This window comes from Hippopotamus amphibius, chromosome 1 (assembly GCF_030028045.1).
Source record: "Hippopotamus amphibius kiboko isolate mHipAmp2 chromosome 1, mHipAmp2.hap2, whole genome shotgun sequence".
NCBI lineage: Eukaryota > Metazoa > Chordata > Mammalia > Artiodactyla > Hippopotamidae > Hippopotamus > Hippopotamus amphibius.
In genome coordinates, this window is record NC_080186.1 from 148,297,956 (window position 1) to 148,361,875 (window position 63,920).

Consider the following 63,920-nt stretch of genomic DNA (forward strand, 5'->3'; position numbering starts at 1 on the left):
TTAAAAAACAAAAAACAAACAAAATAAGTAAATAAATAAAAGGGATGAGACAGAACATGGGTGAAAGAGTCAGGGTTTCCTCGGTGAAACAAAACCACTGTGATTTCTGGAATAAGGCTTTTTTGGGGGAATGACGGGGGGATTGGGGGTTCAGGAGGGACCCTGGTGGGTAAGAGGTGCCCCGTGATCTGAGGAACCAGCGAACAGGTTGCCCTGGGAGGGTGGGGCAGCAGGAGATGTGCCTGGGTGGCCACATCTCTCGGGTCCACCCTCATCCTCTGGGTGGTGGGTCCCAGCCCCGTCAGTCAGTTGGTAAGAGGAGCTAGTCGTGAAGACAGTAAGGATAAGCCGCCACTGTTGGGGCATCTGACCAGCACAAACCTGAGAGAGGGATGGCCTCTTTGCTTCCACCTTCTAGATCTCCACAAACTCCTCTTCTGGCTGATTCTAACCAGACACCGTACAGTGAAGGGCATTTGAGGAAACAAAGTTCCCAGCTTGACCAAGATGACCAAGAGCAGACCACCACATGAGGCGATGGTGGAATAATCTACTAGACACGCAGTTAACTGAAAAAGACGGAGGAAAATATGGATGGCAGGCACATTATTATCATTATTTTTAACTGTAGTAAAAGACACATAAACTTCACGATTTTAACCGTTTTTAAGTGTACAATTCAGTGGCATGAAAGACATCCACACTGTTGTGCAACCATCACCACTATCCTTCTCCAGAATTTTCTCATCATCCCAAACTGAAACTCTGAGCACATCATTTTTTCAGGACACACCCTCCTTTACCTCTGTGTGCACAGAATCTCTCTGGAAAGACACTCAAGAAACTCGCAGTGGTTATCTCTTGAGAGGGAAACTGGCAGGAAGGGGTGGGAGGGAGATTTACTGTTAGAGACTTAATCTTCACGTTTTAGTCTTTTGTACTGTTTGAACATGTATTTTTATTCATTTTTTTCCCCTGGAAGCTGCTCTCATCCCTTAATTCTGATTGAGTTCAGAAGGAGGGTATCCTCCCCCTTATCCGAACAGATCAGAGCACTGTTGTTGCCTGCCCCACCCCCTGCCCCCAGGAACACACAACCTCCGGCACAGTTTGGTGTGGAATAAAGATGGCTGCGCCGTGTGACTCACGGAGTGGCCTTAGGCCAGCCCTTTCCCTTTCGGGGCCTCAGTGTCCCCGGCTGTACAGTGTCCCCGGCTGTACAAGGAAAGGCTTGGAATCGATGGCGCCTAAGAGTCTGTGATGCTCGGGGATGTCTTGATTCTAATCAACGCTGCAGAATTCGCCTGGAGGCTGGGTCTTTGCAGTAGGCGAGGAAGCAGAGATGCAGGGAGATAGAAGGACTTGCCCATAACTACCTGGAAACGCAGCAGTGGGGATGGAATGAGAAACAAGAGTTCCCTGTTACCTTCTGATCAGAGACGGCCAGGGGCTGGCCCCAAACAGACTCAGCTTCAGTAATGGAAGCAGCAACTCCCATCAAACAATCATGGGACACTGCAGGCTTCCTTGTCGTCTTCATTTTAGTTCTTCTCTTATATACGAAAATATATTCTTAACTATTAAGACAACAGATACTCACTTTGTATGATGTAAAATCATCGAGTTTACCATACTTAGGGAAACACTGATCTGGTCACACACGATCATCGTGCAGTGGGTGTGTCTGGTGCCCTGGAGATGCCAGTACAGGGCGTGTACTTCGGATTTAGGCGGGTTACCATTTCGGTGTGCCCGGCGCATAGTAAATACTACCCAAGTGTTAGCCATCACTATTATTATATGCTATACAATGAAGTTATTACACACCATAAAATGTAAAATAAAAAATGAACTTGTATCTTGTGTTTAAAAACCAAGATGGACATCACCTATACTTAGTTTGGCACAGAAAACCTCCAGAAAGATTCACGGGACATGGAACGTTTCATGGGCTGCCTCCAGGGAAGGGCTTGGGAGCTGGGAGTGTGCTGGGCAGTCTATACTTTAAAGAATGGTTTGACCCTTAACCCTTACAACTGTATAGCTTTTAAAATATAATTAACAGGCTGATTCCAGGCCAGGAGCAGGAAACGTACAAGATGAGCATGGAACATCTTATAATTAACACTACAGAGCAAGGAAGCTCTCAGAGCCTACTGGGGTCACGCGCCACGGAAGAGCTTCCCGCTGCCTGAAGACAGCAGTGAGAGAAAGAAGTGTCAATCAGGATGAGTCTAGAGTTCACTGAGACACGCAAGCAAACTGACCAACACACACCTCACTGGCCTCCTGCGGAGCAGGCTGGGTTTGGCTAATGGCAAAAATGGACCCAATTCTGCACCCTTCCCTGAATCCATGGGAAATTCTGCAGCCCCTCCCACTGAGAGGTGTAATCTATCTTTCTATCTTTGAAGTTGGGCCATGTGACTCGCTTTAGCCAGCGGATGCTGGTGATCGTGGCCCAGCAGAGTGGTGAAATGCGCTTGCATGGCTGGGCTTGCTCTTTAGCTCCTGCCCTCCACCCGCGGACCTGTCCTGGGGTAGCCAACTGGCCCCAAGAGGATGAGTCACACAGAAGAGATCTGAGCCCGGCAGCAGCCTGTGGTCAAGCCCCACCTACTTCAACCAAACCCAGCTGCTCCACCCACATGAGAGAGAACCATACGCTTGTCTTCTACACCACTGAGTTTGGGATGCTTTAACTCAGTAATACTGTGGCATTAGTTGACTGACACAGATGTGATAATGGTATTGTAGTTTACTTTAACAGAAGGCCCTACATTTTAGACTTATAAACTAAAATGCTTTTAAATTAAAAAAATGAATTCATTTTCAGAGAAAAACTGGACTTTGTTGTCAGACCACATGTCAAACTACGTGTCCCATCTTGAGTTTACTCAAGTCTCAGTGCCCCCGAGGTACATGTCTCCTCTCCTGTAGTGATTCTAGGGGTCTGGAGTCCTGGAAGTTCAAAGTTAGGAGGGACTGCGGACTGTGCTGTGTCCTCACTGGGGGAGTCTGTGGACTGTGGAGGTGAAGGGACTCGCCAAAGGTCGATGTGAGCTGAAACTCCCACCCCGGACTCCGGACACCTCGACTTTCCACTCCTCTTCGCTGCTAAGAGCAGGAGGCCACAGCTGGCTCTGGGCATCTCCTCTCCTTCCCAGGCTCCATTTCTGACTTGGCCCAGAAAAATCCAGAACTGCCAATGAGCACAAGAAGATATCTTCCAGTCTTCACCCTCCGGCTGAGCAAAAATCCCATGAAAAGGCCTGTCCAGATCCCAGAAGGCCTGGTGCTGACTCAGGACACCCCCAGTCCCAGGAAGAGGGATGGCAAGGGAGAGCTTGTTCTTAAGCCTAAGCCCAGCTGTGCCTTCCCCACCCCTCTATTCCCCAGGAGCCCCAGTGGGCCCAAACATCACAGTAACACAGTAACACCACCCCTTCTAGGCTTTTGGTGCACAGGCTCACGTTCATTGAGATGTCATTCCAATTCTGTGGGACTGGAGAAGCCAAATGACACCCCCAACCAGTTTTGTAGATGAGGATACAGAGGTCCCAAGGAGGCTTTCAAAGTCTCCTGGGTGTCAGAGGCTGTCTAACCACCTTCCATGAGGAGCCAGGGCAGCTCGGCAGGAACAAGAGCTCCACTGTCCATGGCTGGGCAGTTTGGGGTTCACTGACTGTGCCTTCTATGCTCTGAGTGTCCTCCCCCGACACCTGCACAGCCGACTTGCTCACATCCTACAGGTCTGTGTCCCAAAGTTACCCTATTATGAACCTTGAAAATATGATGCTAAGGGAAAGAAGCCAGACACAAAAGGTCACATACTGTATGGTTCCATTTATATGAAGTGTCCAGAACAGGCCAATCCACAGGAACAGAAAGTAGACCAGGGGCTGGGGGGGAAGGAAGAATGGGGAGTGACTGCTGCCAGGTACAGAATTTCCTTTTGGGGTGATGAAATGTGCTGGAATTAGACTGTGGTGATGATCACACAAATTTGTGAATACACTAAAACCCACTGAAGTGTACAATTTAAAAGGGTGAATGGTATGATACACAAACTACAGCTCAAAGCTATTTTTAAAAAAGGAAAATAGAAAAACAAAGTGTCCTTGTGCATGAGGCTTTCCTATGGGAAACTACAATCCCCGCGGCCCCGCACGCTTACCCTCACTCTGCTTTATCATCCTCTGACACATGGCCACCACTTGCCATGTTATCTCTGTTTTTTCTTGTCTCTCTCTCCACCAAAATTTCTACCTGTCTCAACACTGTATCCGCAGGACCTAGAACAATGCTTGACGTGCAGTGGGTACTCATTAAATCGCTGGTGTACTCACTACCCGGCCCAGTCCTGTATAAGGTTCCCCACCCAGAGGTCCCTGAGAAATGATGCCTTTTAAGCATCTCTGAGCCAAAATGTTAGAGTGACTCTCCCTTTGTAATCCATTTGCCTCCCCCCTTTTCGTTCCTCCCCTCTCAGCCCCATCCACCCAGTCCTGTGAAGGAACACTTTGCTCCTTCCTCACCTCTGCATCCCTCACCTTGACAGCATCCCATCTAACCCTCTCCCTCCTTCCTCCTCCATAAAGCACAGTGACCTTTGAGCAGGTGCAACTCTGATCTGCACAGCCCCTTCTTTAACCTTTTCTGTTACTCCCCACAGCTCTCAGGATCAAGGCCTCAGGGTCAAAGCCCTCTGTGACCCAGCTCCTGCCACCCTCGCCTCAACCAGGCTCCCTCTTGATTACTGAGCTTCAGCCTCATGAATGCCTTTTAGGCCTTTGAACTCAAAGCCTCTCTCTTGCTGCTGGTCTCTGTGCTCTCTGTTCCCTCTGCCTGGAATACGTGTCCTGCCCCCGCCCCCCTTTTCCTTAAGGGCTCAGCTTAAGTGTGCACCCTTTCTTCCAGCCCTACCCTCATGCCATTCTTCCTGCTTACAGTCCCTCCTTCCTTCTTTCCCTCCTTCCCAATCCTGCCCACTCGGCCAGGTGCAGTTAGAGTCCTACCTCCTCTGGGAAGCCTCCCCGGATAACTCTAGCAGAAATGCTACTGTCTCCCTCCTGCCTCCCATAGGCACTGGGGTAGCACACCCTGAGCACTGGGGCCAGGCCTGCTCTGTCTCCCCCTTCACACTGCCAGCAACGTGAGGGGAGGAATGGGACCATCCCCAGCCCCAGAGGCTTGGGGTTCAGGGAGGACGCAGATAAGGCAGTAAGCACAGACGGTGGTTGGGAGACACAGTGGAGGAGGTTTGAGCAAATGCATGGGCCACCCAAGAGTCCACGTGTCACAGTCAGAGGGGCTCACAGTCACAATAGATCTCTGAGCCATGCATTACACCTGGCCTCCCAGGGAAGTGATTTTATCAACGATTGTGGAACACTCACTATCTGCCAGGCCCTGGCTGAAATCTTTTTTTTTTTAATTTTTCTCTGCACTGGGTCTTTGTTGCTGAGTGCAGGCTTCCTCTAGTTGCAGTGAGTGGGGACTATTCTTCGTTGTGGTGCATGGGCTTCTCATTGCGGTGGCTTCTCTTGTGGAGCACGGGCTCTAGGCTCATGGGCTTCAGCAGTTGCAGTGCGCAGGCTCTAGAGTGTGGGCTCAGTAGTTGTGGCACATGGGATTTAGTTGCTCCGTGGCATGTGGGATCTTTCTGGACCAGGGATGGAACCCGTGTCCCCTGCCTTGGAGGATTCTTAACCCCTGTGCCAGCAGGGAAGCCCCTGGCTGAATTCTTTATCACAGCAACTCATATAATCATCACAACTGCCTTATCCATTAGGTACTACAAATGCTCTCATTTTATATATGGAGAAAGTGAGATTCAGAGAGGCACAGCAACCTCCTCTGGGTCACACAGCAAGCAAATACCAAAGCAGAGATTCTTTTTTGTTTTTAAGCTCTTTATCGGAATATAATTGCTTTACACTGTTGTGCTAGTTTTTGCTGTACACCAAAGTGAATCAGCTGTATTTATACATTTATCCCCATATCCCCTCCCTCCCACGACTCCCTCCCACCCTCCCTGTCCTGGACCTCTAAGGCATCACCCATCATCGAGTTGATCTCCCTATGTTATGCAGCAGCTTCCCACTAGCTATCTATTTTACATTTGGTAGTGTACATATGTCAATGCTACTCTCTCACTTCATCCCAGCTTCCCCTTTGCCCCCACCCCGTACCCTCAAGTCCGTTCTCTACATCTGCATCTTTATTCTTGCCCTGTCACTGGATTCATCAGTACCATCTTTTTAGATTCCATATATATGAATTAGCATATGGTATTTGTTTTTCTCTTTCTGGTTTACTTCACTCTGTATGACAGTCTCTAGGTCCATGCACTGCACTACAAATAATTCAATTTCATTCCTTTTTATGGCTGAGTGATATTCCATTGTACATATGTGCCACATCTTCTTTATCCATTCATCTGTTGCTGGGCATTTAGGCTGCTTCCATGTCCTGGCTATTGTAAACAGTGTCAAAGCAGAGATTCTTAATTTCTCTTAATGACTAAGATATATGCCACCTGGACAGCATCAGCCACAGATAAATATCCAGCCTCCACTTGTATCCCACTGTTGTCAGAGAGCTCACTATACACTAGACCATTCGTTCATTTATTCTTTCAATTAATAAATCTTTACTGAGTACCACTGTATTTGTCACTGGGGATGAGGGATGCATGAGATATCTGTGCTCATGGAGTTTACCGTCTAAAAACTAGAAGGAGATAGAGGACAATGAAAAGTGAAAATGACAGTGGTAAATTCTAAGCAGAATTAAAATAGGCTGAGGTGACTGGCTTCCTTGTGCGAAGAGCACTTGTTAGTGACTCAGAGGATAGGGATTGAGTCTGTGTGACCTTGCGTGGGTACCTCCATCCTCTTTGGGCCTCGGTTCCCCTATCCCAACCTGAAGGAGCTGGAACTTGTTCCTTAAGTGTTTCCTGGGCCTGAGATGTGAGTCCACGCCTCCCCCTCAGGGGCCTGGCCCCACACAGGACTCTGGGAGGTGGGCAAAAGGACTGGGGAGGCTACAGATGCCACCCCCAACCAGGGCCTCTAATGCTGGGACTGGGAGCAGAAATGCAGGAAGGACCCCAGACCTGATATCAGCAATGTATTCTACTTCCTGCAGGCCCTGTTCCAGGGGGACCATTACCCAGAGTTGCCAATCCTCTTTCACTTTCCTTAACAGCCCAAAGCTGAAAAGAAACTGGCAAGAGGTTCTGCCCCTACCCGATGGGTAACCTCAGGCAGGCCCTTCACCTGTCTGGGCCTCAGTTTCCCCAGTTCAGACCTTCCTAGCATCCAGAAAAGGCTTTCTCAGTGGGCCTCAGGGTGGCAGTAAGGTCACCATGGTGACAGACTGCCCTGCATCCAGAAGCCTCTGCGGGGGGTCGCGGTACTCACTACGCAGAGTGATGGTGCCTTGGTGGGGCCCTTTATCGGGAGGAAGCTGGCGAGAGGCCTGTGGAGGGAATGTGCTTTGCCTGGGGTCGGATTGCGAGTCTGGTTAATGCCTCCCTGCATTAGGCCTGTCGCCCGTTGACAGAATTTCTTGTTTAATTGGAGGCATAAGAAAACAATAACATCTGCATGAGGAAAGTGGCAGGAGCCCCAGCAGGGAGAGCTCTCAAGGAGGTGGGGAGGGGGGAGTCTAGGCTCTGCCACCCGGGCTGGGTGACCCTGGGCAAGTGCCTTCCCTGTGGGCCTCGGACTTGCTCACTGGCAATGAGCAGGCTGGACCACAGCTGGCTGACTCCAAGTGTGGTCCAAAGAGCGCCTGCATCAGGATTTCTCCAGGAGCCTGCTAAATTCAGATTCCCAGGCCTGGTTCCCCTCCACTGATCCAGAGTCTCCCAGGGAAGAGGCCGTGAGCCACCTAAGTGTGACTTGGGAGGACCTGAATCATGGGGCAAGAATTAGCACTGTGGTTCCCACATATCAGCACAGGGTCTGCCACACAGGAAGGTTTAGCTGTCCTTCTGAGCTGAAAGTCACGAGGATATGCGCCAGAATGTTAATGGGTGGTAATTCTAGTCATTTCAATTATTTCCTTTTTTCACTTTGCAGCATTTGCTGATTTTTCTATACTGAACATGTACAGCAGTGTAACTGATAAAAATAATTATGGACCAAGGACATAAAAGTCTTATACACTAAGAACTATAAAACATTGATAAAGGAAATTTAAGATGATTCAAAGAAATGGAAAGATATCCCGCATTCTTGGATTGGAAGAATTAATATTGTTAAAATGGCCTTACTACCCAAAGCAATCTACAGATTCAATGTGATTCCTATCAAACTACCCATGACATTTTTCACGGAACTAGAACAAATAATCCTCAAATTTATAAGAAACCACAAAAGACCCAAAATTCCCAAAGCAATCCTGAGGAAAAAGAGCAAAGCTGGAAACACAACCCTCCCAGACTTCAGACAATAATACAAACTACACTAATCAAGACAGCATGGTATTGGCACAAAAACAGACATACAGATCACTGGAACAGAACAGAGAGCCCAGAAATAAACCCACACACCTATGGTCAATTTATCTTTGACAAAGGAGGCAAGAATATAAAGTGGAGAAAAGACAGTCTCTTCAGCAAGTGGTGTTGGGAAAGTTGGACAGCTGCATGTAAATCCATGAAGTTATTAGAACACTCCTTCACACCATACACAAAAATATGCTCAAAATGGCTTAAAGACCATAAAACTCCTAGAAGAGAAAATAGGCAAAACATTCTCTGACATAAGTTGTAGCAATGTTTTCTTAGATCAGCCTCTCAAGGCAATAGAAATAAAAGCAAAAATAAACAAATGGGACCTAATCAAAGATAAGCTTTTGCATAGCAAAGGAAACCATAAACAAAACAAAAGACAACCTATGGAATAGGAGAAAATATCTGCAAATGATACAACCGACAGGGGCTCAATTTCCAAAATATATGAACAGTTCATACAGCTGAATTTAAAAAAACCCAAACAACCCAATCAAAAAATGGGCAGAAGACCTAAACAGACATTTCTCCAAAGAAGACAGACAGATGACCAACAGGCACATGAAAAGATGCTCAATATTACTAATTATTATAAAAATGCAAATCTAAACTACAATGAGATATCACCTCACACTTGTCAGAATGGCCATCATCAAAAAGTCTACAAGCAATAAATGCTGGAGAGGGCATGGAGAAAAGGGAATCCTCCTACACCGTTGGTGAGAATGTAAATTGGTGCAGCCACTATGGAAAACAGTATGGAAGTTGCTTTAAAAACTAAAATTAGAACTACCATATGATCCAGCAATCCCACTCCTGGGCATATATCCGGAGAAAACCATAATTTGAAAACATAAACATATCCCAACATTCATTGCAGCAGTATTTACAATAGCCAAGACATGGAAGCAACCTAAGTGTCCACTGACAGAGGAGTGGATAAAGAAGATGTGGCACATGTATACAATGGAATATTACTCAGCCATAAAAAGGAATAAAATAATGCCATTTGCAGCAACATGGATGGACCTAGAGATAAGCATGCTAAGTGCAGTAAGCCAGAGAAAGACAAATATCATATGATATCACATATGCGGAATCTAAAAAAAGAGATACAAATGAACTTATTTAAAAAACAGAAACAGACTTACAGACTTTGAAAACAAACCTATGGTTAACAAAGGGGAAGTGGGGGAGAGATAAATTATGAGTATGGGATTAACAGATACATACTCCATTGTATATATAAAAGAGAGAAACAACAAGGATTTGCTGAATAGCACAGGGAACTACAGTATATTCAATGTCTTGCAAAAACCTCTAGTGGAAAAAAAATTGGCGAAAAAAGATATAGATATATACTATATATATATATGTGTAACTGAATCACTTTGCTGTATACCTGAAACTAACACAATATTATAAATCAACCATACTTCGATAAAAAAATAATTATGGGGACTTCCCTGGTGGGCCAGTGGTAAGGAATCCGCCTTGTAATGCAGGCGCTGCCAGTTCGATCCCTGGCCAGGTAACTAAGACCCCACATGCTGCAGGGCACCTAAGCTGCAACTACAGAGCGTGCACATCTCAACTAGAGAGAAGCCCACACACCACGACGAAGAGTCAGACACTGCAAGGAAAGATCCTGTATGCTGCAACTAAGACCTGCCACAGCAAAAAAATAAAAAAATAAAAATAAAAGAAAATAAATAAATACAATAAATAAAGATTAAAAAAAAATATGGGGCAAATGAGATGGCTCTACAGTTTGGATTATAGTCAGTCTTGGGAGGTGCTCCTGTAATCATATTTAGTTTTTTTTGTCTTAATTGTATGACTTTCAGATTGCAACAGCAATGCAATGCAGGCTTACTAAAACAAATAAAATGACAGGACACAAATGTATGCACATGGGAACTCTCTGGCAATCCAGTGGTTAGGACTCAGCACTTTCACTGCCATGGCTCAGGTTCAATCCCTGGTGGGGAAACTAAGATCCCTTGAGCCACACACTGCGGCCAAAAAGAAAAAAAAATGTAGGCACATGAGAAGTTGTTATCCAGCCCTTCCTCGTCCCTGTCCCTGAGGTAACCAGTGTCAACAGGTTCACACATAGACACGTACCCCCTGGCATATAGTCTCTGTTGCTTTTACTGAAATCAAATCATCTGTACACTAGCCTGTAACTTATTTTTCTCTCTTGACAATATTTCCTGGACACCCCTAGGAGAGAAAACCAGCTCTATTTCATTTCTTTTTTAGATTCGCTCAATAAATATTTAATTTTCTTTCTTGCCTCTACAAATGGAAATAAACAAAAATAAAAGCTACTCTGAAACTTCAGGATTCCAGTTTTGAGCTTTGAGCTGGACCCATTGCATACTCATCCCCCTCATCCCCCTCCAACACACACACACGCCTTCTTTCCTCTCCATGCATTGTTGGTGAACGTGAAATCTCACCCCATGAACCCCTACCTCCTTCAAGAACAGGAAGTGGGTCTTAATCACCTGGGCTCAACTCACATTAGGAAGTCAGACCTTCCTTCTAAAGGAGTGTCTAAAACCAGTAACAGTCAAAGGCAGAAGAAGCCCCCAGAACCAGCCCCACCTTTAGGCTTTGGAGATGGATTCTGCTGATTTGGGGAGAGCGCAGCTTTTGCTTTCACACAATCATTGACCAAAACCTTTAACCCGGAGTTGCAAATGGTGGTTACATCCGGCCACAGATGGGTTGAGTTTGGCCCAATCAGCATTAAAAATATGCTTTAAGTGAAAACTTTTAAAAATTGGGAAATTTCACATAATAACCTAGATTCTCTGCTTTTCTTGAAAACTCCAGGATTTGGGTGCTTTGGGCCTAAATTCCCAAATGGCTACAACTGGCCGACACTGAGCACTGCTGCCCCTTTAAGACAGGGCACTGCCCTCCAGCTCCATACAGCCCACCTGGGCCACTCCATTCAACTGCTCACCTGCCTGGCCTCTGCAGGCCTGTAACACTCTGCAGGCCCTTGGGGGGATCCCTCACAGGTCTACCTGGGATAAGGACAGAAAACCTAAGAGAACACTGGGAGCCCAGGAAAAAGTCCTTGCCATGGGCCTCCTCTGGCCCTTCACTGGCTGAAATGTTTCAAGTCACCCCTGTGTGACAGCAAGTGACAACACAACAACAGTTATTAACAGCTACCAATTCCATTACATACTGGGCACCAGGCTAACCACTTCACTTTCAGGACCTCCTTTAGTCCCCACAACAATCCTATCTAGTCATCATGGCCCTCATTGAACTGATGAGGCCTGGGGCTCAGAGAGTTTAGGTAATTTGCCCAATTGACATCATTACCTAGTGGCTGAGCTTGAATTCCAACCTAAGTCCGAAACCCAGGTACTGAGCCTGCATTCCCCCACAGCCTGGAGGAGCAGTGGTGATGCGCTCATTTGCATGTTAACCTAACAGAGAAGAGGTATGGAGGGCTGTGGTTCATACCAGCTTACCCTCCACGTGGAGATAGCACATCAGAATGGTTAAAAGTGGGGCTTTGTCTTTAGACCTGAGCTCAAAGCCCAGCCCCTAGTAATACTATTTATGAGCTGTGTAACCTAAGGAAAATGACTAAACCTCTCTGAACCTCAGCTTCTTAATATACATAGGATGACTGGAGGATCAGGATAGTGCATTTACATGCGCTCTGTACAGTTCTTTGGTGGTGGGCATAAGAAAGGGAGTCTGGCTAAAAAGTGGCTAAAAAGGGATAGAAGGATGTGGAATACTCAGAATCCAAAGAAAAACCGAAGAACTAAAGGAGCCCCAGGAATCAAAAACAGTAGGAATAACAGACAACCTTGTTGGGGAGCCACCGTTGGAACACTAAAGTTCTCTTTTTCACCACCATCCTTTATTTAGTGTCCTGGGAGACGGACCCGCCTTGGGTCACATTCCTACCTGCATCATGCGAGGCTCCCTTGAAGCAGAGCTTGAGAAATGGATTCTTATGCCATGTATTTGTTGAGATAGTGCTGTCAGGAGACGAGGAGGCCCACAGCAGAACTGGTAGGGGAAGGGGATGGTCAAAGATGTGGTTTCAGGAGAAGGCTAGTCTCAGCTGATCCCAAGGGCAGTGCTGGAGCATGGATTACAGCACAGGGTTTGTCCCCCCTTGAGGCCAGGGAGACTGGGTTTACCCTACATTAGCCAGCCTTTGACCACTGGCTGCCCCCAGGTGCAACCTCTCAGCAGCTCCAGGCAATTCACTTGGGGCAAGCCTGCCTCCAAACAAGGAGGCAGGCGTGAGCCATTAGCGTCCAACCGTCACAGCACCTGGAAGAGGGTCGCGCCGCCCAGAAAGGGAGTCTGAAGAGGGCACCACAAGCATCTGCTGTACATCCCATTACTCAACACTCCAACAGCCCACACACAATAAGGGAGAGGCGATTACCTGAAAATAAATCAGGATGCTGTTTGCAGAAGAAGGAGAAACGAATACAGAAGGCTGAAAAAAAAAAAAGAAAAAAATCATGACAAATGGTCAAGCCCTGAGCCTGCCCTATGTGTACAGTAAGCATCAAATTAAGGGTGGCTATTATTATAAGTGTAACAAGGGATTAAAATGGAAGTGGCAGCCGAGAGGCCAAGATATAACATACGCCACTTCCCAGAGCAAGGTGCAAGCCCCGTGGCACACAATTTACAGAGTAGACAAAAATTGGCTGTTCTCAATCCCTCGCCCACATGGTGGGCAGGTTTTAAAGGACTGGAAGTAGTTGAGATGGACAGGGAAATTTTCCAAGAAAGCAGTTGGTGTGCTGTGAGTCCCCTCCCCCTCAAAAATGAGTAAAGGGGGACACTTTTGCCTTCATCTCAAAAGAGGAGACCAGTTACTATGAGTAACTACTCTTAAAGCTCAAAACGTGTCCCCTAGTTTCAGTGGACACAACAGGCTGCTACTTGACCCCTGCCTGTTCCATCGAAGGGGCAACCTTTGCTGGCCAGCTGCTTTGACCGTGAACACAGGAGCAGTGGCTGCACGCGGTAGCTCACTCAGAATTTTCAGAGCAATGGCTCTGCCGTCTGGGGCAGAGGCGGAGCCTCACGTGAGACCGCTAGAGAGGGAGCCAGCAGGGGCTTCTTTCAGGGTCTGTCCAGCAGATTCCTGCAGGGCAAGCAGACAGAGGTTTTGGGGATGCCTCGGGCCGAGAAACGAGAGCCGCCAGGCGGTACAGAGATATATTCACCTTGCCAAGGGCCTGCGGGTGAGCAGCTTCAGCTGTGGGGAGGGCGGAGCGAGTCCACAAAGGCCCCACGGCAAGGCCCCATGAGGGAGTCTGCTGTAGACGCCCGCCCAGGCCGCAGCGCCCAAACTCAGCTACCTCGGCGGGGCGTGTCAACTAAGGACTCTCGACCTGCGCTGCTCCAACCCAGGAGGGTCGGAAATCAAGCTTTTCAAATTCCCAGTGGACCGGGAGTTGCACAAGCTGGAAAACAGAGAGGAGAGACCAAATATGCCCCCTTCCCGACTGCAGGCCTCCTACTGACTCGTGACAAACCCAGACTGGGGTCGGGGGCTGCGGGGAGAAGGCTCCACTTTGAGTCCATTGTGAAGATGTGACGATTTGGGGGGCGAATTGAGGCTATATTTAGTAACTGGAAATGGCTGTAGGACTTTTTAGACCTAAAATGAGCAGAAAACTCATCACTAGCCCCACAGAACAAACAAAAAGGGACGGGGGCAAAATTCAGGTTCCTTCCGTGTTAAAGCCTATATGTTCCCTAAGTTTCAGTAACAGCTACTTGAGGAAAGGCATTGGAAATAACATTTCAGATATGTGGCCTTGGCAGATTGGGGCTTGAAAGTTAGGCCTGAAGGTCTCCTGGGAAAACCAGGCCCCATCATTTTGGAGTTTGGTGAGCTTGAGCCCAAGGTCGTCCTGCACTATGAGACTTGGGTTCCTACCTGGGCTGAACAGCCCCCAATCTGCAGAATGCCATCTCCAAAGGGTCTAGTCTTTTAGACACATGTCACATTCTGCAGGTGAGAGAAGGGAATGTCCCAGCAGGCAAATGATGTCACCAAGTTCTCCTGGCTGGGGTGGAAGAAGCCTGCTGGCTCCGTAGGCTCCTGACCCTGGATTCTCAGATTCTGGCCACGACATGCTGGCCCCTTGGTGCTGCACTGACATCACAGGCTCTCAGCAAGGTCTGTGGGTTATGGCAGCTGGGCCAGGGTGCTGGGGTGACACACAGGGTTTCCCAGGGATGGACACCAGGTGTGCATAAATGAAGCCAGAAGCGAAGGAAAGGACCTGCCAGGTCTCCTTCTGGAACCAGTGACCTGTCCAGAGCTGGAGGGTCTTAGAGACCATCTAGTCCCCCCAGGATGGTATACAGACTGGGAAACTGAGGGCAGTGTATGGCCAGGGACTTCAAGGGGCTCAGTCTGGCCCAGGGATGAATAGGTCTGAGCCCTGACCATCCTCTGGAGGGCACTGGGAGGAGATGCACTGGGGGTGAAGAGAAAAACTCCAGCCAAGGCACCAAGAAGGAGCAGTTAGGGCATGAGGGCGGGAAAGGGTGGACACACGAATTGTTTCATTTGGCTTTAACCACAGGGTGTGTCGGGGGAGACAGGTTGTAGGGTAGGTGTGGACAGGTGCTGCCGAAGGCTGGCTTCCACTCTGAGGAGTCTGTACATCACCCTTTGGGCAAAGGAAAGTCCTGGAGGGGGGTGTGGTTGGCTGAGTGAGAGATGTCATAATAAGCAAGTATTTGGTGAGTATTTTCTATATTCTGGGCACTGTTCAAAGCACTTTAATGTGTATTACCTCAATTAATCATCCCTTGACCCCGTGAGGTAGGTATGGATATTAAACACCCATCTAACAGGTGACTGAGGCACAGAGAGGTTAAGCCACTTCCTCACAGTTACCCTTGGTTGGAGTCGGGATGCCAACCCCAAAAGTCTGACTCAGGAGCTTGCTAAAGCTGGCCCTACCGCCCAAGAATGTTTTAGGAAGAAGCACTGTGGTGGCCAGAGATGAAATGGGGGGGGAGGGCTGGGGCAGGGAGAGGGGTTAGAAACGTGTGGAATCTCCTCTATGAACAAAGGCAGAATTACAGGGCCTGTGAGGACCACACAGAGTTTGCCAGATTTCCCGGGTTGGAAGAATCACAGAATAGAGTGGCAGATCGTAGAGGTCAGCGGATTGAACCTCCTCATGTTTGCTGGGGGGACCCTGAGACTCAGAAAGGCAAGATGAGTTGCCCCAAGGACATTATGCTGGCCACCTAAGCCAGGCTACATCCAGATGGCAGGACTGCAGTGACGGGAACTGATATTCAAAGACATTAATTTCTGTGGACAATATGACATGCTGTAAGAAAAGCCTTTAAAACAGGCATATTCTTTGATACGTTTAGGAATTTGTCATAATATGCATGTAAAGACATATATAATAGAATGTTTTATTAATAATAATTTTAATTATTATAAAAATTCCCAAGAATAGGGGGACTGGTTAAGTGAGTTACGATATATCTGCTTGAATACTATGCAGTCTTAAAAAAAAATCATGTTGTAGGTCAGGAGTTCTTAACCTGGGTACATAAATGGGTCTCAGGGGGCTGTGAGCCTCCTAAATTGTGGGTGTGGTGTGGGAATGTGGATTTTTCTGGGACGTGGATCCATAGCTTGCTTAAGATTTTTCAAAGGGATCTGTGACCAAAATAGGTGAAAAACTGGTTTTACAGAAGAATACTGCAAAAACCTTGTATTTTTAAAGGTAGACAGCAGAGTATCAACAATTACCAACTTACAGCCAACCTTATTTTCTCTCTGCTCCCACTCAGTTCCCCCTCCTGTATTATTTTGAAGGGAACCCCAGACATTTGACTCAGAAACTGCTCAGAATGTATCTCTAAAAGGACTTTTTTAAAAAGAATAGGCATGATGTTATTGTCGTATCTAAAATAAACTAACAATAATTCTTTCTTATCAAATGTCCAGTAATGTAAATAATATTGACCAAAAAAAAGAAAAAAGAAAAGAAAAGAAAAAATGCTCACAACCCATCACTAAGTGGGAAAAGTGAACAGGATAGACTCCATGGCCCATTTCGAAAACCATGCACATCATAATGATAACACAGTTATTTGGGAGTAGTAGAATTATATGTTTTCTTCTCTTTCCCAAGTTCTCTGTATTATTTTTTGAATTAACGAATGAAACAAAAGAAAGAATAAGAGGGTAGACTTCTCCTTAAAAGTCTAAATCCCTGATCCAGCATCCAAGTTTCAAGAGTTTATCCTGTTCCATCCTGAGATGAGAAGACTCAGCCTCCTGGAGAAGTTTGGGGTCTCAGCCACTGTCTCCCAGGGAGGGGAGGCTGTGAAGGAAGACAGGAGGATCCAACTGACTTTCCCAGCATTTTGAGAGGAAATGTAGAAGTGGAGGTTCTGGAACGTCTCTCAAGCTCTGGTCCCTGATGTCCTGCCACCTCCATCCTCTTACCTTCCCACTTTTATCAAGCCTCACACGTTTGGGGCACTTTGCTGCTGGAGTTGACAGACCAAACGAAACAGAGGCGGGCGGCAGATAACCAGAGCCCTTTCTGGCCACACATAGGCCTGTTGGCTTGTTGGGCCTGGAAGAGAAGGCGTCTTGTTTCCCCAACACATTCCACAGTCATGTCCCCCAGGCTGCTTGGCCTCCTGGCCAGATCCCCCCAGCCTCCCAGGTGTCTCATGGATGGGGACAAAAAAGGAATGAAAGACCTGACGTTAGGCTCCTCTTTCTAAAGCCATAAGTCTCTGTTTTGCTGTGTGACCTTGGGCAAGTCTCTCCCCTCCCTGGGCCTAGGTTCCTGCATCTGGACAGGAAGATAGGTAATTTCTGCGTCACCCAGACTTCCTCTTACCCACCCAACTCTTTCATTCAGAATTCTTACATTTATCAGAAACAGGAAGTAGACCCACCACACCTCTAAATGTCAGCTTGGAATTTCATGGCTGCCTCAGGCCACGGTGTGAAGGCCAGTTGCTAAAACTTTTTTTCACAGAGAGTGGGTGAGACACATCATACCTTAAGATCCAGTACACACCCCTGAAGTAAAAGTTTCATGTAATAATCCTTACCCTTCCTTTATGAGATGCACTCTGATATTTTCTACTCTATTTTTTTTCATTGTAATCCATAAAGGCACTTCCCCAATCCATGAACCAGACATGACTTGGACCTTGAAAAACACTGATTCATGCAGCTATGCACCCATTTCTGACAAGGTGGTACCAGTCCAGACAAATACAAATGGATTCTATTGTTTTCTAAATGGCGTCTATATTTACTATCTTCAGTTACTGGGCTTCCCAAACTTGGAATCCCAACAATTCCCAAACAATCCCTTGGAATGTTTTTAAAAATGCAGATTCTGATTCAGTAGGTCTGAGGTGAAGCTGAGCTGTTGCATTTCTGACTAACCCCCAGGTGATTCCGATGCTAAATTAGATGACAGATACCTCAGACATCCAGTTCATTGGTCCAACTATTCTTACCAAAGGGACAATTATTTTTCCCCTCATGTCTTTTCTTCCTCTCTCCCTCCTTCTTTTTTCCATTCTTTCATAAATGTGTTTGTAGAATCAACAGGTTCAAAAAAAAAAAAAATCACAACTCTGACTCTTACCAGCTGAAGAACCTTGAACAAGTTACTTAAATTCTCTGTGCCTCAGTTTCTTTATCTGCAAAACGGGAATAAAAACTGCACTTTTTTGATAAAGTACTTTTTGAGAGAATTGAGATAATGCACGTGAAGCATGTAATTCATTGACTGCCATATGATGAATGCCAAATAAATGTTACTGTTGTTGTTATTTTTGCTGCCAAAGTTGCATTGGAACTTTATCTTATTGACTATCTCCTGTGATACGAGTTATATTTTAGGTTATATATTTAGTTTGGAGTATGAATTATTTTTTAATTATAGAATTATAATCATAGAATACAACAAACAATACATTTGAAAAATTTAGGTAAAGCAAAAATATCACCCATAATTTCAATGATTCCACCAGCAAAGATTATTTTAGCGTATCTTCTTTCATGTGCCTTTTTGATGGTTCTGGTATGTAGTTGACACCTGAGTGCATCTTTCATAAAACCTAGTGAAATCAGTCCCTTTTTTTTTTTTTTTTTTTTTGGCCGCACCACACAGCATGCAAGATCTTAGTTCCCTGACAGGGGATCAAACCTGTGCCCCCTGCAGTGGAAGCTCGGACTCTTAACCACTGGACTGACAGGGAATTCCCCACTCACTTTCATTTGGATGTTGGTTCACGCTATTTGTTTTGTCTTTAAAATAAAGCCTTTCTTATTTTGAAAAAAAAAATCCCAGTATGTTTAATTTTTTATCCTCTTTTTTTTAAACTCACCATTATATCATACTCACCTTTTCCTTAAAAATGTGTTCTAAAAGTGTAAATGGAAGTAGGTGCAAAGTATGACTTCTGGAATCAAGGACTGGATGCAAACCTCAAATCATTCCAATGAACTTGGCTGGGGTCTGACTCAATGCAATGCTTGACCTGGTGATGGACATATGGCTTAGGACAAACACTCAGACCTTCAGGCCTGGATGATCCTTGGGGAAGATCTGGGGCCTGGGATCACATAATGACGGGCAAAGAGCTGAGATCAGAAAACATAGCTTTCAGACTTCCCTGGTAGCACAGTGGTTAAGAATCTGCTTGCCAATGCAGGGGACATGGGTTTGATCCCTGGCCCCATATGCCATGGAACAACTAAGCTGGTGCTCCACAACTATTGAGCCCATGCACCACAACTACGTGGTCTATGCATCTAGAGCCTCTGCTCCGAAACAAGAGAAGCCACCGCAATAAGAAGCCAGAGCATCGCAATGAAGAGTAGCCCCTGCTCACCACAACTAAAGCCCGAGTGCAGCAATGAAGACCCAATGGTGCCATTATAAATAAATAAATAAATTTATAAAATTTAAAAAAAGAAAAAAGAAAACATAGCTTTCCTTATGAAGGAGGCAGTATGGCACTTAACTAACATAGAGAATCTATTTTAGTTCTATTTTACTAATTTGGGTGAGACTTTATTTTAAAAATTCCATCTGCTGGCTCTCTTCCTAAAAGATTATTCCTTCAACCACGTCTTCCTAAGTACCCACCGTGTGATTGGGTTATATTGTATGATTAACTTATGGGTGATCATATTGCCAGAGGCATCTCCCCAGAATTGTCTGTATTAAGTTACCATTCATTGAACAAATATTTATTGAGTAATTTCTATGTGCAGGTACTATGCTAAGTGCTAGGAATACGTTGTTGAGTAGAACACATTTGGCTCCTCTCCTGATGGGGTTATAACCTCATTATGATAAACCATCTCTTTAGATATAACCTGTTGAACACCTGATACTACTATTAAAACTGATGAACATGGACTCTGTGTAGCAGGAAGCATTCTTAGTATACAGTGTTGGTGGGTGAGGGAGTGAAACAGTTTCATTGTTTGGGTGGCAGGTTATATTCTTTCATGAGAGTACTTATTGTTAAAATACTGTTGGAGAACGTTTTTCCAAAGAAGAGATGCAGATGGCCAACAGGTATGTGAAAAGATGCTCAACATCGATAATTCTAAGGAAAATGCAAATCAAAACCACAATGAGGGGGCTTCCCTGGTGGTGCAGTGGTTAAGAATCCACCTGCCAATGCAGGGGACACAGGTTTGATCCCTGCTCCAGAAAGATCCCAAATGCCAGGGAGCAGCTAAGCCCGTGCATCACAAGTATTGAGCCTGCTCTTTAGAGACCGAGAGTCACAACTATTGAGCCCGTGTGCTGCAACTACTGAAGCCCACACACCTAGAGCCCGTGCTCCACAACAAGAGAAGCCACGGCAACGAGGAGCCCGCGCACCACAACTGACAATAGCCCCCGCTTGCCGCAAATAGAGAAAGCCCGTGTGTAGCAATGAAGACCCAACACACCCAATAAATAAATAAATAAATAAATAAGTTTTAAAAAAAAAAATCATTAGAAAAAAAAAACCACCCCACAATGAGATACCACCTTGCTCCTATTAGAATGCCTATTATCAAAAAGAACACAAATAACAAATGTTAGGATGTGGAGAAAAGGGAATACTTGTGCACTGTTGGTGGTAATATAAATTGGTGCAGCCACTATGGAAAACAGGATAGAGGTTTCTCAAAAAACTAAAAATAGAACTATCATATGACCCAGTAATTCCACTTCTGGGTATATATCCGCAAAAATCAAAAATGCTAATTCAAAAAGATACATGCACCCCCAAAGTTCATAGCAGCATTATTTACCATTGCCAAGATATGAAAGCAACCTTTGTCCATCAACAGATGAATGGATAAAGAAGATGTGGTACATATATACAATGGAATACTACTCAGCCATAAAAAAGAGTGGAATTTTGCCCTTTTACAGCAACATGGATGGACTTGGAGGGCATTATACTAAGTGAAGTAAGTCAGACAGAAAAAGATAAATACTGTATATACCACTTATATGTGGAATCTAAAAAATACAACAAAGCAGTGAATACAACAAAAAAAGAAGCACACTCAGATATAAAGAACAAACTTTCTTGTTTCTGGTTGGGGGGGAGGGCATTGTAGTGGTTAAAAGCAAGGACTTTGGAGTCAAGGAGACCCAGTTTTGAATTCTGCTTCTCTAGTGTCCTAGCTGAGTGGCCTTGGGCATTAACTCCATATCTATAAAATGGAGTTAAGATTGTTGCTCAGAGGATTCAATGAGAGACTGTGTAAAGTGCATGGCATACAATAACTTAACACCACTGCCATTACTGTTAGCACACTGTGACAGAAGGAGAGGGGCCTGCCTCATGGTTTCAGGAAAGAATCGCACATTTGTGTCTTGTTGTTGTTTTGTCTTGTTTTTTTTTGGGGGGGGGCACACTGCATGGCGTGCAGGATCTTAGTTTCCCAACCAGGGATCGAACCCATGTCCTGGGCAGTGATAGCTCAGAGTCTCAACCACTGGACCACCAGGAAAGTCCTAAGAATCGCACATTTGTGAACTGCAGACACCCCACTATCCTGTTTCTGGAGTTGTCTGTGCAATTTTGCTGGAGTCTTCAAAAATCTACTCTGACTGTTCTGTTTGGTACAAGGTGGGTTTGATACCGCCCCACTCAGTTCCAATCCATGGTGATGGCTGCGCTGCCTCAGGCAAGGACAACCCTAAACTAATATCAGATAGAGCAAGCAGAAAGCTGTCAGATCAAGTGACAAGACACAGAGAAGAAACACACACATGTTTAAAAGTCAAGAGTCCCCGTGACAAATATACTTGAGTTTATACAGTTATGTGTTTATTTTTTCCTAGAGCAGAGAATGAAAAATAGAATGGTTGGAAGTAACCTTAGAGATCATCTAATCCTACAGCTTTGTTTAACCAATGATTTCTTCTAGTGAACATTTTTTGGAGGTCCTACTGTGTGCCAGGTGTGTGCTGGGTGCTAAGGGTAGGACAGGTGAACACAAGAGCCTTATCCCTTTTTGTGGTCTATAGGATTCTGTAGAGCAAGCTACAGCCCAGGGAGCTTAAATAACTTGTTAGGATCAAGGAAATTTTGATTTTTCTTCCTATGTTTTTCTATACCTTCTAAATTTTCCACAATAGACATTATCATATTTAACTGTGTGTATATGTTAACTTTGCTAGTCACACATCTAACAAGACAAAGAACTGATGTCAGTAAGTAGGTTACTCCTGAGTCTCTACTAGAGTCTTCTACCAGAGTATAAGTCCTATTCTCAAAGCCTGGTGCCTGCATCAGAATCTGCTAATAAGCTTTACTGAAAATGCAGATTCCATGCCTACTCCTCCCCTACAGGGTTCCGTGCATTAGAAACCTGCTCAACAAGGGGACTGTGATACCCACTAACCATGTAGCAAAGAAAGCAGCAATGATTTTCTAAAAAATTGGTCCCAGAAATTTAAATTAATGAATTAAGTTTATGAAAGCAAACACATTTATCTTTCATTGGAATAAAGTCAACTCCTCCCGTTTTTCCCTCTAGTGCCACAGCTAATTGCATCCATTATGTGTTTTTAACAGGTGCTATATATCAGTGTGCCCCATGAGAGAGGAGTGGTGGCAGTGTGGGGGGGTGGGGGGAAGAGTTTCGAGAGAGGGGGCAGTCTCCATCTCACAAAATGGAATACAAAACAAGAGGCACATTTCCTTGGAGCAAGCAGCCCAAAGGTCTCCTTTCTGTGTGCTTCTCCCTTCCCAAATGCTAGTCCCCTGTCCCAGCCGCCCTGCTTGCCCTGAGCGGCCTGGCAACATTTTGGGGTCTACAAATCACAGCCCTGTCCTAGCTCTTGAGCAGGCGCCCTTTACACTGCCCAGCCTTACAGTCCCCAGCATTTACAACCTCTCTCTTTTCCAGGTTATCATCATCTGTCAGATCTGAAGTTAAACAACAAGAAACATGTCAGGTGAGTGGCTGGGAGAGACACTTGGCTGTTTATGAGAAATATTCCATTAAATCTGACTCAAAATGTTAGGATGCTTCTGCCAGCGCCCAGGTTCCTCTTCTCGGAGGGCAAGCTGATTAGCGTGTGGTTCCAACTGATGTTTATCTTCTCTGGCTCCGTGTCGAACTCCGTTGGAAAATCCTGGCTCAGTTGATGCCTGGTCGCCTGGTACATTTGGATTCATCCAATTAGGATACCCAGTTTAAGACATAATGGATTTTGGCAAGCTCCACAGACTGGATTTTACACACATGCACCGAAAGATCTGATCTCCTCTGTGGAATTTATGGCAGGGGAAAAGAGGTAATTAAATTAATTTCTGCTCTGGTTTCTAGGCTTTCCTTTCTGTTCTCTCTTTCTCCTGCCACCTTTGTTTTGTTTGTTTGTTTGTTTTTGTTTTAAAATGGCTTGCACGAATGAAAATGAATGGAATAATCGGCAGTAGTTGGTTTGAGTCTGGGAGCTGGGTTCCACTGTGACTTTTCTCTTGTTCTTTGCTCCATGCCCTGAATGGTTTGTGGAAGCTAATGAGGACAGTCTTGTGTCCTGGGGGGAGGGGGGGTGTGAGGTGACAGGGGTGTCCACGTGGCTAGGGAGAGATGTTCACACCAGGAAAGGTGGTCAAACCCAGGATTTCTGGGAGGAAACCCGCTGTAATATTTGATAATGAGATAAAACCAGGGCATCCTTCCTCTTTCTCCAGTCACCACTCATGCCTCTTGCCTTTCTTTTCTGATTTCTGTTTTTTCCATCTTTCACTTATCTTCTCATCTCCCCCCTCCAGAGCAAGGTTCTGCTGTAGCAAGGGGAACAGTAGGGCAGAAAGTGGCTCAAACTAAGAACGGTGCTGGTAAGAAGATTGACAGTGACAGTGAAAATGACTGACTCAGTCTGCCTAGTTTGCAGGTTCCTACTCCACTTGCTCCTGCTTCCCAAGCTGAGGCCCACTGATTCATCCATGACTTTTAAAGGAAGGGCTTCTCTAGCTAAAGAGACAAGACCCCTGAGAGATTTAGAAATTCAATGGAAAAAGAAAACACACACACACAAACAAAAACCAAAAAACCCCAAACAAACAAACCACACACAAAGCAAACAAACAAAACCAAAAAAAAAAAAAAAAAAGAAAGAAAGAAACCAGAAAAAGAAAAAACAAAAAAACGCTAAGCACTAAACTTCTGTCCCAAAGACTGGAGAGCCTGCCAATTCCCCAGCAACGCCAGTGCTAAGTATTTTCTCAGCATCAACATAAAATCCCTTTTTTGTTTTTCTCTTGTAAAGTGTGTTTACAATTGACCATTATGGGAAAGATGATGGATGTAGTCTGGCCCCCGCTTAAAATACTAAGACTAATAATATACTGTTTATTGCCCACAGGCTCAGTTTCTGAATGCCTATGTGCAGAAAGAAGAGTTGGGGAGCCGGGAATATTCACCAGTAAGTATAGGCAGCTTCTGATCTATACCCCTCGACCCGGTGCCGAAAGGCTTAGCACAGATTTCCCAAGATTAATACCTCCACCTCCAAGCAACTCTGAAAGTCCATCTCTGGCTCTGGTGCTGTCAGGGGCGCAGGAGCATGTGTGGGTCCCACTGCCCATTAGAGCAAGGCTATTTCAGATTGGGAGAAAGCAGGCCGAAGGAAGGAGGGCTATCCTCCCTCTACCACCGCTGCTCCAAGTGTTAAGGGAGGATAGCAGCGGAAGAGGACCCCTCTGTCCCCTCACCACTTCTGACCCATTCTAGCTCACACCAGTGCTTAACCTCCCCGAACGGGCTAGGTGACTCCAACTGGGTTTTCTCTACCGAAAGGTACTTCGTTTCTTCCAGCTAACGCCACTGCATATAGATCAGTCCCAGCAGGTAGTGGCTGAGAGCTCCGCGAGTGGATGGGCTTTCGAGGCAGGTGGCCGCGGCAGAACAGGCAGGTTGGGATAAGTTACCGCACCACCTCGGATTCCCGGATTCCGGCACTACCTTGCTGACGTTCGTGCGCAGAACTGCGTCCCTCCAGCGCGCTCCTTTGCCTGCTCTGGAGAAAGAGCAAAAGTTTTGAGTGAATCGCCAAACTCCTCTCCCCGAGATGGCACAGCTGAGACGAACAAGCCGGAGCGGAGAGCTTGCCCTGCTCTCCGCGGGTAGGCTGCCAGAGCGCGCTCGATCCTTAGTAAAAGAGACGGAGTGACATGGCTCAGCCCCGTGTTTGCAGGAGAAAGCAGACTGATGGCTGGTGAAGGCCCCACGCGTCCAGCTCTGCCTGGACGACAGCACTCTGCAGCCTGTGGGGGCTACGGCGCCTGTCCTCGAGGACTCGTTCGCAGCCCCAGCTTTTTCCCAGTCCTCAGCTTCGGTAAGCTGGATGAAGGATCGAGGAAAGAGGTGGGTTGATTCCATCCTCCTGCGGAATTCAGATTGGGCTGAAAGGAAGAAAATTTCCTGACCTGGGAAGCAACGGTCAGGCGGTGAAACTGACCTTCATGACACTGACCAGAGATAAACCTCTTGGCAGGGAACAGCTCGGCACACAATTGATCAATCGGTTGGGGACCGGCTACACGCAACCCAGCACCACGAAACTTAACGAAAAAACTTGATATGCCTAAAACAGACTGGTGTATAACAGAATACTGTTAACGGACCACCTGAAACTGGTCGCTGTGAGGCTGCCCTGAATGAAATTGCCTGAGAGAAACCTTACTGGGTGAAAGGAACCAGAATGAAATCCACCTGCCTGCTAACACGCCACTAAACCACAGCAAGGGGCTGGGGCAGGGAGGCCGAAGAGGGCGGCAGGGTGGAGCGGGGAGGGGGCTCGTCTCCCGGTGCTCCCGAGAACCTGACTGGTGCTGCTGTGGGGACTCGACAGGGATTGGGGAGGGGGGGTGTCCAGTGCTTTTAAATTTACGACCGCCGCGCCCCAAGCCATCCCATAAATTTGGGGGCCGTTTTCACCAAAGCTGTGAGTTACGATTTTTCAAATAAATACATTTTCCAATCAGACGGGGTTCTGTTTAGGTTGAACGCGTCCTGAAGCAGACATCTCTCTGCGCGGAAAATACACAGAGGAGGAAGCGGAGCTGGGACGAAGCTCAGACTGACATAAAAACTTGTGTAAACACGTTGTCATTTACGGACTTCGGAAGAGAAAGGGAATGGGGGAGGAAAATGTTTAATTCTCCCTTGAATCTTCAGGTCCCAGACCCGCGGGAAAACATGGAAAATTTAATATTCTTTTTCCATAAGCTTGATTTCTGTTAGGCATTAGACAATGGGCAGCATCAAGTTTACCTTAAATAGATTTTGTAATTTTGAAGCTGTTACAAATCTAAGAACGGACACGGTTGCACCCCTCACCCACCATGCACACACACGTACATCTCTCTTAGTTTTTCTTTAGAAAAGAGTGGGGGTGGGGAGGATGATTTTAGCGGGAGGGTCTTCAATTTCTAGCTGTGTGCCCCAACCTCTAGGCCTATTTTGCCACCTTTAAAACAAGGGGGGACGGGACTAGGAATCAGAGCCCCCTCCCCGCCCGTGTCCTCGCCCCCTCCCCCCCCACCCACTGCACACAATAGCATTCACACGTAATTGTGTGCACAGCTGTAGGAAGCTCAGGGATTCCTGAAGCAAAACGGCAGAGAATGGAATGTCAGCTTGTGGCTTGGACCCTCTCTGGCCAGTCCACACATCCCAGAAAAGGGAGAGATAGGGGGAGACAGATGCTGCCATGGAACTCAGGTATCCCCTAGATGTGCGGGCTCTAGCTGCCGTCTCTGCCACACATTGGCTGTGTGTCCTTAGGGAAGCCCTGTCCCCTCCCTAGGCCGGTTTCTCCGTAGGTCCTAACACGAAATCTCAGTAGACTGGCAAGGCAAGGAGGCCTCTCACCCCACGAGCTTCTAGGGGAAATCGACCCACTTTCTCTCTCTTCTTTGCCCTGACCGTCCCCCAACCCCACCACCCCCGCCCAGCCTGGCCCGTCCCCGGGGAGCAGGTTGGGCCAGATTGGAAAGTCCTAGGCACTCTAGAGATGCGGCAGAGAAATGTTTAAGGGATTTGCGCGCTCAAGCTGCGGGGTAAATGGCCCGCGGGCTGATTTATGGCACGTTACTGCGCGACGCGATTCCCCAAGACAGCGAGAATATTTTACACCGCGTTAATATAAACAGGCGGCCGGCCGGGTCCTTTTTATGGAGTTCCTGTAATTACCCTGGCCCTGACAGGTCCTTGATTTACGGCCCTATTTAGATAAGGGGTCCGGTGCGGGGATTGCTGGTGGCGTCAAGGTCACGGGACGAAGCCGGAGAAGGTTTTGCGGTAGGCGCCTTGGCGCGGGCTCTTCCAGGCCTGCCAGTCCTAGGGGTGGGAGTAAGGGGAGGAGCGGGCCAGACAGGAGAGGGACCCCGAGGCTTGAGTACAGCAGATCCACTGTACAGATGGGAGAACCGAGTCCTGGAGGAGGCAGGAAATACACCCCCAAATCATACAGCAAAGGAAATGCGGGTGGGTGGGATCTGGAACTGGAATTCGGATATCTGGCAACATAATCCCCGCACCAGGCAACACTCGGTCTCCCCCATTTCCAGCCTCCAGACAGTGGGGTTCTGTAGGGTCGGTGGGGAAAAAAGGGGACTCATGCAGTCAGAAACGGGGGCGCTCAGATCGGAACAGAGCACTGCAAGGAGATGCCTAGATTCCCTCCCCATCCAGGGATATGTAGTCCTGCAGCATGTAACTCCATTTATTCCCCTGTGGAATTAATATTCCTAAAAACAGAGCCACCATTTATACAGGACTGTTACTGTGCTAAGAGCTTCACCTAATGTCGCTTAATCTTAAACCAATCCTCTGTGGCCGGTATTACTGCACTCTAATTTACAGAGGAGGATTCGAAGGTTCACACAGAAAGGAATGCCAGTACGCAGTTTCAGTTTAATTGGGGGGGGGGGGGGTGCGATTCTTCTTCAAGCTCTCTTAAACACTCCTTTAATACACATTTTTAACCTCTTTGTACTTAAGATCCTGTAAAATGAGGTGAGGGTTCTTGCCCGACCTCACTAGCATAATTGGAGGGAGAAGCGTGCATTTAAAAATGCTCGAAGCGCCAGACCTTTTGAAGGTGCTATCCGGGTGAGCACCGCGGGATGCAGAAAGGGTGGTGGAGTAGGGGGATTTGAGACTGGCGGGTAGGATGCCCCGCCCCACCCCACCCCAGAGTCCCCGACTCCTGCTCTTTAGTCTGTTATTGTGGGCCAGGGCAGGCTAGAGTCCTTTCATTCGGCCCCTGAGCCAAGCGCTAAGTCTGAGAGCCGGGATAGAGGAACCAGAGCAGTTCGGGCAACAGCCCGGAGCTGGGAATTACAGAACTCCAGACTAGCAGTCCCCCTTTACCTGAAAATGGGGAAACTGAGGTTCAGAGAGGGAAAGGAACACAGTGAGGTGCTAGGTAGAGCCAGAACTCAAGGCACATCCCTTGTCTCTCAGCTTAGAAAAATTTCGGCCAAACTCCTGGGTCCCAGACCTCCCACACCATGTAGCCTGGGAGGGAGAGAGAGGACACCTTAACCGGATCCCCATTGTCATTCCAAACGCACCTGAGCCAGGCTGGACTTAAAAGCACATTGAGGTCTCGCAGAAGGCCGGGTCTGGAGCCCAGGCGCCCCGCGGTCTATGCAGGACATCTCCCTGGCGTCCATCCTGCTGGAGGCCGCCCAGCCGGGAGCCCCAGCAGTCCTCGAGGGCTGTTGCTCCCCGAGCAGGCACTGCTTGGAGGACTACTTCGACTCCTTGATTGGGGGTGGAGAGCAGCTCTTTCTGGGGCCCAGGTGACTGCCAGCACCCTACTCTTTACCCACCCACGGAGACTGCTGAGGGATCTGAGGGCCCTCAAGGCGGCTCATGGGACTGGGATTCATTATCCAGTACTGATAATGCATTCCCTACCACGCTAACCAGGCTGGATATTTGGAGGGTATATATGGGCCCTGAGTGATCTGTGTAACCCTGGAAAACTCTTGGGACATGAGGGTGGGTGCTGGAGCTGTGAGTGTGTGAGTATGTGGGTCGTTGTGTGTACCTACGTAGCCCGAGCTCCTCATTCATGGGGGTGGGGTAGCCGGGGCTTGTGCACACTGTTGTTCAACTTCTTCTCCAGGGCTTGTGTCTGTGACTATGGTAGGTAAGACAGAATGAATGTCAACTCGTCTGAGTGTTTGGCATTTGTGTGCCTGTGTGTGATGGATGAACGTGAAAACTTCTATGACTGAGCACCTGTGCATATACAGTGGTAACTGTGGCTGTGTACTTGTGTGTGTTTGTGGGAAGTGAGAACACATGAAACGTGGGATGTGAATGTGAATACAATTGTGAATGTGAATACAATTGTGGGGCACTGTAAGAAACGGATACAAACTGGTAGGACCTGTGTACGAGTGTGACAGTAAGAGTATGTGTCAAGCCCTGCAGCTGTGATATTTGTGTAGAATTGATGTGTCTCTGCTGTGATGGTATCTGTATGCATGCCTGCATGGGAGGGTGGGGAGTGGCTCAGAGCTGTAACACATCTGAAGCAAGGTGTGTGCCCTGTGGGTGACAGAGATAATGTGTAAAATCCTAGGAATGCACGAATATTGAAATGCCGTGTGTCGCATGGGTGTAAATAGGTCACTGGGAGAATACACATATTTTGTGGCCTGTGCACGAATGCATGGACTTTCGTGTATGCCGGCGGTTTTTTGTGAGGCCATCTGCCTATATATGTGCATGTGTAATGGTGGGCCTGAGGGTCTGCGGGTGGAGATCCTGCCGGACTAGGGCCACGGCTGGATGTGTGTCGAGGATTGAGGTCCTTCTCCAGAGTAATTACTGTCTCTACCCGCACACCGACACTCTCGAGAGCCTCCAGGCCAGCGAGGCGCGGGACCCCGCGGAGCCTCTGCTCAACAGGGCGCCGGGTGCTCCCTCCCCGCGAGCCTCCGGCTCCGCGCTCGGCCCAACCCCAGCGCTGCTGGCGCCAGGCGCCCGCGAGAGCGGCGGGTTTCCAGCCGCCTCGGGCAGGAAACGAGGACCTCCCTCCCCCCACGCACCTCTAGGGCCCACAGCCCTGCCGAGCTCCCACAAGTGGAACAGGCTCTGGACTAAGCGTTTGTTGGCTTCTTCCCTGCAGTGTCCCCACCGCATCTATTTATTCCGTGTACAAGAGAGGAACACCGTATCCACCGGCTACCCACCCCAAGGAAAATTATTCATCTTCTCTGGGCCTCACTTTTCCCATCTGTAAAATGAGCGAGTTGACCTTTCTCCCTCTGCCTTTGGGCTGCTAAGTGGGCCAGGCACATAGTGGGGGTCAGTAAATACTTGCTGAAGAAATGTGTAAAGGAATGCATTTGCCCTCTACAAAGAGCAGTCATGTATTTCTCTTCTCCTTTCACTCTCGCCTCCACATTGCTTTTGAGACAAGGGCACACTGCCTCTCCCCCACCTAGGGAAGGGGCTTGGCTGAGAAAGGCTGGTGAAGAAGGAGGGAGCCAGATATGAGGTCTAGGAAGCTACCCATCGGGAGGTAAGACAGAACTCCAGCCGCAAGCGCCACCACCCTGGGATTCCCAGGTCCGACGAGTGGACCGGCCCTAGCCGGCAGGGGGAATAGCGGAGGTCTGCGCGGCTAGGACCGCGTCTCTACACCTGTGAGTGTGAGATGCCAGGCGTTACGTTTCTCTGGCTGCGTGAGGGTCCCGGAGAGTGTGGAGGTCGTGGTCTCCTTGGTGTGTGTTAATAGCCAAACGCTAATTTCTCGTAACGTGTGCTTTGGCGCGGAGAATCGAACATTCTCAAGCTACGATGACCTGCATGGAGTGGCCCAATGTAGCCAAGCTCCAGGTTCTCCTTTCGAGTCCAGCCGGGAGGAGGCTGCCCCTGCATCTGCCTGGCCGTCCTTTGGATTGGATCAGGCGCCCGGGAGGCGAGAAGAGTGGACCTCCAGCTCTGAAGCCCGAAACAAACTAGTAAACACCTGTGGGCTTGAAGCCTGCCTACCCCTACTTGCCACCCCTCTCCTCCCACCTCCTGTCCCTGGCTTCTTCTCTGGTGGGTTGGCCGCCTGGGCGGTAGAGTACAAGACTTGGCCAGAGTTGGCGGGTGCTCTACTGGGTGCAGGACCTGCTGCAGTCCCGCAGGATGGGCCGATAACTAAGGACTAGGGGTGCTTAGGGAAGAATGTTAGGGGCCTAGCCTGCCTCCAGCAGAGGTGCTCTCATTTTCTGGCTCTGAGGTCAGGTAGAGCAGATGGAGTTCAGGACTGGGAACCGCTGGAATTTCTATTTTGGATACTGGAAGGTCTAGAAACAAGTTTTCTTTTTTTTGTTCCTCAGTTTCCCTATCTGTAAAATCTAGGTGAAGTCCTTTCGCTCGGTGATTCTAGATTCCTTTTATTTGGCCCACCGGGTGGGGGTGGCAGACACCATCCTGGGCGTTGACAGGCCTGTGCCTCAAGAACTGGCCCCTGCCTCCCCCCAAGACGGGAACTGGAGGGGGGGCGCGGGCCGAGGTAGGGCCGCCTCCCTGTCCCCGAAGGCGGCCTTTCCTCCTCCCCGCCCCCCTGCCATTGGCTCCAGGGAGAGGTTGACATCAAAGCCCTGGCCTTATATAAGCCAGACCCTGAAGGGGAGGCCGCAGAAGGGTTAAACAGGTCTCTTGGCATCCTCGTCCTCGCCTGCGACAGAAGCAGGCAAGAAGACAGGCTGCGGGTGTCATCTTCAGCCTTGCTCTAGAATCTCTCAAAGCCGGTGCCCACCAGAGCGCCGCCCCAGAGCCCACGGGTGGCCCCGGCAGTCTCTGGGGCGCATGGGGCGGCGCTAATCGGGCTGGCGGCGCAGGCCAGGGGCCGCTCCAACATGAACCTCGTGGGCAGCTACGCACACCATCACCACCATCACCATCATCACCACCCGCACCCCGCGCACCCCATGCTCCACGAGCCCTTCCTCTTCGGCCCTGCCTCGCGCTGTCACCAGGAGCGGCCCTACTTCCAAAGCTGGCTGCTGAGCCCCGCTGACGCTGCCCCGGACTTCCCCGCCGGCGGGCCACCGCCCGCAGCCGCGGCAGCCGCCGCCTCCTACAGTCCAGACGCCAGGCCGGGCCAGAGCCCCGGGCGGCTGGAGGCGCTCGGCGGCCGCCTGGGCCGGCGGAAAGGCTCAGGACCCAAGAAGGAGCGGAGACGCACAGAGAGCATTAACAGCGCGTTCGCCGAGCTGCGCGAGTGCATCCCCAATGTGCCGGCAGACACCAAGCTCTCCAAGATCAAGACTCTGCGCCTGGCCACCAGCTACATCGCCTACCTGATGGACGTGCTGGCCAAAGACGCACAAGCTGGCGATCCCGAGGCCTTCAAGGCCGAACTCAAGAAGGTGGATGGCGGCCGCGAGAGCAAGCGGAAAAGAGAGCTGGTAAGTCCGGGGTCCTGTACGCTCTAGCCAAGGGTGCGGGCTCGGTGAGCACCCGCAGGCCGGGTGTGCAGTGGAAGGAGTCTGCGTTGCTGTTCGTGCGATTCTGCGAGGCTGCGAGGAGTTCAGAGATGGTTGAAATATGGGATTGTGTGTGTGGAGGGAGGCAGATTCATATTTGAATTCATTTGTAATGTGGATAGTGTTTGTAAGACTGTGAATGAAGACAGAATTTTATCCTTTTGGGACAGGGTCAAGGGTCCTTTTTAAGAATCCATTGGAAGCTTCAGACCCGGAAAAAAGCACACACCATACATTTCGCTTTCCGTTTTAAGGGATCCTGATCATCCCTGGGCTCTCCTGGAAGCCAGGTTAAGAATGCTGTAGGACTTCGTTACTTTAATTTGCCTGAATGTGAATTTATGCATATGGGTTCAGCTGCTGTGTTCAAAGGGCTTTTGCTGGAGAGGCTGGTCTACTTTCGTCTTTGTACACAAAGGGAAACTGAGGCCCAGAATGGGACAGGATGTGAACTCCACTTACTTGAGGAGTTGTTTACTTGGGTATAAAACAAGTCAGTTTATTCCCTGTCCAGAGGATGTTTCACTGCTCCACTCCCCACAGCTGGTTCCTAGGTCCACCTTGATGGTTTTGTGTATAAACGCCGACAAGCAAGTCACTCACTTCTTTTGGCTTTGGAGATCGCAATCCCTGCTCGGCTTTTTTCAGTCCTCTCCAGTGAAGCGACACTTTCGGAGCTCAGTTTCGCTGGGCCAGGGCTTCTGGGACCTCTGAAGGCAGTGATTTCCAGGCTGGGGAACTGAACTAGTCTCTCTAGACTGGTGTGTTCAGGACTGCTGCGGGTTGGAGATTAGAGAACCCCTGGGTTTTATCAGACCCATAGGAGCTGTGGTAAACTAGGGAAGTCACCTGGGGAGACTGGGAAAGACCGTGGTCATCGAATCTCTAAACCACCGCCCTGGGTTGGAAGAGATGCAGGCCTGGAGGACGCCTCGTTGGAAGTAGTTATTGGGCGTATTCCCATCCCCTGCACGTCGCTGCCTCCTTCAAGTAGCAGGGAAGGGGCATGCTAGGCCAGGCCCACTCCCCACCTCCCTCATTCCAGTAGCCTTCTGAGCACCCAGAGCCAGCTGGAGAGCCCCAACCCTGAATCCATGCCCAGCTGCTAAACTAGGTTGGAAAGTGGGATGTGTGGGGGAAGCAGGTCCGTGAGCGATTCCCACCCCTCCCACTCCAACCCCTGCAGTCTCCCTTCGGTGCCATAAAGCCAAACCTACAGGCATCAGTTTCATCGGCCGCAGAAAATTCTCATTACCAAACCCCCAGAAGCTGCACAGCCCATCCCGGCCCCCCGGGAACTCGGCGCATAAAGGCAAATTTATGAGCCTGTTTGCCTATTTCGCAAACAGAAATTCGTCACTTATTTAAAGGTTCCCAGTTACTGCTCCCAACACCTTTTACCCCACCCGCACTTTTACCCCACACCTGGGCGAGCGGAGCAGAAACATTTAAACCTGTCTCGCCTCTTTTCTTGTGTGTGTCCTCTGGCAGCAGCAGCATGAAGGCTTTCCTCCTGCCCTGGGCCCAGGCGAGAAGAGGATTAAAGGGCGCACAGGCTGGCCACAGCAAGTCTGGGCGCTGGAGTTAAACCAGTGAGCCGAGGCCTGCGCCGAGGACCCCGCCACGGCTGCTCGACCCCAGAGCCCCGGGAGGAGAGGAAGGCGGAGGCGAGTGCCAGGCTCTGGGTGCCAGGGGCTTATGGGGAGCATCCCTCCTAGCCTCTGCTGCGTGCTGGCAGGTCGCTGGCTGCAACTACACATTTGGATCGCACGTGCAATGTCATTTGAAATTGTTTTTAATACATGAAGAGAAAGAGAAATATATATATAACCACCCCTCCCCCCCAAACTGAGAGGGCGGCTCTTGGCTGCACGATTCGAGAAGGAAGGACGATGGTACCCGAGCGCGCTAAGACGTACCCTTCCAACCCTTCTGGGGCGAATTTAGAACCCCTAACACCTTCCCCACTACACTATCCGCCTCTCTTTCTCATCCCCCATCTCGGCTTCGTGTTAAAACCCTCCGCGAGCTCTCCTCCCTAATAAAAATGCAATAAGAGGAATCAATAGTTTTCTGCCAGGGAAAGAGAACCAAACCAGGAAGATGGAGCGCTGCCTTTGTTGTTGTTCTCCCTCAAACAGTTGTGTTTTTATTTTATTTTATTTTTGTCGCTGCACTTCCTACCCAGTTCCAAGGGAAATGGCTCTTTCTTTACCTCTTTCCTTCCTTCTTTCATTCTTTTTTCTTTTTTTTCTTCCTTTCTTTTTCTTCCTTTTCTTCCTTCCTTCCTTTGTAAATAAAAACTTTTCCCTATGTTGAAAAGTTTTTATGTATTTAAACTACCTACCATGCCTGCCGTGCTCAGGTGTTTGTTTAGCCCCGGTCCCCACCCTTTTTCTACCTCAAATCTATATGACCACTCACTGTCCCCTCCCTTTGCCAAAGCAGTATCTATGCTCTTGACTAATAAAAACATTTTCTGAAATCAGCAGAAGCCTGTGTGGTATCTTGGCGGGTATCCCCATCCGGCTTCGTCGTTTCTGCTAGTTGGAGCGCCTCCTGTTCTACTTTTCTTTTGTTAAATGCCAAACCAAACTGCAAATCAAATCAAGGGAAGGGGGCAGATAAAGGATTTACTCCTGGAACAAAGAGCAAAGTTCTCCTTAGAAGATAATGTGTGGGGGGGAGGGGGGACAGGATAGCTTTAATGAACCCACAGAGAGGAAAAGTGGAAACGAATCACACCCAGAGAGGACGAGCCAGGGTTTGTGTGGGTCAACATCTGGGCCTGTCTGTGGGTCAGTATGCACGTCGGTGTCTGCAGCCCCGGTTTGGGGTTCTTGGGAGGGGGTGCTGTCACACAAACAAAAGGCAAGGCCGTGGCAGGGTAGCTGGGAAGACGGGAATGCCCTCGGGAACACTTTCCGTCTGTGAAATCCTGAACCTGTGTTGCACGTGCCACGGGGCAGGAACTCACACGGAGCCCCGCGGCTGCGCGGGGGCCAACGAGGGGCTGCGGAGCGCAGTCCCTGCACGCAGGAAGCACTCAGCAAGGCATAGCAGCTAGGATTTTATACGTGAGTGAAAGAACTTGTGAGTGTTCATGGTCAAAGTGAGACATTTAGGTTTCTCTCTAGCAACAAAGCACTCAACAAATGTTTGTGAGAGTATATGCATATGTGCAAAGGGATTGGGAGGGAGGGCGGTATGTCCAGGCTGATTCGGGCACTTGGGGGATGTGCGGAGAGCCGTTTCTGAGCCTCCACGTGCGCACGCACGGCTAGATGTGGGGCTGACTAAAAGCGGTGCATTTGTCAAGGCGCGGGTGCGTGCTAGGCTGAACTGGGGCGGGCAAATGCAGGCACTTCTGTGTCTCTGAATAATAGTGTACCGACAAGCAGTTTGGTTTGTGCGCAACCTTGTGCAAGGCTCTATGCTAAGCGCTTTTGTGTCTCCTGACAGCTTGCACGATCGCTCGAGGGAACGCACCCTCTGCAGTGCGGGCACGAACCCCGGAGCGCGCTGCGAGCGAGGCGCTAGGACGCGCGCGCGGGTCTCTCGGCGCTTTCTCGCTCCACGTCCGGGGCTGGAGGCCCGGGCTTGGGGCCGAGAAAGGCGACCCTGGGGAGCTCCGGGGCCAGGCGTGCCCCAGGCGCCTCGTCCCGGCATCGGGGTGAATATAGGGCCCCATTAGCTTGGGCTGTAAACACCGTGGCAGGGCTCAGCGGCCACGCGGGCCTTTCCGGAGGCGAAGGAGTTAATAAAAGGTGTTTTATGGGCGCGAGGAAACGGCGGCGGAGGTGTGAGCTTCTCTCTACTCTGACCCCCCTGCTTTTTTCTTTATTCCGCTCGCCACCAGCCGCCAGATCAAACAGGCCCGCGATTTAACTAGGGCAACACCTCGCGGTAATGAGCGGTCCCGGCACACCCCTCCCCCGGCCTCAGTACCCGGCCCGAGGCCCCAGGGGGAGGAGCAGAAAAGAAAAATCGAGTTTTCCTTTTATTCATCTTCTTTCCAAGAGCTGGGAAGCTCCTTAGAAATTCAGAGAAACAGACTCAGGGAGCAAACCCACCTGGGGTGCCCCAGCACGGAGGGGACTTTTCTGGATTTGAACCCAGGACTCCAGTTTAGTTTACAGACCATTCTCTGGCTATACACAGAGCACCCCGCCTGCGACTATTTTTAGCACCATGAAGTATCACAGGCACGGGAAGAATGCGCACCCGGGTCCTGCTTTCTTGTAGCCCCGGCCAGTGAAAGGAGAGAGGGGTACCGAGGGGTACCGCCCGCGGCAGCCAAAGCCAAGTTTGGCATATAAGCAGGCCTCCTCGGAAAACCCCATCTGGCGAGGCGCACACCCTCTTGGAGAAGACAGCGGGGGAACCTCACCTTCGGTCCCAGCCATGTCTGGTCCTGATCTCAGAGGTAGCACCCAGGAGCTGAGACGGGGCTGGTGCCTATTGATGGGGTCACGGGGATGCCCTCCCAGTTTCCTCAAGACTTACTCCACCGCCTAGAACGCCTGTGCTACATTTCCAGCCCTCACTCCTCAGCTGCAAAAGCCTCCAGAGCAGAACAGAGTTGCTCCTGGTTTCACAAACCAGTTTGCTCCAAGGGCTCCAGATTCGGGGTCCAGATCTTCTCCCGGCACTGGGCTCTCAATCTTCTCATCCGTCATTAGCTCTCCCTCCATGGAATAGCTTTAGAGCCTGTCTTTTACTTTTGTACATTCCAGGAATTTGTCATAAGGAAATACTAACTGATGTTACAAAGCTTTAACTACAGGACTAGTCTACTAAAGAGTGAAAAGTATAAAAGGACCTCCAAAGTGTTATAATTACAGCACTGGTTAAATAAATCCATCAGTGGGTTACTACTCCACCCCTAGAAAAAATGTGGTTATTAATATGGAGATTGTTCCTGATATAAGTGAGGGAAAACAAAACCCTCTCAGGTTACTAAAGACTGTCGGTAGTGATCTGCTTTAGGTAAAAAATAGATACATAAATATCATTCATGGAGAAAAAGTGGAAGAATATACATGAAAATATTACACCTCTACCTCTGAGTTATGCGAATAAGGATAATTTTGACTTTTCCTCCTGCTTAGCCACACACACACACATATACATACATATATATTTTATACAATGAATAAGTATAAAAAGTTTTTGCAATAAAAAGCTGAAATTTCCTTCTGATTTCTTCTATGGCCAGTGTAATTTCAGTACGCAGTTTATTCAACATGCATTAATTGAGCTTGTGCTTGGCACTGTGGGTATAAATAATGAATAAGAAATAATCCTAATAATCACCACCAATTAACATACAATAGTAAATATTTGTCTTGAAGGGTCTATTATTCCTTCCACACAGTAAATGTCTTTTTCTCACATTTAAACCTGTTAATACATGAAATAATAACAGTTAAATTTTATTAAGGAAATTACTTAAGCCCTTAGCATGTATTATTTCATTCAAGCCTCACAAGAATTGTGTGAGGTTAATACCTAGGCAGCTGAGGCTCAGAGTGGTGAAGAACTTTGTTCAAGGTCACAGAGGCGGTAAAAGGCAGGCTTGGCTTGGATCAAAGGGCAGGTCTGGCTGCCTCCAGAGACTTGGCTTTTCCCCACATCTTGGAGCACCTCCGAGGTGTGTGTGTGTGTGTGTGTGTGTGTGTGTGTACAAATATAGCCTCTCTTAGTCTGAGTTTCTTTGGTGCCCAAAGTAAGTAGAGAAAGAAAGAAGGGGGTTTGCGAAGAGATCTGGGATATTGACTCCACCTTCCCCTGGAACCCTCTTCCTCTGTCCTGGCTCAGAGTGGAACTCATCTATAAAATGAGAGAGGGGTGGGCTCCTTGACCTCTAGGTTCTTTCCTAACTGTAACACTGATTCCAGGAATCTACTCTCTGCTGGTGAAAAACTCAGCATGTTATTCTTTGCACCAGCCTGTTATGTTGTATAGTGCATTCATCTTTCCTTGGTACTTTCACTTCTATGAGCACATTTTTTCCTCTTATAAACTAGAAGAGAGAAGGGCAGGAATTATGTTCTCCATGGATGGAAGAAGAAAGGAAGACCCAGAGAGGGAAGTGACCAGCTCAGGGTCACACAGCAGTCAAAGACTGGGCTGGCATTAGCCGGCAGTCAGCAGACTCCAGGGCCAGAGCTCTACTGGAAAAGGCTCTGGATCCTTCTCTTCAGGCAACCAGCAGTGAAGCTTATGGTCTTGCTAGGTCTTCATAAAAGAAATGAAACTAAGAAATCAGCATCTCATTTTTAGATGAAAAGTGACTGCTGAGAAAAAATATGCAGGCTCTAAAGTGTCTGAAACCAGCCTCCTGATTTAAACCTAATTTGTTTGAAAAAAAAATCTTTTTTCAGCCAAGAGAGTTTTTACAGCTGAGCTCTCCCAAACCCATAAAAAACAAGGTTTATATGGGAAATAGTGAAAGACTCTTAACTATAATACACAGCGTCTAATGTAAGCAGACATAGACACTATATAAAGCTCCTACAAATGTTATTAAAACAAACAGAAATGCACATTTATCCCCACAGAATGGACAACGGAAGGCATTGGACTTTCAAGGAGTTCCAGAAGTTTCACGTTCCCTGAATTGTTCAAAGCACCCCATCACACTGGGACCTCAAAGATCCTTACCCACCATCCAAACATTTCTCTCATTTTACAGAAGGGGAAACTGAGGCCCACAGAGGCGAGGGGCTTGCCCAAGGTCACACAGGGAGTTGTACCCTTTCTTTCCCTCATGTCTACTTAACGGCTCTCCTTCCAGTGCAGGACACAAAGCTCAACAGTGGCCAGGAGACCCTGCAAAAGTTCCTGAACATTTCTGAAACTCAGTTTCATCATTTACAAAATGGCTGAGATCATTGCCCCAACTTCCTGGGGCTTGTGAGGGTCGAATGAGATAAGGCGCGCAGAGCACTTACCATGCTATCCTAGGCAGAGCTATTTTTATTATTTTATTTAATCCTTGCAATAGCCTTGCGAGGCATTGAGGGTTTATTTTGGTTTGCTTTGTTTGTTTTGGAAAGATCAGCACAGAGGTTGCAGTGACTGGCCCACGGGCACATAGCCAGTGAATGGATTCCTGGTTTGGAGCCCTTATATCATTAAGACAAACCAAGGGGCAGGCGGACTGAGACAGCTGAGTTTCTGAAACTGTTCAAGGCAGTACTAAGTGGTATAGTGCTCTTAATATACGAATATAGTAGTATATTTCTCTTAATGCAAGCCACCAACGGGAGCCACGTATGTAATTACAATTTTTCTAGTAGCCACATTAAAAAAATAAAGGGAAGCAGGTGAATTAAATATACTATTAAATTAAGTTTAATATATAATATATTAAATATATAATATATTTAATATTAAATTTATATGTTTATTTAACTCAATATGCCTTAAATATAATTTCAGTATATAGCCAATATAAAAATTATTATTGAGGTATTTTACATTTTTTTTCCATAGTGAGTGAAATTGGGGTGTGTTTTCTACATCTTAAGGCACATCTCAGTTTGGACCATATTTTAAGCGTTCAAAAGCCAGCACACATGGCTAGTGGCTACCACTGGACAGTGCACGTCTAACAGATCATGTAGCAGGAATATTAAATATGGAGGTTTAGTTAATCACATCAATAAGTAGCCACCATTTGCTGAGCACTTCCTGTGTGCCCAACAGCTGTACTCAACCTATACGGACTCATTTACTCATCCCAGCAACCGCAGAGGGTATGTGTGTAATTTATTCACGGTCACGCGTCATACATAGCAGGCAGACCCAGACCCGGCTGTCTCCCAAACCTCCAATTTTAGCTGCTGAGTTCCATGATTTCCAGGGATGTCAGTAGGGCTGTAGGTTGGGCAGTGAGATGTGGAGTGCCCTCTGGAGTGTCCCACCCAGTGGTGGAACCCTGGGTTCCAGATCCAAGTCTCCCATGAGTCAGGTGACCTCAGACCAATCATTCTCTTGAGCCCCAGTTTTCTAATCTCTAAGATGGGGTAACAATACCTTTCCTCACCCTACTGAGCTCTTGTGAGGCAAAAAGGGGAAAAGCTCTTTGACAGTGTTCTGAAACAGAGACTATAGCATAAGAGACTGGACGAAATGTCAACAGGGAGGTTGGGACTGGCCCGCAGGCCTGTACTCACAGCCAGATGAACTGGTTAGATGAGCAGTGTGGCACTGGGCAGGTTTCTTAACCTCTCCGAGCCTTCTTCTGTAAAAAAGGAAAGCAGAAGAGCTTGCAGAGACATTGTGAGGAGCCAATAATGATTAAATAACAAGTGGGAAGCTCTTAGGCTGGCCCAGAGTGGGAAGTGGTAAACATGAGCTGTTATTACTGCTGCTGTTGTAGTAGTTGGGGTTGGGCTCCAGGGCCTGGTTAGGAAGCAACAGGGGATGGCAGGGAAGCTGAGCCAGCTCGGGCTCAGGGTAGTGTCCTGGCAGTCCCAGGTGGGGTGTGAGAGGTGTGCCGGGGGGTGTGAGAATAGTTAGTGTGGTGGAAAAAGCACCAGTCAAGAGAAGGGGGTTCAACCTGCTGTGTGACTTTGGGCACTTCCTTGTTCCCACTGGACCTTGGTGTCATCTGTAAAATGAGGGGTTGGGACCAGAGATCTAAGTCCCTTTCTGCTTTGACTGTCCAGTTTAGAGTGGTATGAATCAAGGCATTCACCAAACTCAGCAGATTGTGGGGGGGACAGAAAATAACCCTGAGCCTTCCCAGGTGGCCTGGGGTTGCCACTGACTAAGGGGAGGGCGCCACCTGGTGGCCACACTCTCTCCTCTAAGTTCAGAGTAGAGAATTACCCAAGACTCTCTCCTCTATGCAGTGACCCCAGAGCCCCAGGGCACACTTTTTCTAACTTCCTTTGGCAGTTGAGGGGAGCAGAGAGGGGACCCAGAAAGTTCACAGAGCCAGGAATCCTGGGCATGAGGCTAACTCCCATGGGATGTTAGGATTCTTCAATCCAAGATCCCTTAAAGGCACCTTTTTTCCCCCCTCTCTTCTATTTCTTTGGATAGGAGCTACTGAATAAAACATACTCTTCTCTTGGTAACTCAAAATCCTTCTGTCACTGTTGCTCTGGGCTAATGGAATGCAGAGGGCTGTTTCCCCCTAAATACCCTAGACTTCTGGGATCCTGAGCTTTTCTTTTTTTTTTTTTGGCACACGGGCTTAGTTGCTCCGTGGCATGTGGGATCTTCCTGGAGCAGGGATGGAACCCGTGTCCCCTGCATTGGCAGGCGGATTCTCAACCACTGCGCCACCTAGGAAGCCCGATCCTGAGCTTTTCTAACTGCTTTTACTACTCTTGCATCTCCCCCACACAGCCAATATTCTACTTCTCTCTCTGGTAGCGGCTGCATGGTGCATGGAGGGGTCACATTGGCATGGGTTCACATTCTGGCTCATTATAAGGCTCTAGGTAAGCTATTTAACTTTTCTGAGCCTCAGTCACCCCATCTGAAAACTGGAGATAACAGCTTCTCTGCGGTTTTGTGTGAGGATTGTGACCGTGCACGTAAGTATTCTAGCCCAGCGTCCAGTACCTGGTAGGTGTTTAACGAATAAAAGCTACCATTGCTATAGGTATGTCATCCTGACCACTTTTTCATGTTCAGCTTTTGGAAATATTCCTAGACAGAAACATGAATAGTATGCATTTGAAGATGATATTAACAACACCCTTACCACTGAAGAAGGCAGGGCCTCCCTGGACTGTTTGAACTGGCTCGGCCAAGTTCGACGTCACCTAGTTGAGCTAAACCCCAGTAGGCAGGCTAAGGTCTCTCAGTCCTCATTCTTTGGGTGGCGCTGAGCTTCGTCAGATGATTCCAAGTCAGGCAGTTGCTCACTGACATGGGTGAGTCTGACCCCTGCCCCTGGGACTGCACTGCTCTTTTTGGGGCCTGGCCACTCCTGCACACCCTGTCTCCGGAGCAGGATGCTCAGAGGGGTCTGGCTGGGCACAGGGGGCCTCCCTCTGCTCACTCTGCGGAGTCCAACCTTGCTGGTGGCCATGAGCCCTCAGGAATCCTCATGAGCCGCCCTGGGCTTAATTAAGCTCATTACATTTGCTAGGCGTCACTGGCTTCTCTGAGATGGCAGCGCTCATTACACCTGGCTTCTGCATCAGAACGTGGGGGCTCCGAGGCTTTCAGCACGGATCCTAGGATTTCAGCAGTGGAAGGACTGCTTTTCACCCCTGTCTGGGTATGAACTCCTCTGAAAGTCCCAGCTCCTGGAGGGCAGGGTCCATTTCCAGATTACCCCAGGTGCCTGGCTCAGGGAGACACTCAAACATCTTCTTGACCACATTTTGTTGTTCGGCTTTTAATGATAGCAGATTTGGTGACTCCAAAGTACAAGCTCCTCACTCCGGCATGTGGGGCTTTCTGCTCTGAACTGGACTTCCCCTCACCCTTGTCTCCTGTCAAACCTTTCATTTCCCTCAAGGGCCTGCTTAGGAGCCTTTTCTTCCAGGAAGCTTCCTTGATTTTCAGAAAACCCTTTTCTTCCTGACGATTTCCCTCTTACTCTGAATCATATGGATACAGATATAGTATAGCTATACATGGAGTTGGTAGATAGATGTTTTGATATGCTACAGATATGCCCATAGTCACAGATTCAGGAATGTGTGTATACGCGTGTGTGTACATATATGTACACACACATACAATATGTACAGTCATCCCTCTGTATCCGCAGGGGAATGTTTTCAGGATCCCTACAGATACCAAAATCCGTGGATGCTCAGGTCCCTTATATTAAATGGCATGGTACCAATGGCCACGTTGGCCCTTTGTAGACTCAATTTGGAACTTGTGGATATGGAGGGCCAACTGTATACATATGATATGTAAATATGCATATCCCCCACATATATATAGTCATATAATATGCATATTATAGATACATATCTGGTATTTCTAAACTGATAGGAACATCCTTCTATGTACATATCTGGTATTTCTAAACTGATAGGAACATCCTTCTATGTCATAGGAACATCCTTCTATGTCATTAAATATTTTACAATTTTGACGTAAGTATAATACTTTTAAAACCAGTCCCCTATTTATTTTTTTTAAATTTATTTATTTATTTTTTTTGGCACACGGGCTTAGTTGCTCCGCGGCATGTGGGATCTTCCTGGAGCTGGGATCGAACCCGCGACCTCTGCATTGGCAGGCGGATTCTTAACCACTGCGCCACCTAGGAAGCCCAAAACCAGTCCCCTATTATTTGACATATGTGACAGTTCTTCACTGTTCTAAACAATGCTCCCATGAGATACTGGCTTATCCTATTAGTAGGCAGCAGGGCACAGTGGACTCTGGGGTCAGATAGACCTGTGTTGACTCATCCCCACCACACTCTGGTGACCTTGGACAAACCATCTTACCTTTCTAAACTTCTGTTTCCTAATCTATTAAACAGAGAGAATAATGGTACTTATACTAAAGTGCTTATTGTTGGACCTGTCCATAGGAAGTGCTCAGTGACAAAACCGCACCAATCTGGGAGGCAGAAGAGGAGGATCTGCTTTCCCCACTGACCAGTGTGACTTTGTACATTGCTATTTTGTAGTGTGTGACAAAAACCCACGGAGGTAACAGGTGATAAGCGCTGCCTTAATTTAAGATTGTATTATTGTTGTTTTTACTTCTCTTACTGTTTTCTACAGGTTGTAGGAATATGTAACAAACTATGCAAGTGGAGAGTAAATGTTTTGACCGCACTTTAAAAAACTGCTTTGCTGTTTTACAGCTGTGATGAAAATGATTCATGTCCATTATAAACAATTTAGACAACACCAAGAAAGCACAAAGAAGGAAGTGAAATTCCAGATCCAGGACGGACCATGGTTGGCATGCTGGTTGTGGCCTTTTCCTTGCTACCCCTGTGGTGCCTGGGGCAAGCCGGGGCAGGCTTCCGCTCTTCACTGTAAGTCTGTTGACCTCAACCAGACTGACTCATTAACAGAGGCGTGCTCCAGCTCCATCCCGCTTGGCCAACCTCTGACACGTTCATTAACCCCATTAAATCACGCAGGTTCCTTTACACCTCCTGGGCTTGTTAATCTCTGTTCAGCTCTGGTAAGTTAAAACCTGGCTGGAAAGTTGGATGTACCTTGTTAACCTCCATTAAACCCCATTAAATTTCCTAACTGGAGTCTTAGTGACTTCGAGGACTCCCTCATCGAAGTTTAGTGAATCCAGTTGATCAGGACAAGCGGAGCTACTGGGGCTGCACTGCTTCAAAGCGTGGTGCTCCTGAGTTCTTTGACGGTGGAGTTGACAAGTGTCCCGAGGGTCGGACGACCCTTGGACTCGCGCCCAGGAGTGCCTCCAGCTCCCATTGTTCCTTGGGCAGTTCCTCAACCTCTCCGAGCCTGCATTTACCTCTATAAACTGGAGTTAATAACAGTTCCTACTTGATATGACTGTCGTGAGACTGGATAGATCAATGCATGTAAAACTAGTAACAGGTTGTCTGGCGTGCACACTGCACTTGGTGGCTATTCGTATATCTGGATGTGGAAGGTTCGCACGAACTAAAACACTGTGAAGTAAACGGAAGATTCAGTTCCAGACATTTGTTGTGTCCTGCATGCCAGGCACTGTGCTGGGAGCTGTGGATTATTTTCATTCTGTTTTTTTTTCCAGATGGAAGATCATCTATTCCAATGATTCATCTTAAAAGTGTCTTTGTGGCTGTGCATGTCACTTTATTTGCTCAGGCTCTGACCTTTCTGTGTTGCTTGAGGTTGAATGTAGCTTCTTTCCCATCCTGGGCCTTAGGCGGTTGGACTCAGTGCCATCTAAACCTAGATGTGCAAATTCTCCAGATTTTTCCTGGGCCGCCCTTGCGGAGATTCTCATTAAGTAGGTCTTACTGGGAATTTCTAACCAATATTCCTGATGAGGTTGAAGCTGCTGGACCGAGAAGCCTCTGGACCAGTTTAGTACTTCTCAGCTTTAATGAGCTTAAGTCTTATTTGGGGAAATTTAAAAAATTCATATTCCTGGAATTCAGCCCCTGGGCTTTTCATACTGAGAATCTGGGATGGGGCCCAGGAATTGACATTGTAATAGAGTTCATAGGGGATTCTGATGAAGGTGGGCAGTGACAAGTGTCACCTTTCAAAAAGGCTGGGCCCTCAGCTGATCTGATATTCAATATTCTCAAGGTCTATTTTGAAAAAAGGACGTCCAGTTCCAAGTGGAACTTTGATCCTAATGGTACAGTTAGATCGGGTTCATCCTTCCATCACGACCAACGTCTGTGGAAGCCTCAAAGGAGGTTGACTCCAGCAGGGGTTGGCCAGTTTGGGGGAAGCTTGGCAACAAAGCAGCTCTTCTAGGTTCAGTGTTTGAGGGGTTAGAGGCAGCCCCTCAGTGGTTACATATGAAAGAAAGGGAGGGCAGCAGACAGAGAAGTGGAAGGAACTACTTATGTTATACCTCAAATCAAGAGAAAACATGGTATGAAGACTGGACCTGCCTTTGCTTTCTGAAGGAAGATGACTCAGGCATCCTTCAGCAACAATTGTCACTGACCCTGTGGGCTCCCAGTGACAGCCAAGACTCCCACTTTCCTCGCCCCCCCCCCCCCCCCAAATGCCTCCTAACAAGTCGACCTCCGCATTATTTACATGGGATGGAATAGGAGAGGGTGAGGATGCTGAGGGGAGGCAGCGCACTTTGTAAATTTCTGTTTAAAATTTCAGAGCTAGCATGCAGTACTACTAGTCAAGTAATATGAACAGAAATATTTACTGCATTTTCCCTCTTTCATCTGCGGAGGACAGAGATGTGGTAAAGTGACACTAGTGACAGATTTGAAATGAAAGAGCTATGTCTGAGGCATGGCTGGGCAAGAAGGTTCATCCCAGAGGCCTCCGGGGCCTCCACCAATCAGCTCAGTCAGACAGCCCAGCATGAGCACGTGACTTGCCAGGGGCCTTTGACTTAGTAGCCAGCTGGCAGGCGTGGCAGCGCAGAGATTCTGCATGTCTAACACGCGTTCAGATGATGGACCAACTTTAAATAGCAAGGCTCTATGTAGGTGAAGAAATGCCAGTCCATACGTTCTTAAAAATAAGTTTTTGAGACAGTTAACCATTGAGGTGTTTACATAAAGGGTTGTATTTCCAGTTCCTCTTGAGAACTTGTGAGAACTGGCCACGCAGGGCTGGCATTCCCACGTGGCAACAGTAGGCTGGAGCTCAGTGGTGGCTGCCCTTAGAAGGGACCTGAATTTTCCAGCTGGCAGCTCCCCCCGCACCCCCCCGCCCCCAAACAGCACTTCAATTTGCAACTGTCCATCCAGTTTACTTAGAACTCTTATAGATGAGTAACAAGCCCAGCGTGAAGCTCTGGAGCCAGGGTACTTGCTATGCTACACAGCACTCAGGCTTGACTTGGGCCATCCAACCGCAGTCAGTCTCTTTGCACAGGAGTGAGTGGGAGGGCAGGGTCAGACTTCTGTGACCTGAACTCACGCCGGGCTCGTGGAGGAAAGATTGCTGTCACCAGTCACTGTCCTACACAGCCAGGGCCCGAGTGCGCAAGTGAAAGCATCTGCGCTCCGTGTGGACATTCAAAGGGAAAAACAGAATGTGTCTCTTGTTTCTCATTCAGATTGTTTATTAAGAGCAAAAGTCAGGCTGTCCCAGCTGTGTGATATTGCAACAAGAAAAGTCACATACATACTAAGGAGACCCCACAGAATTGAGAGCCTTTCAACAGTACAGAGCCATAGGTTACAAAATTAAAATACAAATGATCCCCCCGATTTGGCAGGAAACACATACAATATGAGGAGGCCTGGAATGGAAGGGCACTTGCTTTTCAATAAGGCAGTTACAAAATGGAAAAAAACAAACCAACCAACCCGCAGCCCCAAAACACTCTAGTAGGCATTAACAGATAACAGACATGTGAAACAGGGATCCGGTACAAGCCTCTGTCATTGGCAAAGATGTGTTCATTAAGTGAGAGCCACTGAAGGGCTTGTGTTTGAAGAGGCGAGCTAGATGAAATGACTGATTGTGGACATTCCTACCCTAAGAAAAGGTGCCACCTTGCCCCTGGCTGGATTCCACCTCAAAAAATGGGATCAACTTTACCCTTCCCAACCATAAACTTGAAAACAGTCTGTAATAAAATAAAGGGAATACAAAGGCATCCCTAAAGCACCATGCTTCCCAGGGCATGATCTTGAGCTCACCTGTCCTTCAGTTCAACTGCCTCTCTCACTAACAGAGACGGGGGCGGGGCTGCGAAATGGCAGGGCCACAGAGCTGTGTCTATTCAAGTCAGGGTCACCTGAATGACCCACCTGAAAGGCAAGAGTATTCTGTGAGACTTTAGACTCAGGACAACCCCACGTTTCCCACTGGGACTTTGGAAACTTGATCTTGAATCACAGGCTCCCTCTGTTCTCCCCTCCCATTTGTTTTGCAAAACCCTACTGACTGCCTTCCCAGTCCTGTCTCACAACCTTGAGTTCTGCAGGCTGGTTCACAGTCCCTGAGAGCCAGGCTGGCCTTGGGAACCTCTGCTCAGCGGCAAGGTCTCAAGGATCTGAGGGCGGCTCACTGCAGACTGGGTTTCAGCTATGCTGCAAGTTGGAAAGTGAACGAGCGCCAGGTGGGACAGGAGGATGGGAGGCTGGTTCAGATGACACCACGGCACTCAGGCAAGTCTTTCTGAACCTCAGTTTCCCCATCTCTAAAGATCAGTGACTGGGCAATGGCAACCTTAAGGGATTTCCAGCTTGAAAATATGGCACTCTCTGACATGTGAACGGCTCCCCCAAGTTCCTAAGCTTTATTCTCTCCATGAAAACAATGTGTGAAGTACTTGCAGGAATCTTAAGGTACAAGCCCACAGGGGCCCTGTAACCTTTGGACTCCAGACACAGCAATGATCATATTTTAAAATCTTTTAGCTAAAACTTTTCCTAAGTGATATGAGCATCAGTTTTGGGGAGGCAAGCACAAAACTAAGGCCTCTTCTGTCTTTAGGTATTTTTTAGCAGCCTGATAGCACTCCCTCCTCCCCTGACCTCCTCCATCAGCTTTAGCAAGATCAAGGGAGTATAACCAGGACGATGTCGGGGCTTCCTCCATCTCCAGTGAGGAACTAATGCTCAGGAGGAAGGACAGCCAGGACACCAAAGTGTCTATTTGCTAGCTGCTCCTTCCCAAAAGACAAACACTATGCCCTGGGACAGTGCCAGCAATTAGGTCCCTGGCCAACTAACTTGGCCCCCATTAGGCAGAGACTAAGATGGAAATTACAGAGAACATAGAAAAGCCAGAGGTTTACAAAGATAGAACAGGCTTCCCCAGGAGGTAGTGAGTTCTCTGTCCTCGGAGGTGTTTAAGCCCAGACTGCTCAAACCTTGCTGGGACGGTTGTAGGCAGAATGTCAGCACCCATGGGGAGACTGGACTGGATGACTTAAAGGTCCTTTCCCAACTTTTGGATCTTGTCATTGTAATGGCTGAGAGCCTTCAGATGATTTCTGTGCAGCCACAGCTCTGGGATCCACGGTCAGGCACCGGAGTAAGTTCCCTCTCCTACTTTCTCCTTTCTACCAGGCAGGTGCCCTCCAGGATATTAACAAAAAAGTTCCCACAAAATTAACAGCTGAAATGCCAAGGTTAGATGCAACATTCCAGCTGCCAACAATTATTAATATCTGCTCTCTGGAAGACTAGCTGTGACTATTTAGCTGTGACAGGAACATCTAACAACTTGGCGGCTGTATCACATAATGAAATTCCTCTTCCTTTTATACCACTGGTCTTGAATCCTTTGGTTGCAATCTTTCAAGGGATTCAGCTATGATCTCTTTCACATGCTGTTGCCAACCTAAGAGTTTGTTCGTTGAAATAAGAAGGTTGTCCATTTGTTTTTTAAAAATCTTAAAATGAAGCAACACGAACGGCAAGATGTTGACAACTCCATGTGACACCCTTCAGGGCATATGAAAGAACTACAGCAGGCTGGAACCGAGGCAGGAGCCACGCTCTTTAAGACGACAACACCAGTTCTGGACTGCACGTTCCGGTTTTGCCCAGGAGCACCAAGAGGAGAGAAGGCAATGTTGCAACAATCACAGGCTGAGAGAAGCACGCGTCCCTGACGGGTGGTGTAAAAATGCAGGCAGCCACGATGAGCGCGGCTTTCCCCAAGCCCCACTGCTCCCTGCAGCCAGACCCGGCTGCTTTGGAGGGTCGGCCACCTCTAACAGGCAGAAGTCTCCTGCCCCAGATCAAGCCATCGGAGACTGCAGAAGGGGCTAAAGCAAGTGGCTTAGTGGTCTGATGAAAGAATAGATTTCTGCACGCAAGAAAAATATAAGTTCAGAGAGCTTTGTCTTTTCTCTCACCTGACATGCTTTCAAAGGTTGAAAGATACCCACAACCTCCACTTTCCAAAGGACCTCTCCTTAGAGGAAAGACAGCATGGGATTCGAGTGCGCACAGCATCTGGCTGAGGGGGAAAAGTTTCCCCAGGCTTCACGTGGGAACAAAAGCACTCTTACAGACACACTTGAACAGATGGAGCCTAACACCACAGCTTCTTGTACACAAGTGTACTGCTGTCTCTCAATTGGGAACACAGACCTGCTATTGAAGAAACAGTGATATAACCTACACATCCATGATTCTGGCTCAAACATCAGAAAGGTACACTTCTTTTCTCAGTAAGATGTGGACATTTTCAGAGAGCAGGCTATCAGTGCCCCCAAACTCCAGCCTGATGAGAAAACACGCCCCTTGACAAAGGGGGTTTGGTATTTGATGCCTGCAAAGCCTTTCTAACTCAGCTTCTCAGGAAAAAACCGACCTAAGCCACATACTTGAGAGCCTTCTTAATGCTTACACATCAACAGCCTTCATCTGTGAGTAGTGAGACACTCTGCAAATACCTACTGAATCTGCACAACTAAAAACACGCAGAGAGCACCCTGACGTGGCATCCACGGTTAGGTATATGAGAGTAAGATCCTCTCATAGACTAGAGTATGCTCTATGTACATTCATTAATATTTTAAAAGCCTGCAACCTGCTAGACATGCATGGTGAACACTGGTGAAAGCTTAGCTGCAGCGGAACGCACGGCGTTTTATTCTGTGAGAGTGGTGGCCCTTTCCCCGTCCACAGAAAGCAGCATGTTCCGAGGAACCGAGACCTTTGGCCACTCCACCACCATGCTCGGGGGTTGCAGGGAGGGTTGTTCTGACTTCTCTGTGTGGATGCTCGGATTAAGCCATCTGTGAGACGCTAAAACACTCTGCCAGGCCAGGCTGTCCATTGCTGCTTTTATTTTTTAAGGCTTAAGAGATAACTCAGAATGAAAACTGAGTAAGAAAGTGATACCTTTGACCACAATATATGTCAAGATGGTCAGAAATTAGAATTCAAGTCCTTTCTTCTCTTTTTTTCCCATTCCCTGTCCACACCCTCTGCCCCCCAACTGACTATAAAATTTTGCAAAACCATACTTTTGGATATAAAGCTTTGTTTTCAAAGGATACTTTGGCTCTGATATAATTAGATACAGGAATCTGAGTTTTTGAACATAAAAAAATCAGGTAATTGTTAATACTTAAAAAACAAAACAAACCAAAAAAACCCAAAAAAACTTCAGCAATCTTACCCCCAAGAGAGGCAAATTGCTGACAACAATGAGCATCGGATGGCACTGACCTGTGTTGCTCAAACCCATGATCTGCTGCCGACTCCCAAGGAGATCAAAGCTGGGCAGACTTTCTATTCCCGGGCTGGACTTCGCAGCACGAACCACATGGTCCTTGGCAGCCTTCTTGTGGTTGTGAATTAAGGATTCGTACTTCTGAAACATGAGCCCCAAACCACTAAACATCTCCATTTATCAAAGCATTTCTGGCCCAGGAGAATGGCTGAAGTCATAACACATAACCTGACCCTGAAGCATGAAGCGTGGAGGGGTGCACAGAGGGCCACGGCTCCCGGAAGGGGCTCTGCGTTAGTGTTTCCGGAAGCTCCACAAATACAGCTTGGCACGTGAGACTGCCCTGAGGTCCTCGTCTGACCCGAAACCTCCCGTTGGTGCATCAGGATTTCCTCACAGTCTGGAAGTTAAGTGCTGAGCGACAGAAACGGCAGAGGTCTCAATACCTGGAGGTGGGAAGCACAAGGCTGGCACTGTTAGTAACAGCTGGATTAGCCAGCAAATCCTGACTGAGTGCCTACTGTGTGCAAAGAACAGGGCCGGCAAGGGACCAGCGTCAAACGGATTTGCTGATAAGCGACAAAGCCTGCAACGAAGAGGGGTGCCTATGTCCCCAGCAGACGGGTCTGCTCACGCACCTCCCCCACCAGCTGCACCTTGCTGCTGGTCCAGGGCTACACCTCACATGTGGCAGCGTGGAATTACAAGGCGACTACCAAAATATTTGTCATCCCACATTTCCAACAGAATTGACTTAGTGCTTTGCTGAATGCGGCAATACATTGTTTTTCTTTTTCCTTTCATTCTTTTTCCGATCTTGGTTTTTTTTTTTTTTAAAAGTCCAGTAGTTGCCTTAAAAGGAAGTCTGTGTATAAACATGCTGAATCATGAGAATATAATCCTCCTGACCAAAAAGATTTACAGTATTCATCATTCAAACTTTTTTATTTACAATAAAATTGAACAGTCTTTATGGGCTTAAATGTAGCAGATATCACCTGTGCATTAAGCATTATACTTCATTCCTTGAAGATGTGCTTAGTCATCACTCAAGCTGCTTGCCACCCTCTGATTTCTGGTCCAGTCTACTCTTGTTACTCTTCACCATGTAGATGAAGTAAGCGAGGGTCTCCTTTTCATTCACGGGTATGTTCCTGAAGTGTCGGCTGACAGTCTACATGGGGGAGAGAAAAACAGAGTCCATTAAACCACGTAAGCCATTGGGGCCACAAATGCTAAGGTGTGCAAAAGAGGAAACAGCGAGTTGCTTCCAGGGAGATGGAGGGGGTTATGATTACTGCAGAACTTCCTGCAGTGCTACAGAACGTGGAATGCCCTTCTTTCCCAGGTTTAGGTGATTTGGTTTCCAGGCTTCCAAAAGCACAACACTCCCAAGGTGCAGTTCTATTTCAGTGGCAGCCAACTGTCTATCATGGCACAGTCTCAAGGTCATCCCCATGGAGGAAGAGACTAGGACTGCAATGGTCAACCAGCTGCTACTATAACCTCTCAGGCCCTGGAACTGGGCGGAAAAGTGTCTTTTTAAAACTGTGTCAAATCAACAGCCAACTGAACAGATGTAAGTGTCTGACCCAAAAAATCATCTAATAGTACATAACTACCTCGAAAGACACCAGATTTGAAGAAAATTTCATCACTTACTATGTAGTCCTGATACTTTGATTTATTTCCAAGTCCTGAGAATGCAAGTCTCCTCTTGCCCCATCTCATCCCCTCCCTCCCACCAGGGGTGGACACTGGCAAGTGGGTAATGTTATCTTGAAGTAGGAAAGGCTTGTATGCTTCTATGTTTTATCTGGACGCTGCTGAAGGAGAGGTTCAGGAAAAAATGATGGATCAGCAAGAAAGCTCTAAAGGGAAGACCAAAAACCAATGGGGATATGAATCCATGAGGAAATCTCTGGATGGACCGAGGGCTCTAGGACAGAGAAAAAGGGAGGCAGGGAACGAGAACTACAGAGCGGTTGTTTCTGGATAGTAGCACTGCATTTTTCATCATTTCCCAAGTTTTCTACAATAGGCAGAAAAACACATTTAGAAAAGAAGGATGAGAGGGTACCCACACAAGTGCCAACAGGACAGAAGTACCAAGGCAGTCTGTCAGTTATTAAAATAATGGCCAGTGGGGCATCCCCACCCCCCTCCCATGCCCAGAACTGTGTCAGGGACTCAGGGCAGGAGAAAATGTCTTGGGCCCCATTCATTATAATAAATACTTCCAATCAGAGTAGAAGAAATCAAGGAAAAAACCAAAGAAAGAAAAATAGCTCCTACAGAACATGAGTAAAGGGCTGGGGATGATTAATCAGACACACCTCAGGTGCAGAATGGAACATATCTAGAAAGAATCTTGCAAAACAAGATTCAAACAGATGAATAAACAAAAGAACACTCAGGACTTAGAATCAGGAGTCTTGAGATTCCAGGCTACCAACTTGCTGTATGATTTTAAACAAGTCCTTTCTTTTCTCTGTGCCCTGGTTCCTTGTATGGAAATCAGGTCTTTCTAGGTCTAAAGCTGGGGGATTCTAAATTGTGCAAAAGAGGGAAGAGGAAGTTGCTTCCAGAGGTATGGAAGGGATTAGGCATAGACACACGGAGAGAATCAAGGTCACCATCAGAAGCACAGTGCTGGCTCTCCCTCTTTAGAGCGCAATTTTGTCTACCTACTTCTGCTAACTGGGCCTTATTGAAGCCTGGTCTGGTCTGCAATTTGTAGTGCCGTTTATAACGTCGGAGAGTGTTCACCTGCAGCTGGAACAGATCAACCTAGAGAGAAGAGGAGAAACACATTATCCATCACCTGACCAGCCACGACTCACCAAGAGCCCACTACGTGCCTAGCACTACACTAGGTAGGGGGGAAGGATGGAGAGGACTACAAGGAAGTCATAGAAATGGTCCACTGAGGACTAGTAACTGGCTGGGAGCTCAGAAACAACAGTGGAAGCAGAATTTTCTGGCCGGGGAGGAGTGGTCCCAGAAGGCTGATGGAGGTGGTGAAGCTTACGTTAAGGAGAGGCAGCGTTTAAAAAGGCAATGAGGGATGGAGCTAGATTAGGGAATGAGAGAGAAGGCCATGAGCTTGGACACCCAGGGGAGGAACGCACGGACTAGGGGTCAGAGACACTCATGATGGGTTTAAAAGGTGAGACTGGGGGGTAGCATGTCTTGATAAGCAGAAGGAATGATCCCAGGTGGGAGGGTGCTGTTTCGGGAAGACGGATCTGTGGTGGTTTGTAGGAAGACTGCGGGGTGGGGAGATGGCAGAGGGAGATGCTGCAGCAGTGGTCCAGAAATGAGATGGTGAAGTTGAGCTCTGCAGGGGTGCTGATGCTAGAGGGGACAGCAGGCATGGAGAGCAAAGGTAAACGCATACAGACATCCTGGAGGAACACAGGCCAGGGCTCGGCACAGAGTGGATACAGGGGCGTGAAGGAGGACAGAGGGAAGTACTGGTATTCTCAAATAGTTCTCCCCTAGGCTCAGCCTTTGGTATTAGGATCCTTAACAGCCCTCCAGAGAAAGCTCAAAGCTACTGTAGCAAATGTACCAATCAGTAGGTCAGGGTCAGGGCCTCTGCAGATGACTGGGTAACAGAGGGGAAAGGACTCTCCCTTTTTTTCTGACAAAGGAAGAGAAGAAAGCTGCACAGTCATGACATATGGAAGGCCCAGAAAGTTGGGCTGCCTTTACCTGCCTCTAAAAGAGATGTTCTTGCTTCAGGCAGGTGGAGAGCACTTAAAAACAAAATGAATGATCAATATGGGGGACCAAAGTCCTTCATTCTTTTCAAACATTCCTCAAACCTTTTTTTTTTTTTTTTGTGAAAAGCATTTAGAAAGTGAATACATCCATTTCTTCATAAAATAATAATAATAATGCTAAAAGCATTAGAAAGATACTGTAAACCAATGCTAGAAAAGGGGACACAGGGAGGGGCAGAGGGAAAGGGCCATATTTTCAAAGGTTTCCTCCACATCTGCAGACAAAGGCCCGCCTACTCTTTCTATTCCTACACACTCATTTCCACTCTGAGTGCTAACAGGCAGTTGCCTTATGAAATATTCATACCTCAAATATTCAATGTACATTATCAACGGTTCTTCTTTTGCTGAGTCTTAAGTGAAAACAATTTAGATGGAAAGAAAATTCGATATTCTTTCCTGAAGCCTTGCTTAATAGACACTGGCACCATGAAGGAAAGGCGGCCTTCTGGTTTGAGAAGCCTAGGGCTCGCTGTCCAGTGTGAGGGTTCCCAGCAGGGGATGATTCTGCCCCCCAGAGGACTCCTGCAATGTCTGGAGACACTGGGGGTGGGGGTGGCGGGGCTGGCACCTAGGGGTAGAAGCCAGGGATGCTGCTGAACACGCTACGATGCACAGGACAGCCTCCACCACAAAGCATGACCTGGCCTCAAATGTTAACAGTGCCAGGGTTGAGAAACCCTGGGCCAGTGTAACTGACCTTGGAATAGATCTTTGGGAACAACCCTGGACCAGGAATCAGAGAGTGATAGAAAATCAGAGCTGGTGTGACCTGACAACGTACACCTTCATTTTGCAGACCAGAAAACAGAGGGGAAATGACGTCCCCCCAATTCATACACATTCGGTCTCCAACTTTAAGGGCAAAAACAAAGTTTAAAAAAACTTGACGTTGTGGTTGTATTTAAGTGTTTCTCAGGGGTGTCTTGAAGAAAGGCAGCACAGCCTGCTGGGAAGGGCACTGCACTGGAGTCCCCAAACTGTGTGTGTGACCCTGAGTGTCTGTGCCTGTCTGTAAAACGGCGGTGGAGTCAGACCAGTTGATTTCCAAGCTTTCAACTCTCAGATTCCATATTACTATGATCCTATGATTCACTTTTCAAATACACCACAGCAACACAAAGGGGACTAAAGTTACTTCTTAGACCAGGCCAGAGGTAAGGATCAGGTTAGAATCCATTCTCCCAGCTTTCTTAAGGTGAAGTTTTGGACCTTTACCTCAGGAATGTCAGTGTCGTGCTCAGGAGAATCTCCACCATCATCGCTTGTCTTCCTCTTCCTTTTATTTCGTACACTCTGGATGAAATTTTTGTGGAAATCGCAAATATACAGGTGCCTTACCTGATGGGAAGCAAATTCAAGTCAGAGTTGCCAACTCTATGGAAACAGCAACGGGTATCTGTCCAATTATTGGGCTTTCCACCCTCATGAGGCATTGGAGAGACCGAAGGAAGAACAAGATGCAAGCCACCGTATTTCCACCAGTTTCCTACTGAGCTGCACAAAGAGAACCCCTCAGAGAGAACGCTAATATCACTCTTGGCAGTGCATTACAAACCAAGCCACCCCTGAATGGTAAACACAACAAAAGGTACCATGCAGCAGAGGGCAAGGCCCCTGCGGCTGAGCTAGCTAGAGTGGAGGCCCCTAACCAAAAGGGAGGATTTGCAGGTAGACAGGAAGCATTCCAGACGGGAAAAGCCAAGACTTAAGTTTGAAATAAAGCTGACAGAAAGCCTGAGTGAGGAGGCCCTGAGGAGCCCGTGTCACTCAGGTGGAGATGACTGCCTGTGTAGGAGCCTGCTGAGAAATTCAGGGGCCGGGGGGCATGAGAGGATCTCAGACTTTCCTTCAAACAAGACAGAGTCCCCCAAGGTTTTTGAAGCAGGGAGCGATGTGACATTTTCAGACCTGTAGGAGTTGGAACTTACACAGGGCTGGAATGCACTGCCCCTGGGAGCAGGAAAACAGGAAAGAAGGCACTGTGGTAATGGTAGACATCCTATTTTTACACTGACAATAGCTACTACTGTACGATGACAACCCTCTGAAAAACTATTTCTGTGTATCAATTTATAATTCTTGCATCACCACACACCCCAACCACAGAGAGAAGTGGAAAGAGGTGCAGAAATTCTCACAAGGTGGAACCACATAAAAGAAGCTGGACACTACTGCTGATTTTCTAATGCAGGCTGGAGGTATAATAGTAAGTGAAGGCGACAGTAGCAGCTAAGATGTGAAGAATGTGTTTTTATTAAGAACGTAAGTACCAGGGCTGGCTGAAGGAACCATTCAAAAAACTAACAAACTGAATGCCTGTGTCAATGACTGGGGGCTGTTGACACTGAACCAGATGTTACACAAATGTTCTTGAGAGACTTCTGAATTTGAGTTTATTCCTCAAATGCTAAAGCTAAAAGTAAGCTGATAGGAAACCAGCGTAATTAATTCAGGCCTTTTCATGGAGAAAATAATGGAAACAGTTTTTTATTCAGATGAATTAGCACTTTCATGTGGTTGGATTAGTGAGTCATGAGTAGTTTTAAGTTTACACTGTAATGGTGTCTTGCAGACAGCAGGTATCCAATAAATGCTGCATCAACACAGGCAGCCCCTTGCATCTGAAAGCAGCTTAGGCCTGTAAAAGCCACATTTACATACAGCTACAAATTGGAATAGCTTCGCCAGATTCAACTCTGTCAAAGGACTTTCAGACACAGCACGTGTCACTGTCTCAAAGGATGCCGTCTAGTTGATGTATAGACTATTGGACATGCTTTTATCCGGGAAGAAAGCACACCCACAGCATTCCCTACATCCCTGATAGGAAGCTGGACCTCATGTTAGCTAGTTTCACATGTAAAGTCTGAGAGACTAAGCTGTTCCTCAAATTCATAGAGTGACAGACTCGAAAAAAGAACAGGCAGAAGACGTGATTCCTAAAGCTGTAGCTGGGAGATTTCAGGTCAGGACACTAGAATAATGGAATCCTAGATGGACGACAACTCAGAAATCACCAGTGTAACCTCCCTGACTCCCATCTCATTTTCTAGAGGGATAAACTGAAGCCACCTAGAGTGGGGAAATGACCTGGCCATTCTAACCCCTGGCACATGTCCTTTCCAACTGCAACATTTTCCTTACGCTATTCTCCACTTCCACTTTTCTCCAGAAGAAAGCAGATATATGTCAATTGCAGGGATGTTTGAAAGCATGTTATATCTTAATAAATCACAGAACACTGCCAATGTCTACATGAAAGGAGCTAAACTGCCTGAGTTGGATTTAAGGTTCTATTATTTTAAAAAGGTTCTCTGCTAGACCCTCTTACAAGATAAATAGTCATTATTCCTCCTTAACCATTTTCAAGTACATATTGGTTTTCAGAAATTTCAGAGCCCAGTGGCCTTTGGGGAGTTGGAGGTGGAGGAAGGAGGGTGGTAGAAAAGGCTCTAGTGGTTTTTTTTTTCCTGTTTCACTTTCTGCAACAGCTAAAAATTCTTGTAACACAGCAGCTACTTAGAATTGAATTCCTGTCCAAGCCTGTGAGAATGAAACAGAATCCTTTTCAGAAATAATGATTCTACAACACCACCTTGAAACAAATTGTGAGTGATCCAGCCTTGAAATCCCACTTTTTGGGAACTCTAGTACCAGGCTCAGGCTGCATCTCTTTTAGACAGTGTGTGTCAAATGGTCAACATACCCCAACACAGGTTTTCACCAGCAAGAAAATGGAGCCCCAGTTGCAGCAGCGCAATTGTTCAGATGATGGGTTTAAAAGAACAGGGAATTTCTTTTTTTTTAAGGACTGGAAAATATTATGAGCTGCTTCAGTAAAGGATCCCAACAACCTACACAGAAGGTGGGCAGTGTTTCCATGAGGATGAATTCACTGCTGTCTTAGAATTAAGCATATCACTTCAACACATGTCCTAATCCAGGCCACCGTAGTATCTAGCCAGGTGTTTGCTCTCAGATGAATTCCTTTCATTCATTTAAGTCATTCATTGATAGAGATTTATACTAAGAAAGCCATCAACTCACCCCCAACCATTTAAAAATAGCATCTTTCCATTCAAGAGTTGCAAATATAATTAACTTAAAAAAATTGTAGGTGAGAGTGAAGAGCCTAGAAGAAAGGGCAGAGAAGATTTTGTATTTATAAAAGATTTAATCAAGACTTATGCATGGGTCTTGGAAGTAAATCAGACAACGGATATAAAAATTAACCAGACTCTTAGGTGCTGTGTGACTTTGGCACCGTCACTTCCTATCTCTGGGCCTGTTTCAGTTGTAAAATCAGAAGTGGCAAAGTGGGTGTCCTTTTGATTTAATGAACAATCTCTGATTTCCCCCCAAAGTGCAGAAATTTTGGTCTTAACAAAGAATTGATGTTAACCACCTAATCTCCTAGCTGGTCTACCCGAATATTAACCCCGCCCCCCCAACTCATTTCCAATTCCTAAACACCAGGCAGCCACTTAAGGCTTGCAGCAACAGATGTCAAACTAAAAAGTTCTTAACTGGTTGACAATACGCATATCTTTAGAACAGTTAACTAGAAGTGGTAAAATCACACAGGAAAAGTTTTCTATTCAAATTTAAATTACCCCCCCCCGCCCCCATCCTCCCGGGCATTTCTAAAGAAGTTAACCCTATAAAAATGGATTTTCTTCCTTCCAGTCACTTCGGCTGCCAGAGCCACCTCCCAAGACCAGGTCTTGGCCTTATTTCTGCCACATCCTTGAAAATCCCATTCCCTCACAGCTGCCTGTTAAGCAGCGAGCTCGGTGACCCTCTGCAGAAGCTGAGGCCGCCGCAGATAGCGAAGTAACTGCCACCTTTCCTTTTCCGAAGGAATAACAGGGATGCGAGAAGGAGGGAGAAGTTGGAGAAGAGCCGGGTCTCTTCATCTCCTCCTCCCTAATACCTGTTCCTCCGTGGGCCAACCAAATGGACCCACCTCTTCCTGCTCCCATGTCTACACCAATAAAACGAGCCCCAAACTGGTGTCAAATCTTCCCAGGCAGGAAGGGTCCTCGCAGCCCCCGCCACCAACCTCCCGGATTTGGGCAGAGTCTAGTTCGAGCCCATCAGCGCCGAGCGGCCTTTGCAAGCCCGAGTCCAACTCCTCAGTCTGCAGATAAAGGGCTGTGAGGCCCAGGGCGGGGAGAGCCCCCGAGTCCCGCCCGCAGCCTGGAGCAGCGGCCCGCGAGCGGGCCGGCGCGGGGGCTCAGACGGGGACGGGGGCGGACTCACGCTCTTGTCGATGTCCAGCTTGAGTTTCTTCTGCGAGATGCTCTTCTGGACCCTCTTGCTGAAGGAGGCGTTGCCCGCGGGCCGGACGCAGCGCTCGCCGTCCTCGATGAGGCAGCAGCTCTGGCCGTAGCCCGGGGCGGCGGCGGGGGCGGCGGGGGGCCCTTCGCGGCTGTCCTCCTCGGTGCTAAAGCCGTTCATCTCCCCGCCCCAGGCCGGCCCCACTGGGGGAGGGTCCCCCGTAGGCCACTCCGCGGCCGCGCTCCCCGCGGGGCAGGTCGCCGAGGCCCCCGCACTCGAGGCTCCCAGAGTCCGTCCGCAGCCGAGGCGCTGCCCTGCCCCGCGCCCGGGAGGCCCGGCTCCGCTCTGCTGCGCTCCGGCTCCTTCGGTCCCCGGCCCCGCGTCCGTGCCAAGCCCCTTCCACCCCGCTCGCGGCCCCGGGGTCGGCTCCCGCGGCTCGCAGGGCCCCGCCGGGAGTCACCCGGAGGCGCCTTCTGCCGGGGGCCCTGAACCGTCACCCTTCGGCGGGGACGTCCGGGAGGGCGTCCCAGGAAGCAGCCGCTCCCCGAGGACTCCGGGCCCGGGTTGCCAGGGGGTTCCGAGGGCCCCAGCCAGCTCCCGCCTTCTTTCGGCTGCCGGGCAAACTCGTCGCCGGGCAGCTCCCCCGGGGTGGCGCGGCCTCCCCGCGCGGGGCCCGGCCTCGAACCCGCGGCGCCCGGGCCCCGCGGTGCGTCCGGCCCGCCCCACCCCTGCAGCCGCTCGGCTGCGCCCCGAGTCCCGCGGCAGCCCCTGGGCCGCCCGGCCGCCGCCCGCCCAACGCTCCGCACCACAACAGTTCGCTCCCCCCGCCCTCCGCGGGACAGCGGAAGTCCCGCCTCCGCTCGCCCATTAGTCGCATTTGATCTCTGGGCGGGGCCTCCGCCGCCGCTGGCGCGTCCCATTGGACACCATCGCCGCCAGTCCCCGGCGCCTGGCTACTTCCTGGACTCTGCTGGGATGGGTTCAAAGTAGAGAAAGTGGAAGAGGGAAGAGTTCCCCGGGTGAGGGAGGAGAACCGGGCCGCAGACTCTCCGGGCCCGGCGAGGGATGGATAGCAGGGTCCCGGCTGGACGGAGGGCCTGACTCCGGGAACAGAGGATCACCTTCGGGGGACAGAAGTACAGACGTGGGCGGGGGCGCAGAGGGAGAGATACGCAGAGGGGCATGTGAGGGGGGGACCTATAGGGCATAGAGGTACTGTCATGAGAGGTTCAGACTGGGTGAAGCCGAAGGACCAGGGCCAGAGGACCCGCGGACCGGCGGGATAGAAACCGGATAGAAAGACAGTCAAGGCGGGAAAGACAAGGGGACAATCGGGACAGATACGTGGAAAGATGTGCAGAAGAGGTGATGGGGGTCTGATGGCGGGTCTTGCCAGGTGGTCAGAAGCTTAGGGGTGGCGGAGACCCTCCACTGTAGAGACTGGGACTGGCTCGGTCGGCGCGGAAAGAGGAGAGAGGGAAGGGGACCCCAGAGGCTTGGGGGACCCTTCCGCTGGGAAGAATCGGAAGTCGGGATTAGGTCTAGAGGGTGGACTAGGTGAACCGCGGGGAAGAGGAGGGGCTGCGGAGGAGATGCAGAAAAGGCTGGGCCAATCTCGGAGTGGGGAAGGGCTTGCCGTATTTTGGGCCCTCCCTGGAGCTCTGTATGCTGTAGCTTCTATTGCTTTAAGCCTCCGGTTTACCCGCGAAGTGACCGCGCCCTGCGGAGCCCCGGAACTTGGGGATCGGCGCCCAGGACGAGACACACACACACACACAGACACACACACACAGACACAGACACACACACAGACACACACACACACACACACCCGTAGGGAAATCCTCTAATCTAGCACGCCTAGTCAAGCCACCTCTCCACTGGGTAACCTGGGGATGAAGGCCAAAGGCCCGAAGGGACTAGCTCAGGGTCAAGCAGTCTTTTAGGGCTGGGCAGCCTTTTCTCTGGGGGACAGGCGTAGAGGGGACCGGGAGTGTTAGCGAAGCACGTGTACCTATTTTGAGGCTTCTCGTTTGTATCTTGTTGAAAATGAGAAGCTACCAGTTTCCATGTTTAGAAGCAGATGCCCTGGGATCTTCAATTTTCCTCAGTAGCCTTTATCATATTTGCACCCTCTAGCCTAATTTCACATGTGGGACAGCCATTTTAGGAAACTGGCCTGCCGAAGAATATTTTAAACACAGCAATGTTCATTATGGGATTATTTATAATAGGAAAAATTTTTAAAGCACCTAAAATTTCCACAAGCAAAATGGTTAAATCAACAACCTAATATCTTCAGAATGAGATATTTTGCAGTCATTGCCATTCAACCTTTAAGGTAGTTTCTACATCACTGTAAACATTTTCTAAATAAAATAATTCACCATTGACTCTTCAACAAAGAGTTGATGATGAGTTGAAGTGCTTTCTTTATGTTGTTTAAAATAGAGGATATAACATTGCATATGGGATATGATGTGTGTACATCTATGTTTTTTAAAAAAGAAAAATAACTATTAGTGCATAAGAAATACACCAAAGTACCAAAAATAAGTAATTATTTTTGGATAGTGGAAATATGATTGATATTTTTCTCCTTTTATTCTACCTTTGCATTTTCCCCAATAAACATTTCTTGCCTTTACAGTATGAAAAAATAGAATAAAAAAATAATGGAAAAAAGGCAAGTTTAGTAAGATTCTTCCCTCAGAGTTCATATATTAAAAAATAAATTATTGAGCGTATAGCATATACTTATTTCAGGCTTGGCCACAGGAGGAAGATGCAATATAATTCTTGCCTTAAAAGAGTGTATCTTCTAGCAGGGGAGCTCAGACATACACACAGAGAACAGCTGGGTGTCTGTACAAGGCAGTGTGTGATGTTGGTTTCAAACTTGATTGGTATGGATAAGCGCTCCTACATTTCCCACATATATTTTTTTCAAAATAGCATTTGCACCCAGAGCCAGACTACTGCAGTACACACTGTTTCTTCACCACCAGCTTCCCCTGGCACTTCCCTTCTGGTGGGGGGTGGGGGATGGGGTCCTTTTTCTTGGATGCTCTATCTCAGCCCTAGGAGTATTGTCTGCTCCTTATATCTGCTATTCTGTATTCTTTAGAAAATGCCTCATTACTACAGTTCCCTGTTATAATTAATACATCTTTATATTAACATGTCCCTGTTCAAATTGCTGTGTGGTTTCTCTCCTGATTACCCACAGCCTCTATGTATTGCAGGTGGGGGAAGGGGCACATGCTTTTAACTATGCTTTACATACAATTTTGCTTTATCATAAGCTTTCCCTATGTCATTATATAGATTAGTTCCAAATAGAAATATTTGGAAAAAAATTCTGATCCCCTTGCTGGGGGAGTAAATCTGTAACTCCAGAAATGAGCTATAAATAAATATTTAGATATTGAAGGAGTGAATACAGGAGAGATGCTTCTGTGATCTTGTTCT

The 63,920-nt window shown here is 48.0% G+C and overlaps 2 protein-coding genes across 2 annotated transcripts; one reads left to right on the forward strand and one right to left on the reverse strand.

Annotated features, from left to right (window-relative positions):
- The first annotated feature begins 31,755 nt into the window (after positions 1-31,755).
- HAND1 (heart and neural crest derivatives expressed 1) lies at positions 31,756-35,093 on the forward strand. Its single transcript, XM_057730253.1, has 2 exons — positions 31,756-32,527; positions 34,097-35,093. The coding sequence occupies exons 1-2, from the start codon at positions 31,976-31,978 to the stop codon at positions 34,199-34,201; spliced, it is 657 nt and encodes a 218-aa protein (XP_057586236.1). The 5' UTR covers positions 31,756-31,975; the 3' UTR covers positions 34,202-35,093.
- A 12,188-nt stretch (positions 35,094-47,281) lies between these two features.
- SAP30L (SAP30 like) lies at positions 47,282-60,631 on the reverse strand. Its single transcript, XM_057730265.1, has 4 exons — positions 60,432-60,631; positions 56,385-56,507; positions 54,070-54,168; positions 47,282-52,552 (listed from the first exon to the last, which is right to left on the reverse strand). Exons 1-4 carry the CDS (start codon positions 60,627-60,629, stop codon positions 52,424-52,426), a joined length of 549 nt encoding a protein of 182 aa, XP_057586248.1. The 5' UTR covers positions 60,630-60,631; the 3' UTR covers positions 47,282-52,423.
- Between the last annotated feature and the right edge of the window lie 3,289 nt (positions 60,632-63,920).

Bases quoted from the DNA above. Each gene is read 5' to 3' on its own strand.
- HAND1 (XM_057730253.1), top strand. From the start codon at position 31,976: ATGAACCTCGTGGGCAGCTACGCACACCATCACCACCATCACCATCAT. The intron at 32,528-34,096 runs GTAAGTCCGGGG...GTCCTCTGGCAG, and splicing joins GCAAGCGGAAAAGAGAGCTG to CAGCAGCATGAAGGCTTTCC.
- SAP30L (XM_057730265.1), bottom strand. From the start codon at position 60,629: ATGAACGGCTTTAGCACCGAGGAGGACAGCCGCGAAGGGCCCCCCGCC. The intron at 54,169-56,384 runs GTAAAGGTCCAA...TCTTCTCTCTAG, and splicing joins ACGACACTGACATTCCTGAG to GTTGATCTGTTCCAGCTGCA. The intron at 52,553-54,069 runs GTAGGTAGACAA...TCCCCCATGTAG, and splicing joins ATAAGGCCCAGTTAGCAGAA to ACTGTCAGCCGACACTTCAG.